We start from the raw sequence: 72089 nt of genomic DNA on the forward strand, positions 1-72089 counted from the left end.
GAAGATACTCTGAACATCTGCAACTATAAAGGATTGCTATTGTAAATATGTAAAGAGCACCTACTAATCTAGAAGGAAAGCATACACAAGTGCACTCGATAGTGAAATAGGTAAGACATGAATAGACTTGTCTTTTATAGAAAAGGATACTTGATTGGCTGCAAAACACATGGAAATGTTTTATTTGTAATCACTAAAGTGAAACATAAAACTAGAATGAAATGCCTTATAACACTTACCAAACTGGCAAAAATTAAAAGTTAGATGATACCAAGTATTGGAAGGGATGTGGATCAATGGACACCTCACCCATTGCTGGTGGGGGGTGCTCTCTGGTGGAACCTTTTTGCAAAAGAGTTTAGCTCTAGCCAGTAAAGGTAGAATTTCTGTTTAGGATTCTTTGATAAAACTGGAAGAATTCCTGCCCAGGAACGTGAATCAGGTATATAAAAGCATGTTCAGAGTAGTGGGATTCTGAGAAGTCAGGAACCAGAAAAAAAGCGTAAATGTTCATCAATTCTAGAATGTGTACATACATTCTGGTGTAGTTATACTATATAGCAGTATCTATAAATGAATGAAAACTCCACTGTCAACATAGATAAATCTTAAAAAATGTGAAGTGAGAGAAGCAAATCATGTAAGGATGCATACTTTGTGATTTTATTTATGTAAAGCTCAAAGCTGACAAAACTAAACAAATTGTTTAGTGATCCACATATACAAGTAAAAGTATAAAAGGAAGGAATATATAATAAATTCAGGATGATGATTGCCCTTGGAGAGGAGGGGGGGGTGTTCAAGGAGAAGGACCCGTGAGTGGTCTGATAACAGTGGTAACATCTTTTCGTGATATACGTTCTATATAAAATGTATGTAAGAGAATATTTTATGTACTATTTGGTAGGTGTGAGATATCATCAACACATTTTTCAGAGAAAGAAAAATATTGCCTGGAAAATAGCTATTAATTTATCAAAAACCTCTTGTTCTTTTAGCTTTGAGACAAATACATAAACTCTCTCCTGGGCTTGTTCCTTAAAATGACTCAAGGGTTTTTTTTTGTTTTTTGTTTTTTTGTTTGTTTGTTTTTTTAAGGAAGACATTTCACTATTTAAGAATGGTGTTGTAGGAGTTCTCGTTGTGGCTCATCGGTAACAAACCCAACTAAAACCCTTGAGGACGTGGGTTTGAGCCCTGGCCTTGCTCAGTGGGTTAAGGATCCGGCATTGCCGAGAGCTGTGGTTAAGGTCGCAGACTCGACTTGGATCCTGTGTTGCACTGGCTGTGGTGTAGGCCAGCAGCTGGAGCTCTGATTTGACCCCAGCTTGGGGATTTCCATATGCCAAGGGTGCGGTCCTAAAAAGACCAAAAAAAAAAAAAAAAAAAAGAATGGTGTGAATTTTGAAGCTGCTTCTCTGATTGAGAGAAAAAAGTGAAGATAGTAGATAATAACTTGGCTTTGGTTTCATCTTGTACTTAAGTTACTAAAGAGCATTAGTTCACCCTCGGCCATCTGCCAGGCAATGTGCAGCCAGGGCAGGGAGAGTCACTGCTGTGAATTCAGGGACTTATCTCTTTGACATTCTGGCCCAGAAAAGAGAAACAGAAATATAGTACCATCCATTGAGCTAACATTTTCCCACAGTCTGTTTCAAATTTCATTGCCTTTGTTAAGTAAGTTGATAAGATCAATCCTTTTCCCAGTACAAATGTTAATGTCATTTAAATAGAATGTGAGGAGGGGATGTGATGAACCAAAAAACTTGCTGAAGGTGTGGAGACATCAAGAGTGGAGAGTGCAAGAAGAAAGCAAAAATTCTTTGCCCCCCGCATTTTGCAAATTATTTAACCATGTGTTTGAGAGAGGGAAGTTTGCAAAGAGGGTCTGCCTTGAATTTTTTTTTTTTTTGCTTTAAGTAGGTACAGCTCTCTAGAACATAGATTTTATTTTCCTCCCCCTTCCAATTTAAAAAAATTCCTCTGTGTATTCCTCAGAAGAATTGGATAGAGACACAGTCAAGGTTAAAGATTAAATAGGGTGGTTATGGATTTGTTTTTTTCCTTTTTGCTTCAAATACTGATCACTGTAGGCTGGGTGTGAGAATAACCTGTTTTCACTGCCACTTGCGTCAAGACTTGGAGTAAGCAAAATATGTGACCTAAATTGTGCCTCTTTGATGGAAAGTCTTTCTATCAATGATCTTTTGTAAGTATTAAGTCCGTGTTAAATGAGTGACAGAACAAGAAAATGGGAATGGAATACGGGCTGTTTTGATGTACGAGGTCTTGGTCTCACAAACACAGACATAGCCATGTTTCTTTTATTCACACCTGTGTGTATTTCTGTGCAGCGCAAAGTGAAGGGGCTATTTGATAAATATTTAGGATTGTTTACGTACTACTCAATTGAATGGTTGGGCTTAGTACTTTCTGTTTGGTCAGGAAAGGGGATAAAAACATCCATATTCTAAATTGTAAAATGCCATCCTTTGTTGGGAAGTAAGATTCTTTTGATGTTTTAGTCTTGCCAGGTTGCTAAGAGGAATAACAAATGGAGGGAATAATTCATCAATATTATTATCATTATTATTAGGGCTGCTCCCGCAGCATATGGAGGTTCCCAGGCTAGGGGTCTGATTGGAGCTGTAGCTGCCGGCCTACACCACAGCCACAGCAACATCAGATCTGAGCCGCATTTGTGACCTACACCACAGCTCATGAGAACGCTGGATCCTTAACCCTCTGAGTGAGGCCAGGTATCGAACCCATGTCCTCACGGTTACGAGTCAGATTCATTTCCGCTGAGCCACAATGGGAACGTGCATCAATTTTTTTTTTTTCAAATGACCCCTCTCCCCACCAACTCTTGCTAAGTGTCATGATAATTCTTTCCTTTTTGCAGGAAAAAACTTGGTATAGATTGAAATTTCCTGGGAATTTTTGACTGAAAAACAAGTTTCCGTGGGAAATCTGATTGATTTTCCAAAACAGTATTGAAATGAGAAGAAATGGAATTTAAGAGATTGAAAAATGATGATCGGGATGGGATGACACGCATGTGAAAACAGTTTCTATTGGCTTGAAAATGTTACCAATCAGAACATATTTCCAGACAACTCCTATTAAAAGGCAAATTACTTAGGACAAAGAAGACATTAATTACACACATAGATTATTAACATTCCAGCATGGGTTTGTTTCTCAACTAAGGAGCAAAAGTGAGAAAAAAACGTGAATAAATGAGCATTCACAATAGGATAAGGGAGAATTAGTATAATTGCAGTGAGAGTGATCCAGCTTGGCACTTTGCTTTTAGATCCTTTTGTTACTTTTCTTGCAGGATTTTCCATTTTAACACAGGATCAAACTTTTAAATTAAAGGGATTAAGCTCTGATTGGGGGAGATTTCAGACTTCACCCAGTGGGGGAGACAGTTATTTGGGGAAGACACTGGGGCATTTTTCATGTTCCCAAACTCACATGAAGGAGGCAGCTACTTTATGAGGAATGATGATAAGCTTCAGACTCATCTTTGGCAGCCCGTACACAGGCTCTGAAGGAAGTTTCCCAGGAAAGGGTTCGAAGTTGAAATTGGTGGTTAGGGGCGATCTAGCCCCCGGAAGAATACTTTGAAGCACAATACCCACTGGTGTATATGTTCTGATGATTCTAACAAGAGTCCATTAAAATATTCCCACCTCTGGAGTTCCCGTCGTGGCGCAGTGGTTAATGAATCTGACTAGGAACCATGAGGTTTCGGGTTCGGTCCCTGCCCTTGCTCAGTGGGTTAACGATCCGGCGTTGCCGTGAGCTGTGGTGTAGGTTGCAGACGCGGCTCGGATCCCGCGTTGCTGTGGCTCTGGCATAGGCTGGTGGCTACAGCTCCGATTCAACCCCTGGCCTGGGAACCTCCATGTGCTGCGGGAGCGGCCCAAGAAATAGCAACAACAACAACAACAAAAAAGACAAAAAGACAAAAAAAAATATTCCCACCTCTAAGGAAGATGGCCAGAGGGAAACGAAGAGTAGGAAGCAACACTATTTGAGGTTGGCTCTCACGCCTATTGGTTGGGTGACTTCGATTTAGTCTCAAAGCCTCTCTAAGCCTCCGTTTCCACTCCAGTAACACGGGAATAATATCTTATTGTATAGGGCGTGGTTCTAACATTTATTGGAAAACATTTCATGAAATAACACAGTGGTGGTAACAGAATTCTCGTATTTAAGAAAGAATCAATAACACTGATAGCGTATTGCTCAGATGAGGCAAACAATGAATTGGTACGTGTGAGGTCCACCCAGACCAATGACTGGGCATCTTCGAAGACTTATCAAAAAATAGGTTAACAAAATTATTTTTCACTGTTGTTGTCTCCTACGAAAACACAGGGTTCAAGAGCAGTAGATCCTTCCTCCAGGAAATCGTTGATCCCATTGGCATTATCTGCATATTTGATGTTTGCTGGTGCTTTTCATTGATGTTGCAACATTGGTGGCATTTTTATTTCCTGAATCTGGATTTTTGTGATTATTTTTCTTACAGTGAAGAATGTATATAATTCCATGTTACCTTTAAGAATTAAGAACTGTGGGTTTGTCCAAAAACACTGCGTGTGAGGTCATGTGCAGATTTAATGGCCCAACATGAAATCTAATCCCAGTCCTATTTTTTTTTTTTTTTTTTTACTGATAAAGGACTCTTGCTTAATTGCATTCATAGGTATGTCACAGGTTCTGAAAGTAAACTTGACGGAAAAGGGTTTTTTTTCCTATCAAAATTGTGGGTTGCTTTGCAGAATTATGTTCTCTACCCGTCCATCCTGTTCCCAATCCAGCTCAGATCCAAATTTAATTGCATTCCATTTCTAGGCTTTCTCAGTACTTTTGAAAGAAATAACTTACTCAGTTCTTACCTGGGTAAATCCCACAGCAAGTGTCTTCTCCTGCCCTGACAGCAGAACCATGCATTGTTCTGTAGGAATTGGACTGCTAGAGACATCTGCTTTTTATGCCAAGTGGTGCTGCTACCAGGCGTGGCCCTCTCCTGCCTCAATCCCCGCTGTCTGGAGGCAAGGCCTTCAGAACCTTATGAGAAACTGAAATACATAGACAAATAATGGCCAGATCATATATAAAATAGAACTCTGACCTGCAAACTAGCAGCCAGCCCAGGAAACCAGGCAGTTAACTCCAGTAAGCAGCTCAGGAGGCAGCCTACTGCTTGTAAGCGAACTTGTAGAAGTGGGATCACTATCTCTAGCCATCAGCCCAAAACCCCCCAAATAACCGCTGTAACAATCAGACCCAAATGGCCAGGACTGGATTAACATCTGCCAGCTGTCCTAATTTTTGCCTTTCCTTCTAACTTAGAACCAACCAGAGAAAGCCAGACATAATAGCCCTAACCAGTCACTCAGGCTGCTCAGTGCTAGTCAGCCCATCCAGCTCCCCATGCCAATGGCCTTCCACTGGGGCACACCCAAAGCCTTCTCTTTTGTCCACAATAAAGCCAGCCCATTCCACTGCCTGCCCTAGATTGTCTGCAAAAATACAAGTGACAGTGACTGACTCCCTCGCTCCAGCAAGCGCTGAGGAAATAAATAGCTTTGGCCCTTCCTCATTTGGTTGGCCTTTGTGTGTTTCCACACCAAGCTCCTGACATGGGTCAGCATCATCTGTCGAGCTTGGTCCGTGCATCGATGCCACGTCTGCCTGAAGATGCCACCTCTCAGTGCCAGGTATTGCCCCTTGGCCCAGAGCTCCTATATACGGCTGGCTGCCCCTTACCAGCTCTGGTTACCCACCTGCCGATCAGGCTGAATTAGCCCTCTGAATCCAAGTAGTTGCTTCTTTCTCTCATGGTCATGCCTGATGGCCTCTTGGGCAGGGGTTAGACATGAGACACCCCATGTCCATTTAGCTTTCTTGGGAGGAGGCATCGCTCGCCCTAACAAGGCAGTCAAGATCCTAAAGCAGAGAACATCAAAGTCCAGGTAAAATGTCAGACATAGCATCTTTCCACAATTAATTAAATTTCATCTCACTAGGGTTCAAGCAGCTTCTTTGGAAGTCAGCTGAATGTTTTAGGTTTTCAGAACTTGAATGGCTCCAATGAACCTATCCTAGCATTGACAATTCTGTGATGAAACCATAGAGCAATTTATACTGTTTTGACTACGTTGCCTGCTGTATGACAGGCAATACATTCATGCGTTTCTCCATGACATCTCTTCCAGCCACTCTCCACCCGCCCTCAGCCCCAGTTTATCTTCTAGCAGCTCTTTTTAGGTTTTAGAGCAGAGAAAGCACTAGCTCATTGTTTGATGTTAAAACAGTCAGCCTTCCAGAGTCAAATATGTGGCTCATTTTTAGTAAATTTGTGTCCTCCTGCTTTATTTATTTCTTATTCTTCTGCATACGCGATACTTTACTGTTTCAAGACTGCTTTCTGGTGTAATCTCTATGCAAACGTGTTAAATAAAACATGTTAAAATGCACCATTTGCTGTGCAATTGGCGCGAATAACATGGGTGACCTGACCGTCTGAGCAGATACCTGGGCTAAGTTTGCATATTTACAGGCGATGACGGTGTTGTCACAGCTTACTGCTCTGGAGCTTTCCTTTGATACCGATGTTAAGACACACCCTGACTTCAGAAGCATTAAAGTATGGAAAAAATGCATCTTAGAATGGAGAAACACGGACACTGTCAAATGAGCTAAGTCCCATCCTTTCCTAGTTCAAAAGTTGAGCTGGATTTTGCCATCAGGGTGAGTGAACACTTGAAACATGTTGCAAAAGCCAAAGGCCTGGAAAAGAGAAACTGAATTCCTCCCTTTCTCGTGCTGCTCAAAGCTAGTCCATCAGCCACCCTCTCATTCTCCAAAATACATCTCAGCTCTGCTCTGAGCTCCATCTGTCTGCCGCAGCCCTACCCAGACACCATCGTCTCATTCTTGGGCCACAGCAGTGCCTCTTCATCTGTCTCCCTTCCTCTCCACAGCTCAGGAAGACGGATCTTTTAATACATGTGATCACATCATTTTCCTGTTTAAAAACCCTTCAGTGGATCCAGGTCAATTTGCAAATTCAATTGCAAATCCAGTAGAATCTGTACTCTTCCATGATTGGACCTGCCACTTCTCCAAACACATCTGTGTGTGTGTGTGTGTGTGTGTGTGTTTAGGGCTGCACCCCTAGCATATGGAAGTTCCCAGGCTAGGGGGTAAATTGGAGCTGCATCGGCTGGCCTGTGCCACAGCCACAGCAACACCAGATCTGAGCCATGTCTTCGACCTATATCACACCTCATGGATGCTAGTTGGCTTCTTAATCTGCGGAGTCACAAGGGGAACTCCACTGCAAACATCTTTGCTCCTCTCCCCCATCCTGCTTCAGTGGGCACCCTTCCCACTCCTTCCTTGTACCTGTCCATCTCGTCTTTGGCCCAGACACTCGCACCCTCAATTCCATCACTTTCTTCTTGCTCCTGCCCCAGCATTTCTCAGGTCTTGCCTTAACCCCTTAGAGAGGCTTTCCTGACAGCCTTGGCCAAGTAGGCTTCCTCTCCCCATCTCTCTGCATCTACCACCTGCATTTCTTGTATTTACCATTTGTTTTCTTTGTAGCACTTATCATTATGTAAAAGTGTACACTTATTTGTTGGTGAATAGACTAACTTTTATAAGGGGAAGCAGCCTGTCTGGTCAGCAAGTGCTTGGCAAATTGTAACGATCCATAATTAATTATCTGTGGGATAAAGGCATCAAAGGAGCAGAGCTTTAGACACGGGGGGGGGGGGGGAGAACGGTGCCAGAAAATGTATCTGAAACTCCACGCCTGGAGAAAGAAGCATATTCAGTAGGATGGTATTTCCTATTGGAAAGAATATTGGATGGGGAATGAGAGGTCTGATTTCAGGTCTTGGCTCTGCCATGTAACAGCTGCCTTAACTTGACTGAGTGCTTAACCTGCCTGTGATTCTGTTATTTTATAAAGTGAATAATAATGCCTATCCTGCTCATTAATTATTGCAAAGATTATATGAGACCGATGTCTATGAAATGGCCATGCAAAGTCAAGTCACTGCTCGGATGTGGAGGCAAGGAACCAGTTTTAGGAGCTGGTTAAGCAGGGACTTTGCCATGGCAGCTGTCAGAAGGCCAACATTAGTCCTGGTGGTAGGGCCAGAGCCTGGCTAGCTGCATGTGTGACGGACCTTGAGTTGCCAGAGCTCCCGAATTCAGGATGCTCAGCTGTCCATCTCCAGGGTCGGAATTTGCCTCCTCCCGGTCCTTCCTCTCCCTTCTGTATTCTCAGGCTCTCATCTTCTTGTGCTCCCTCCACCTACCAATTTCTTCTATAAAGGAGAGACCAGGAAGCTGTTCACAACGTAAATAACTGAACAATTGGAAGCATATTAGCTTTACAACAGGTGGTCACAGTCTTAACGTAAATGAAAGACTATGTAAACTTTAAGGCATTGCCTAAGGAATTGGGGAGGCATTTGAAAATAATTTTCCTTGTGCATCTCATCCCTGTAGGTTTGTGCTTGTGGCAGAGAGAGCTCCCTATCCCTTAGAATTTGTGTTCCTCCTCCGAGGTGTAGACTCCCTGGAAATGGCTGTCCAGAAAGGAGTGCACCTGAGGGTCCCTTTGCCCACGTGTGATGTGTGTCACTTTGAGCCCAAGCCATCTGATCGGGGTGTGCCTGCTTCATGCTTCCTGTGCCTGCCCATGCTGAATGCCAGTGGTACCCTGGTGCTGAGGAATGGGAGAATGGGAGAGACACGACCTGGGCATAGCCTAGGTCCTTGGCCCCTTGTGTGATGGAAATTTCACTGCCCTCCAGCAACACCTGCCCTGGACTGTTAGATGGGTGAGAAGTAAACTTGTGTTTTTGGGTTGAGCCATTGAATTTCCACCTTTGTCTGTGACAGTCACTGGCTTTGTGTCGGACATAGGAAGTACATCCTGAGATTAAAATTGAAAACAGGAGGCATTCCCGTTGTGGCTCAGTGGTTAATGAATTCGATGAGGAATCCCCAGGTTGCGGGTTCGATTCCTGGCCTCACTCAGTGGGTTACGGATCCAGCGTTGCTGTGAGCTGTGGTGTAGGTCGCAGACATGGCTTGGATCTGGTGATGCTGTGGCTGTGGTGTAGGCCGGCGGCTACAGCTCTGATTCAACCCCTAGCCTAGGAACCACCATATGCCTCGGGATCAGCCCTAGAAAAGACAAAAAAAAAACAAACAAAAAAGTGAAAACAGGAAACAATTCTGTTTAATATTCACATTAGAAGATCTCTAGTCATGTCATAATTAAACCTATGATGACAAATTATTTACTGCCCAAACAGAATTCAGCACCAGTTACACGGTTGAAACAACAGCGACGGGGCTTGGCAAGTAACAAAGCTCGAAACACCTAGCAGCCTTAGCAGAATACAATTTCCTAATATACAGTTTGGTTTGGAGACTTATTTTTCCCCCTCTTCTAAGAAGATGACCAAACTGCCAAAGCTGAATTATGAGAACCTGTAAAGCAAGTTAAAGGCTGTAATCTTTGTAGCCATCAGACAATGATGATTTATTTTTATTTTTGACATTGCATCTTCCTGTCCTTTTTTTTTTCTTTGTCTGCCTTATTGTTTCTAGTCTTACTTTGAGAGTAAGCCAGAAGGTGGTCAAAGCCTATGTTTCTCCAAGTCACGGAAACAGCTGACATCCTGCCTCTCTCTCTATTAATGAGTAATAGACAGGTGGATATTTACCAGTGGCTCCAGCTGAATTATGACAAGACCCGTCATGAGCTAGGCTGGGAGGCTTGTCTACTGTGTGAGTAAGGCTGGTTCAACAGAACCGCTCCTGGGTTTCTCAGCAAGTGAGGACAAGTTTGTACGTTGCTGGCTCTCTCTAAATAGTCCTAACAGTTGTTTTCGTAAAGGGCCTTACAATTATTCCCTCTGCTGATGTTTGTTCTGTAGAAAATCTCTGTTAGGTCTTTTGTAGGTGAAGCTAAAGCATGCAGAGTTTCGAAAAAAAAAAAAATTGCAAAGGATTAACAACGGCATTAGAATTCAGGGTTCCCAAGAACCCTGCATGTTGCTGAGGCCCCTGGCAAGAATCTGGCCTTTTCCCCTAGAAGCCTCTCAAACAATGGCAGGGCCAAAGAGTGAGTCTTCTGGGTGGCACATGGAAATAATGCAGCTGGTGAAAGTGTTACCTGGGTAAAATATGAATTTCTGAACCTTAGTTCACAAAGTGCCCCGTTTCCAGGTATTTCTCTCATTCGTTCTTTCGTCCAGCTCCTCACGGAGCAGGTATGCAGTATTATCACCCCTTCAGAAAGGTCTGGGAGACAGAGCGGTGGGCCGAGGGGTTTGTGCACATGCAGCGTTTTTCTTTCACTTTCCGGGGCTGGGTCTCATCCACCCGAGTTAACTGGGTAAGTGGGGTGAGGTGTTGTCCTTGGAAGTTGCTCCTTTAGTCATTCTCAATGTGTTATCAAGCCCGAAGCAGATCTCCTAAGTATTTGTAAATAAATGCACGACAGTGTATGAATCCGAGAGGTGAGGTTTGAAACGACTGAGTGCATTTTAAGAGTGTGCGCTCCTATTTTCAAGACTCTTCTTTGTTAATATTCAAGTATAGCTTGTATGACTCCCACGTAATTCTCCTTGCAGGCTGTTTCTTCAAGTAGGTCAACTTGGCTTTCAAACGTAAATGTGTGGGACACCAGCAGTCTAGATATTTCATAAATAATAGCAAACCCCCCTTGTGTTGTCCGGTGGAAACTCAATAACCTTATAAACCCCCACAATGGCAAAATAGGTCAAAACCATTGTTTGGGGATTGAATAATTTTGGAATAAGAACAACTGGGTTACCCTGATGAATATGAAAATAAGAAAAATGAGTTGCACCAGGGAATTGAGGGAGAAGAAGAACAAAACGTAGGCTAGAGGTGTGTCTTCGAACCTGATGGCACAATTGCAAGAATGCTAGTGTTGACCCATTGGTGTCTCTCCCGGAGAAGAGACAGGCTGCCTGTAGGTTAAGGGAGCAATTTAGATTTTTCAGCTTAAGCCTTTGTATTGAGTATTTTAGAAGAAAGGCATCTGATCTAATTCAAAAACCATGGGCTTTAACTTTGTTCAGACTTGTGTTTATATACCTGACTCTGCCACTTACCAGTTCTGTGAGTTTGGATTTAATCTCCTGTGCAGTTTCCCTATTTATAAAATACTGACATCTACCATTACTGTAAGGTACCCTACCGCTAATTATTTTTTTTATTGTGTTTAATTACGTAGTTTGATGAGTTTTTTGAGAGTAAAATTATCTAGAGAAAATGAAATATGTGGGAGTATATTTTTCCTCATGTCATGATCATTTTGGAAGATTTTTTTTTTGCTTGATATTGTTTTTACTTTTTTAAATTAAATTTTATTGAAGTATAGCTGATTTAATGCTGTGTTAGTTTCAGTACGACAAAGATGAATCAGTGACACGTATACACATAGCCATTCCTTTTCAGATTCTTTTCCCATATAGGTTATTTCACAGCATTGAGTAGATTTTCGTGTGCTATACAGTAGGTCCTTGTTACTTATTGATTTTATATTTAGTGGTGGGTATATGTTAATCCCAACCTCCTGATTTATCCCTCTCCACCATGTTTCCCCTTTGGTAACCGTTAAGTTTGGGTTCAAAGTATTTGAGTCTGTTTCTGTTTTGTGAATAAATTCTTTTGTATCATTTCTATTAGATTCCACATATTAGTGACCTTATATGAAATTTGTCTATGACTTTACTTACTATGATAACCTCTAGGTCCATTCATGTTGTTGCAAATGGAATTATCTCATTCTTTTTTATGGCTGAGTAATATTCCATTGTATGTATGCACCACATCTTCTTTATCTAGTCCTCCGTTAATGGAAATTTGGGTTGCTTCCATGCCTTTGCTATTGTGAATAGTGCTGCAATGAACATCGAGGTGCCTGTATCTTTTCAAATTCTGGTTTTCTCCAGATGTACACCCAGGAGTGGGATTGCTGAACCACACGATTGCTCTGTATTCAGTTTTTAAAGGAATTTCCATTTTGTTTTCCATAGTGGTTGAACCAGTTTACATTCCCACCAACAGTGTAGGTGGGTTCCTTTTTCTCTACACCCTCTCCAGCATTTATTGTTAGTAAACTTTTTGATGCTGGCATATCAAGTACCATTTTTCTGATATTTATTCAACTTTAACAAAAAAGCTACATATTTACCATTGTGTAATAAATCGTGTGGAACATATGAGTTGGGGTTGCCTGTGGTGGCTATTGAATTATAGACACTTGCCAGCTCATTAGCACAGTCTTCAACCTAAGCCTAGTGGATGGAGATAGCAAAGCAAAATGAAGCTGCAATCTTAAAGCTAGAGAGTAAGTCAACTCGGGAGTATTAACATGGGCCAATTTAATTGCAAATAGATGTATAGCATCTGCAAATTTATACGTACACACAAATCTGTTTCAATAGCACAGCTGTCTGCTGTCTGTGGTAGCTAGAAATATCACGTAAGAGAACTATTTTGAGTAAACAAATGGTGCTTTAGATTGAACTGATGTGTCAAAATCAAGCTTTTTTTTTGTTTTTTTGTTTTTGTCTTTTTAGGGCCGCACCCGTGGCACATGGAGGTTCCCAGGCTTGGGGTCTAATCGGAGCTGTATCTGCCAGCCTACACCACAGCTCACGGCAATGCCAGATCCTCAACCCACTGAGCAAGGCCAGGGATCGGACCCGCAACCTCATGGTTCCTAGTCGGATTCGTTTCTGCTATGCCATGACGGAACTCCAAAATCAAGCTTCTTATTTAAATTTTTTTTTTTAGTAGTTGGTAATTTTGCTTATGTTTAAATAGAACTGTGACGGAAACTGTAGTCCAAGATAGTATTTCTGAATCTTGTTTTCTTACTGAAAGTTGCTATTATTTTTTTTGGTCTTTTTGTCTTTCCTAGGGCTGCACCTGTGGCATATGGAGATTCCCAGGCTAAGGGTCGAATCGGAGCTGTAGCTGCCGGCCTACACCAGAGCAGTAGCACACAGGATCTGAGCCGCGTCTGCAACCTACACCACAGCTCACAGCAATGCCGGGTCCTTAACCCACTGAGCAAGGCCAGGGACCGAACCCGCAACCTCATCGTTCCTAGTCGGATTCATTAACCACTGCACCATGACGGGAAGTCCTGAAAGTTATTTTTAAGGAACTTTTTCAATGGAAAATTTCAAACATATTAAGTAGAGAGAAGAGTGTAATGAATCTCCCTATACCCATGATCCAGCTTCAATAATGATTATTTCTGGGTCAAATCCTATTTCATATATTCCCTCATCAGTTTCCTCTCCCTATGTTTCTAAATTTGTTTTTCAGAACAGTTCTAGATTTATAGAAAAGTTGAGAGGATATTACAGAGTTCCCATGTACCCCACACCCAATTTCTCCTGTTATTAACATCTTGTATTGGTAGGTTGCATTTGTTATAAATGATGAACCAATATTCATGTTGTTATCAACTGAAGCCCATAATTTATTTGTTTTCTTAGTTTTTACCTAATGTCCTTTGATCATACCAGAATCCCATTTAGGATCTCATAGCATAGTTAAAACTGCTCTAACACGAGTTCCCACTGTGGCTCAGTGGTAATGAACATGACTAGTATCCATGAGGATGTGGGTTCAATCTCTGGCCTTGCTCAGTGGGTCAGGTATCTGGTGTTGCTTTGAGCTGCGGTGTAGGTCGCAGACATGGCTCGGATCCCCGTGTGCAGCTGCCGCTCTGATGCAACCCCTAGACTGGGAACCTCCATATGCCGCAGGCGTGGCCCTAAAAAGCAACTCCCCCCCCCCCCCGCCACCAAGCAAGCAAGCAAACAAAAAACAATTGTTCTAAGAACTTCACTACCCTGCTTCTTGTCAAATCATCATAATTTTGTTATAATCGGAATGACCTCGGAAACTGCCATCTTCCAGGGCGTCACTCTTTCTTTGTGAAACATTGAATTAATTTCCTCTTTTTTTTTAATTAATTTATTTTTTAGGCTGCACCTGTAGAATACGAAAATTTCTGGGCCAGGGATTAAATCTGAGCCACAGCTGTGATTTATGCTGTAGCTGTAGCAATCCCTGGATAATTTAATCCATTGCACCAGACTGGGGATTGAACCTGCACCTCTGCAGCCACCCAACCTGCTGCCATTGGATTCTTAACCCACTGTGCCACGGTGGGAACTCCTCATTTCCTCTTGTTTTCATCATTCATGAAAGTATGCAGCACAAGGCTTGAGTTTCCAGGTAATTTGTCTACCAGTTATGTCCTTTGAAGGCCCAGATAAAAGAATCTAAAGGCACAAAGTTTTGAGGATATCTGGATCCAGGGGGGTTTTGATGGAGTGATTTTGTGGAGAACAAAATCATGAACGGCCTTCTTAGCAGTGAAAGTGATGTATTAAGCTCCTCTTCCTAAACGAAGAGGACAAATTTGGCCACAGCTCCACTGTAGGATCTTCTTTGTTGTTTAAGTGGGAAAACCATTTGCTCATTGGGGCTCTGTAAGAGCCTGGAGGAGATACTTTCTCATGGAGAAAGATACACAGACAACTCAATATCTTAAGGAAAGACCTTCTTCTTGTGAATTGTGACTAAGAAAGATTAGACCTGGTCAAAGGCCTGCTCCTGGTCCTGCTCCTGGCTCTGTTGCACAAAGGCAGTCAGTCCATGGTTCTTTCTGGTCCATGCATCTGAAAAAAATCATAAGCTGGGATAAAATGTCCTGGGTAAAACTGAGGCTGAATGTACACTTGCTGGAAAGTTTGTATTTCTGGCTACATTTATTGGACACTTGATGTGACATGGGCCACGCTCATCAAGTTACCTGCATTATCTCACTTGATCCTCATAACTGAATGATGTTAGCATCATGTGCCCATTGTACAGATGAGGAAAATGAAGTTTAGATGGGTTAAACAACTTAAAATCGTAGTACTAGTCAGATTGGTACTTAAAACTAGATTTGTACTTGTGAGGTGTCAACAGACAATTCTTGAGGCCCTAGGAGGTTGAGTACACAGTAGGAACCCATCCACTCAAACTTAACAAATACCTTCGAAGTACCAAGTATGTTGAGTACTGGAGATGTTATGAGGAACAAAAGACAATTCCAGCCCTTGGAAGGAGTGTACCATCCTCTTCCTTGCTGGTCACCACCCCCAGCAAGGACCTTTTGTGTATCTTTCCACCTATACCTTCACCTGTATGCCATTCATTGTATATATAGTTCACACCCATATAAAGTGATACACACACACTGGGTTTACATTTTCCACTAACAAGAGAGAGAAAAGTAGTGGATCATGCCAAACATGGATAACCTAACACACATGTCACCCAAAGGGACCTCTGACTCACACTGACTTATTGGAGCCTCAGTTTCTCTAGCTGTAGAAAGGATGAATTTTCTTTGGCAACGACTGTCGAGGGAAACATAGCTTATACTTAGCATCCCTATGGATGAATATTCACTGCATATTTTGAAAAAAAAATACTAAGCTTTCTTACCATTTCCTGTGATCCAGTTCATTTCTCTCTATCTCATCTCCACTGATACTAGAATATACTTCACAAATTTGTAAAAGCAGGCCTATGATTTTACAGAGTCACAAAAATATAGGCAGGCTATAGTGGTTTAAAAATGGGAATTACTCATGTACCAACTTTGATCAGATCCAATCACTTGATCCATTGTGAGTTTTCCTACCTTTGTTGTTGTTGTTGTTTGTTTTTTGCTTTTTAGGGCCTCACCTGTGGCATATGGACGTTCACAAGCCCAGGGGTCGAATTGGAGGGGCAGCTGTCGGCCACAGCCACAGCAAAGCAGGATCTGAGCCGAATCTGCGACCTACACCACAGCTCATGGCAATACTGAATCGTCAACCCACTGAGCGAGGCCAGGGATCGAACCCTCATCCTCATGGATACTAGTCAGATTTGTCTCCCCTAAGCCATGACGAGAGAACTCCGAGCTTTCCTACCTTCTGATCTCAGTACTTGGTCCTGGGGTTTTATGTCACTCAGAAACCCCGACATCAGAAACTCTCAGACAACAGCAGCTAAAAATATGCTTTGCATCATCAGACACCCTACGTTTAAGCTGTAGTTCTGCTACTTTTGAGCAGTTGATTCGGACCATTTGTTTCACCTCAAATCTCAATATTTCCATTCATAAAATGAGGATAATCGTACCTCATAGTGCTGTGAAGAAGAGAATAAAATGTGCTCATTGGCCCTTGTCACAAATAAGTAATAAATATTTCTCATTGTTAATGTTACTTAAGATAATATCAAGTTAATAAAGTGTATAATGCATTCTATAATTTTATTTATAATTGTATAAATTGATTTTGATCCTCTTTGATTTTTTTTTTCCTTTTATGATTATTGATTCATTTAAAAATTATTTATGCTACGATGTTCTTGGTGTGCTTGGTGTCATGGAGAAACAAAAGGAAGAAGCTAGTTCCTGCCCTGAGCAATTGATAGTTTGCTAAAAGATTAGGAGACACATACTATATACATTTATGTCAAAACAAGACAGTGTATGATCCTGAATGCCACTGATCTCTGGTTCTGAAGCTTGACTCTGCATCCTTTGGGGAACTTGTTAAAATTCTGCTCCTGATTTGGCAGGTCTGGGTGGGGGCTGAGGGTCTGCACATCACACACTCTCCCAGGTGATGCTGCTGCTGCTGCTGGTCCTGAGAAAACGCTCTGAGGAGCACAGTCACGGCCACAGGATTTCAGAAAGCCCGGAGATTCATGTTGACCTCGCCTTGTCCGTATATTAACAAAAGCAAGCAAACAACGTGTGCTTTTTTTTTTTTTTGTAACATCATTTCATAGGTAGAGGTTACACAGTTGTTCATGACAATGAGAACAGTTATTCTCTGCCAGGAAGACCAGGGCAGAGTTTGCAACTCATTCACAGCAATCTTGCAAACCATACAGCACAGAGTAGTCAGAGTTTTTGTTTTCTTTCTCTTGGGTTCTATTTTTTCTTTCACTTGTTATTCTGCTAATTTGATGATACATGTTTTGTGCTCTAAGTCACCTCAAATCTTTACATGAACAAGGTAAACGATATAAACCAATGCCTTTAATTCCATTGTTTTAGTCCAACAGCACTGGTTTCAAAACTTGTGAAGGCTTTTAAGTCGAGAGTTAAACCCAAGTGAAAGAGACCACATATTAAATAATCCTAATGATGCAGCATCTTTTATCCATTAAATCAGAGGCTCTTTCTTTTTGTTTGTGGGGGAAAAAAGAGCTATGTGTGAGAACCATGCTTTAAACACACTCTCTGTATATTTTCATTTAAGTATTATAAAGATCAACTAACAAGCTCTGATCCTGCTCTTTAGAAATGACAAGTAATAATGAGGACGAGAATCCAGGATGGCTGATTCCGCTGAGATATTTCTTCAGACTCAATCAAGTGTTGGAATGTCAGTGAGGGTTGTCAAGACATTGCTGGGTTCAAAGGAGGGTGACTTGGGTGGATCCCCCTTATTTATTTCACAAACATCTCTGACCTATTCACTTTTATCTAAAGAGTTGCTATTATTTCTGCTTTTGTCCTGCTTTACTTTCATCTTACATATCGGGGATTGAGACCCTGGTTCCTCTAATTGTGTCTGACACGAAGCTGTCAATCTTATCTCCGAGGCCTCTATTGAAATGTTCCAGATGTGTGGCAGACTCTAGGCTTGTAGGCGCGACCGGCCCCTGATTCTTAAATGGTCATTGCATCCTCTTTTGCCCCAGCCTCCAGGGCTGTCCACCCAAGTCATGCATGTAATGGTACTTCAAAGCACCTTTTTTTATCCAGCCTTTTATTTTCTTCCTTCAGAAAGTGACCAGCATAGTGTGTCATTTTCTCTTATTGGCAGTCTACATGGCTCCAGTTCCCAAGGGAGCACAGATCAACCTCTCCCAAAGAGTTTACCTCTTCAACTCACCCCAGTCGAAGCTCCTAGGAACGGGACCGAGGAGTAAAATTGTAAATATCATTTCCACATTCAAATAGGCCCCCGATGAAATCCAAGTAGGTTGAAGGGGCTTGTCATAAACCCTAGATCATCTGCACTTCCATTTATTCTTTATAAATCTTTATAAGTGACCTTTTAAAATCATAAGTCACCAGAGAGCTCTCCTTAGAGCCATTTGCATTTCTTTACAAGTGTTTCTCCTCCAGTTTTCACTATTGGACAGATGTAGAGACCCAGTGATTAGGTTCGGGACATGCCCCTCTACGTGAACTGCGTTCATCTTTTTTTAGGGCCGTACGTACCCGTGGCATAAGGAGGTTCCCAGGCTAAGGGTCTAATTGGAGCTGTAGCCGCCAGCCAATGCTCTGGCCACGCCAGATCCGAGCCGTGTCTGTGCCCTACACCACAGCTCACAGCAACGCTGGATCCTTAGCCCACCGAGCGAGGCCGGGGATGGAACCCTCAACCTCATGGTTCCAAGTCGGATTCGTTTCCACTGCACCACAACGGGAACTCCGAACCGTGTTCATCTTAGATGCTCAGATCATGGGCTTGTCTAAAATCTGGCTGTACTCATTTGTTCTTTTGTTGTAAATATGATAAGTTCAAGATGACATTGTTCCTTTTCCACCCTCAATTCCTTTTTATTTTTATATCACCAACTTATCCTTCCTGATGGCCACAATCAAGTCCAGAGTTTGTTACTCCAATCAATATCCTTCCTCTACTTCTGACTGGCAAAAAAACAAGATCAACAAAGACATCATTGGATATTTTAATTTATTTATTTTTGCCTTTTTTTTTTTTTTTTAAAGACCGTACCTGTGGCATATGAAAGTTCCCAGGCCAGGGGATGAGTCAGAGCTGCAGCTGCAGGCCTGCACCACAGCCACATAATGTTGGATCTGTGCTGCCTCGTGACCTACCCACAGCTTGCTGCAACGCCAGATCCTTAACTCACTGAGCGAGGCAGGGAATCGAAACTCATGGATCCTAGTCGGGTTCGTTACTGCTGAGCCACAATGGGAACTGCCTGGATATTTTTTATTTAGCCAAATAGCAGAACAGAGTTTGGATTAGCTGTGGTTCTTTATCACTTTTTACCTTGTATTTTCCATTTTCCCATTTGACTTTTTATTCCTCTCTCCTTTACTTGACTGTGTCTCCTGGAGGACATAGGTTCAGTCTTAACTTTCTACCTCAGTAAAGAGATCACTGCCTCTTTCCTCTCGGGGGCGCCTGGCCCATCGCCACTGAGTGATTGAAAATCTGTTCTTACGAAATATGTTTATCTTGTAGTTTATATTATAAAATAAAATGGCTGTTGCTATTTTTCTAAGTTCTAAATATAAAAAGGAATCACATGCATCAGGTGAGGGAGGTAATGGTTCATATGAGCAGGTAGTACTTTCTCCCACTTAAATGTGACTGTGGGAGTTCCTGTCGTGGCTCAGTGGAAACAAATCTGACTAGCGTCCATAAGGACGCAGGTTCGATCCCTGGCTTTGCTCAGTGGGTTAAGGATCTGGCGTTGCCGTGAGCTGTAGTGTAGGTCGCAGATGCAGCTCGGAGCTGACTTGCTGTGGCTGTGGTGTAAGCTGGCAGCTACAGCTCAGATTCGACCCCTAGCCTCGAAACCGCCATGTGCCTCGGGTGTGGCTCTAAAAATACAACAAAACAAAACAGCAGCAACCAAAAAACAGACGGTAAATGTGACTGTGACTACAGCTGTAAAAAGGGACCTAATATTCTGGATTTCTAAGAAGCACCAAGGGGATCTGCTGTTGGCACTTTGGGGGCCAGTTTCTGAGTGGGGAGACCCTATGATCATTTCCAAATCACAACTAATGATTGGCTTTACTTGGCAGTTTCAATTTATCTTAATTGTTGTTCCAACTACCATGACCTGTTATAAATGTTTCAGATGTTACAGGAATGAAAAATGTAGGAAGTAAAAGTTCTCGATAATCTTTCCTCCTAGAAACAGCTGCTGTCAACAACTTAATGCATGTGCTTCCAAATTATTTTCTTTCTATGTAGGACTTTCAGGAAATGAGCTCATGTAAAACCTGCTGTTTTCACTTTTTTTTTTTTTTTTGGCCTTCCAATATATGTTGGGTTTCTTTCCCCATGTAAAAACCTGTAGGTTCTTTGTATTTTCAGGGTGGTCCGTATATGCCTTAGGTGTTATTTAGAAATATTTATGTTATTAAGAAGATATCTATGTGAACATAACTTTTTAAATAAAAAACAACAGCATGTTTGGCAGGAGCCAATGTTACATAAATGAATAGTTTAAAATAGAAAGATGTGAGCTTGCCTGTAGATCAGGCAGTGATGAGGCTTTTAAAGGAAGGAGCAGACAGAGTGTCGAATAAGATATTTGGAGGTTTGAAAGTACATGTGAGTGTTACTGCACAGTCTCTGGAGAGTTCTCTGGAGACCCAAAGCTGGGGTTTTTAAGGACAATGACTCTATATAAGGATATAAAGATACCCTGGGGTGTATCCCAGACCCACCCCTCAGGGTCCCGGGATGAGAGAGACTCTGGGAGATACCTGTGCCTGTCACTGCCATGCAGGGATGGAGTCACCCCATACCTTTCTCCTCCTGCATACGGGGTAGGTGAGCTCCACACAGCTCCCTGGCAGCTGCTGGCTCTGCAGCGTGTGGCCTGAGCAGTTCCCCTGCATGACTTTAAGAGGTAGTGGCTGGCTTAGGGGGCTGAGAGCAGCCCTTCCAGCCCAGCTCAGAGGCCCACTTTCCCCTGAGGGTGAGGCTGGTTGGACCAGGCCCCTTGACAGAGACTGAGATTCTCCACTCAGGAAACAAGGGTGTTGGTGCGGAAACAACAACCAATAGGCAGAATCCAGACAGATTGCTCTTCAGGTGGCAGTTGAGGCTACAGGGCCACCTGTGGTGGCTGGAAACGTCCACCTTTGATTCTACACCAGGAATTCATCAAGGCCAAGAGGGGCGACCTTCCTCTGTCTCTCACTTACCAATAAGGATTTCTGGCAAGGGAGTTCCCATCATGGCTCAGTGGTTAAGGAATCCGACTAGGAACCATGAGGTTGTGAGTTTGATCCCTGGCCTCACTCAGTGGGTTGAGGATCTGGCATTGCCATGAGCTGTGGTGTAGGTTGCAGATGTGGCTCGGATCCTGCATTGCTGTGACTGTGGTGTTGGCCAGTGGCTACAGCTCCGATTAGACCCCTAGCCTGGGAACCTCCATACGCCGGCAGTGCGGCCTTAGAAAATGCAAAAAAAAAAAAAAAAAAAGGATTTCTGGCTAGAAGAGGCTCTCCATTTCAGTCGGTATTGGAATGACCAGCCTGCGTCTTGTCAATCACTTTGACTGAGACGCTTTCCCCAATCGAAAGACACTCCTCCCCCACCCCCCGCTCCCCCGCCAGCCCCTCAGTCTGGCGGGAAAAAAAGGATCGATTCAGTGAATCTTCAACAGGCAGTTTCAGCCATTTCAGATCCACTTCCCCAGGGTGATTAATTGCCGCCGTGCTTGGCAAGCCCGACGCGGGAGCGTTTCGGGGAGGAAGGAGCGCGGGCTGCAGCTGGCCTGCCCGCCGCAAAGCACAGCTGCTCCGTGTCTGTCACAGCCAACGGCATGACATTTCCCAACGGGTAATTACCCCGAGGATTCCTGCGGATGCCTTTCGGAGCTGCCCGGCTCAGAGGTAGCTGCTGGCTCCCTCGGAGTCCAGTGAGTCTGCAGGTTTGGCTTTTTCTCTCCGTTTTCCTCCTTGACCTGAAAGACACGTTTGTGTGGAGATGTGCCCCCCCCCCTCGCCCCCCAATACCCCTCGTCCCTCCCCTCGCCTGTCTGCACGGTCGGACTATCACAGAGCCTGGACTCTTCTGCAGACGTGACTGAAGAAGACTGATCTTGGCGTGAACTGGGAAAACAGGTGCCCAAGAACGAAGGCGAGTTATGAGTGAAGGTGCTTGTGTTTGCGGGTTCTGTGCGGAACCGTGTAAAATCCCTTCTTTTCGGGGGTTGAAAGCCTTCCTCGTGGTGTGGTCTTCACCCAAGAGAAGAATTCTGAGAATCCACTGAATTCAGCCATCAAGGAAACATACTCCAAGTTGAATATCTCTTTACATTACATATGGTCTTTCAAGCACCAGGATGCTACTTAGTAGGTTATTTTTGAGGCAAAAGAAGGGATACTCTAGCTGGGTAGCTCAATGGGAGGGGCAGGCCTATAAACATGTCATAAAGAAATACGTGTATTCCTTCCTTTGCTCAGCGGTGATTTATGGTGGAGAAGCTCCATGCCAGCCATTGTTTCACATGCTAGGAACTGGAATGGTACCAGATGCAGCTGGGGGTGGAGGGTGGGAAAAACACCAATCAGATGGCTTATTAAAACAAAGTCGAGACACTCCCATTCTGTCTGTCCTCTCCCTATCAATCCCAGACACTTAAGCATGAACCAGTTTCCTTACTTGGCCTATTTTGGTGAAAAAGGACTATTGCCTCTGAGCCATGGAGCTAAAAGAATTTTTTAAAAATTGAGTATAAATGGATTAAAGAGTCCTGGTATGGACAGGCAAGGAGGAATTCAGGGAAATTAATTTGTTTTGTCTTTTTTTTTTTTTTTTTTTTTTAAGGGCCGCACCCATGACATATGGAGGTTCTCAGGCCAGGGGTTGAACTGGAGCTATAGCTGATGGCCTGCACCACAGCCACAGCAATGCCAGATCCGAGCCATGTCTGTGACCTATACCACAGCTCATGTCAATGCCGGATCCTTAACCAACTGAGCAAGGCCAGGGATCGAACCCAAGTCCTCATGGATGCTAGGTTCATTTTGTTCACCACTGAGCCGTGACAGGAACCAGGGAAAAATATTAAATGGTAAAGAAAATTAAAAATACATGAAAAAGAGGAGAGTAGACAAATGAAGTTTACTTGGTACAGGAGTTCCCATTGTGGCTCAGCAGGTTAAGAACACAATTAGTATCTGTGAGGATATGGGTTCAATCTCTGGCCTCGCTCAGTGGGTTAAGGGTCTGGGGTTGCCAAAAGCTGTGGGATAGATCACAGGTGTGGCTCGGATCTGGCGTTGCTGTGGTTGTGGTGTAGACCGGCAGCTGCAGCTCTGATTTCAACACTTCGCCTGGGAACTTCCATATCCCGCAGATGTGGCCCTTAAAACAGACAAACAAAAAGATTCCTTGGTACAGTTTTGTTATTCAAAGAGTGTGGTGTTTTGACAAGAGTGCCGAGACCAAAAGCAGATTTAACAGCTATTTGGAGCTGGAGGTAGTGGGGGGTGGGGAGCGCTTGCCAGTGGATTTAGGGATTCTTTTGGGGTGTGATGAAAATGTTCGAAAATTAGATGGTGTTGGTGGTTGCACAACTCTGAATATACTCAAAACCATTGGCCCGTGCACTCTAGTGGGGCAAACATTCTGGTATGTGAATTCTATCCAAAAAAACTGTTGTAAAAGAAGAGACCCTGGTTGAGGCTTGCCTAAGGTGAAGTATCATTTTCCTGCGAGGTCAGAACCTAAGCATATGTTCCTTCCACTGATAATCTTACTCCAGAATCTCTAATAAAGTTAATTTCTGTATGGGATGATTTTTGGAGATGCTTGTCCAAGTATATGTTTTGAGGGCTAGACTTTTGTGGCTTAGGAATGGGAAAGAGCCAGGTGATCAATTATTAGAAACTATTAAAATGGTAGAATTGATATCACAAATATTTATTTCCATAAAATGAATAAGAGAAACAGGCTGAAAACTGATGATATGTGGGAAAGCTACAGATCTGCGCTGCCTTCTTCGACTGTAGCCCCAGTCACACGTGGCTATTTTAGTTTGAGTTCGTTACAATGGGAAACATTGAAAAGTTCAGTTTCTCAGTTACACTAGCCATTTTTCACGTGCTCCATAGCCTCTTGTAACTCGTAGATCCTGTACTGGACAGGGCAGATACAGAATGTTCCTTGGGACAGCTCTGCTCTAGGTGTTAGGTGGTATGGTGCTATACCTTACGATAGCCTGAAGTTTGCCTCCATAGAAGAAGCTGATCAAAGTCTCTCTAAGAATCTGCGTTTGCCATTTTCCAGCTACATGGATGGAACGAGAGACTCTCATACTAAGTGAAGTAAGACAGACAGAGAAAGACAAATGCCATATGACATCACTTATATCTAGAATTGAATATATGGCACAAATGAACCTTTCCACAGAAAAGAAAATCATGGACGTGGAGAACAGACTTGTGGTTGCCAAGGGGGAGGGGGAGGGACTGGGAATCTGGGGTTAATAGATGTAAACTATTGCCTTTGGAGTGGATAAGCAATGAGGTCCTGCTGTATAGCACTGCGAACTATATCTAGTCACTAGTGAGGGAGCATGGTGGAGGATAATGTGAGAAAAAGAACGTATGTGTATGTGTGACTGGGTCACCATGCTGTACAGTAGAAAATTGATAGAACATTGTAAATCAGCTATAATAGAAAAAAAAATCATTAGAAAAAAAGAACCTGCATCCACTGAAAGCCAGGACCATCCCGGTCAAAGCATGAATCATTGCATCACTTAGGGTTTCAATCCACAGTAAAGTGGGAATTTCTCAAAATCATTAGCTTAGCACTTAGGAAACATAGGTCTTATTTTGATTTCTCCATGAAGTTTCTTCATGGTGTTTCAGATATTTACTTCACTTGTTCACCTTCTTCTTTGCAGGTACTTAGTTTAAAAATCTGATAAGTATTTGGCAAATGCTAGTGGCCATATTCCAGATGTTTATCCATCAGGACATTATGGTTGAATTAATAATGTCTGTCATTTTCTTTGTCCCATTTACCTGACCTATGGAATGGAATTTGTACTTTCCTCCATTATGACATTTATAAAATTAAGATTTTGAGGATTATATTAATAAAGTGCCACAGAGAAAAGAACTGTGTAAGGTAAAGTTGGTGTAGTTATTATCAAGTTTCTGTCTTTCTTTTTTGGCTGCCCTGTGGCATGTGGAGTTCCCTAGCTGGGGATCAGGTCTGAGCCACAGTCGAGACCTAAGCCACAGTGGGTTAAGCGGGCTCCTTAACCCACTGTACCTCCAGGGATCAAACTGGCATCCCTGTGTTCCCAAGATGCTGCCAATCCCCTTGTGCCACAGTGGGAACTCAACATTTCTTTTAGAAGTGACTTTTGTTTCTTTTTATGGCCGCACATGTGGCATATGGAGGTACCTAGGTTAGGGAGCTAATTGGAGATGCAGCTGCAGGTCTACACTATAGCCACAGCAACGGCAGATCGAAGCCTCATCTGTGACCTACCCCAGAGCTGGCAGCAATGCCAGATCCTTAACCTCCTGAGCGAAGCCAGGAATTGAACCTGCATCTTCACAGACAGCATTGGGTTCTTAACCCACTGAGTCACCACAAGAACTCCTAAAATGACCTCTGATGTCACTTATTCTTCTCAAAAAGAATGTTGAATCATATCCCCCAAAAATACATTAAAAAAAATCTAAAAGCCACCTTGGGGATAAAGCCACCATCAGAAGTAAATGTTGTAAACATTTGGTTGTGTTTTTCATCTTTGCTTTATAAACTGTATAGAGTTTCACAAAATTGGAGGTGTATTTGTCGAGATCCCTAACTTTCAATCCCAGGCGTAACTAATTTTACTGTGGTTAAGAATCTTGACCCTGGGGTCCTTACTGCCTGTCTACAAGGGCCAGCTCTACAGCTTACCAGCTACTTCCCCTTGGTCAAACCACGCACGGCTCAGAGTTTCAGTTCCTTGTTGTGTATGTTGGAGATAGTAATGGTGCCTGCCAGCTCAGGTTGGTGGTGGGGTTCACATGAGTTAATGTGAGTAAATCATAGCAAATGATGCTCGACAGCACTTGGTATGGTTACTACAAATGTGACCTGTTTCAGCCTCTGCTTGCAGAACTGAAGGGCTTCCTGAAAACCCCTCGGCACTCAAGCATTCCTGAGGTCTCCAAAGGGGAGCCAACCAGTCTCTTGGCTCCAGTCTATGAATGGCATCTATCATACTCTTTCTCCCTCCCTCTGCCTTCCTCTGTGGATGTTCTCTGCGATTGGGTGGCTCTAGGTAGCATTTTTGTCAGCAGTGAGTGGGATCCATCATGAGAATCCCAGTTTTTGGGGTAAAAGTGTTGTGTTCCTATCCCTTCAAAGCCGGTACTCTTGGAAGGTGCTAGACTCTTGCTGGTTTTCATGCGAAAATAGAAAGCCTCCTTCTAATTTCAAGTTTTAGATGCTAACTGGCCTAGGCAAGGGCTGGCTGGCTTTGGGTTTGTTTCCTATTCCATAGAGCAGATGACATAAATCCAAAGTTTCTCTCTCTTGCTAATATTAACATTCAAATTGTCAGTTCTATGATTTACTATCGTGAAACTTCCTTTTCCTACCGAAGATGTGGAGAGTCTGGAACACAGTGGGGTGGTGGGAGAGGAAAACCCTGCCTTATTTCTTACCTACATGAAGCGTAAGCTCCTTGAAGATTGGTACTTTCTTTTTTTTTTTGTCTTTTGTTGTTATTGTTGCTATTTCTTGGGCCGCTCCCGCGGCATATGGAGGTTCCCAGGCTCAGGGTCAAATCGGAGCTGTAGCCACCGGCCTACGCCAGAGCCACAGCAACGCAGGATCCGAGCCGCGTCTGCAACCTACACCACAGCTCACGACAACGCCGGATCGTTAACCCACTGAGCAAGGGCAGGGATCGAACCCACAACCTCATGGTTCCTAGTCGATTTCGTTAACCACTGCACCACGACGGGAACTCCGAAGATTGGTACTTTCTAAGTCCACTGCCTCCTATAGTATCAGTATAATCTTGGACCCATAAAAAACCATTAGATACATTAAAATATATTATTTTCAATATTATAAGAAGAAGAAAGCAAAATGGTATTTGTTAAGCATCTAATATGTGCCTAACACACTAAATATGTTATCTCATTTAATTTTTATAGTGACCTTCTAGGGGTCAGATGAGATGGCCAATTCTATGAAAAGTTAAGCCGTGTTCCCTGGTCAGGCCATGAACAGGTGACAAAAATCTGGGTTCTTCTCCAGGTCTGCTCAGTAGACCCTGAGCTTGTCCCTCACACAAGAATGCTGATTTTTAAGGTAGACAAGAGATAAGGTTATTCTAAAGTAGCTGCACATTGAACCAACGGAAGCCTAGCAGTTTACAGCATCATAGCTGAGTTGATCAATGTCAACTCAAGGGATGAGGAAATTATTTGGCCATGAACGAAGCCTAATTTTAATTAATTGAATCTCTTCTGAATTTCAAATAAATTTAGGTTCATCTTTACCAGTCAAAGCACTACTTACTAAGTCTTAGGGAAAAAGATTTGGTAAAAAGTGGCTCCTATCACTTTCACATGAAAAATATAAATTACAAATTCCTTGAAATATGGATTTAAAAATGAAGACATTTAATTAAATATTTCAGATTATAGTCGACCTATGATTACCATCTTATTTTAGAAGGTTTAAAGAGACTCCCAAATGTAGATGTCCCCACTTTTTGCTTCTGCAACACCTAACAGATGAGTAGAATCGATTGAGTTTCTGTAAGTGAGCTTATCAAGCCTTCTTTTGAGTTCTTCTCCCTTAGGCCCCTTTTTAAAGCTAGTTTAACTTTAGCCAACTCATTGGTTTCCAAGAGACATCGTTTTCTTTCCTGCTGTCACTGGGGATCACTTAGGAAAAATGTGTTTAAACAAGGAGCCAGGCTATCTTCCTACCTAGGCCTTTGAGCGCTCCTGCTGCTTAAGGACCGTTCACATCTTTCTAGGTGTCAGACTCAACGGAGTCTTCATGGAAAACTGAAGTGTGGTGAAATAAATAATCAAAAGCTCTGTTTGCTTTAGGTCAGATATGGAGGCACGTCTGATATGTAGTCATTAAGGTGAGTGGAAGTAAACAGGCTCGCAACTATCCAGGATAAAGCAAGGTCACAATCATTTCTCTTGTTCCTTATCTGTTTTTCAATGAAGTGTCACCAAATGGCACTTGCTGGAATTTGGCCATTTCCCCTGCTGTGTGTTCACGGGCAGATCTCTATCAGTTGTTTTAAGTCTGCCTTTCCTGTCGTTTCACTGTGTGATGAAATAACGACTGGTAACTTATTGAATCAATACCGTCTCTTTTCTTAATATGCTTTAAGTGTCATAGAAACCAGCTTCCTGAAAGTATTGGGAACTAATTGTGTCTCTTGCCCTTCCGTCTCTTCCTGGTGACCCTGCAGTCATTGGAGTTCAACGTTCCTGTGAAGATCTCGACACTGAGTTAAGAGTTGCACAGAGTGAGAGATGGTCTCACAGGCTTGGTTTATCACATTATTACTGAGTACATGTTATTAGAATTTCCCCAAAGCACACTGCATCCAATTATAAAGTGTCCTGTCACATCTAAATTGTTTGTAGTATTAGGTGCCTTTCATCTTTAAAGAGAAACTATTATGTAGCTGCATTTTTTTTTTTTTAAGGGCTGCACCCGCAACATACAGAGGTTCCCCGGCTAGGGATCCAATCGGAGCTGTAGCTGCCAGCCTACATCACAGCTACAGCAATGCCAGATCCGAGTCGTGTCCGTGACCTGCAGCACAGTGTCCCACAATGGTGGGTCAGATTGTTAAACCACTCACTGAGCAAGGCCAGGGGTCGAACCTGTGTCCTCATGGATACTAGTCAGATTTGATTCTGCTCACCCACAAAAGGAGCTCCTGTAACTGCAGATATTGATAGCTCCCTAGCAGGCTGATTGGTTTGGGAAATAAGTGGCAATAGCTATAGATAAAAAGCACAATACAAAGAATTAAGAACACTGCAGGAGTTCCCGTCGTGGTGCAGTGGTTAACGAATCTGACTAGGAACCATGAGGTTGCGGGTTTGATCCCTGCCCTTGCTCAGTGGGTTAACCATCCGGCGTTGTCGTGAGCTATGGAGTAGGTTGCAGACGCGGCTCGGATCCTGCGTTGCTGTGGCTCTGGCATAGGCTGGCAGCTACAGCTCTGATTAGACCCCTAGCCTGGGAACCTCCATATGCCGAGGGAGCGGCCCAAGAAATGGCAAAAAGACAAAAAAAACAAAAAACAAAAAACAAAAAAACTGCACACTGCAAATCCCATATTTAGACTTGACATAATATAGTGACCAGGAAGAAATTTTACACAAATTTTACAAAGGCATGCTTGAACATTTCTTTGACATGACCCAAACTAGAGATACTTCTAGAGATATGAGTCTTTTTTGGTGCTAAATAAATACACTATGCTACACAGTCATATAAACAACTGGCTTACAAAAATAAATATTTGGATATCAACTACAAAACCTGATAATTTTTTTTTTTTTTTGGTCTTTTGTCCTTTTTAGGGCTGCACCAGTGGCACATGGAGGTTCCCAGGCTAGGGGTTTAATCAGAGCTGTTGCTGCCAACGCACACCACAGCCACAGCAATGTCAGATCTGAGCCGCATCTGCGACCTACACCACAGCTCATGGCAAAGCTGGATCCTTAACCCACTGAGCGAGGCCAGGGATCGAACCCGAAACCTCATGGTTCCTAGTTGGATTCGTTTCCACTGCACCACGACGGGAACTCCTAAAACCTGATGATAAATCTTAATGATTGCATTCTTTCTCTAGGGAAAATGTGTTGTTAATCAATGCAATGGTTCCAATCAATTCATTTCAGTCCATAATTTTATTTATAGAAACGTCTCTAACAGCCTTTCTGCAATTTCATTGGAGACATTAGAATTCACACTTTGAAAGGCAGTGTGCCAGGAGCTGTGGAGGGGCCGGTGTGTTAGATTACAGCTGTATCTAGAGAGGGAGAAAAACCACAGTACATGATGATAAACACGAAAATTTGTATATTTTCCCGTTATATTCAGATACGGTGGGAATATGAAGGAAATATGGACCTCCTGTGGGCAAATGAATCTAGGAAGAGTTTTCAAAGAAAGGATGTGACCCTTCCGCCTCACCTGGAGGGTTGTGTCACAATCTCCCAAAGACAGCCTTCCCCATTGCCAATATTTTCCAATATCCCTCTCGACTGTACTCCTTGGGACCTTAGAGGCAGTGGTAGAGTAGATTTCAGGCATCCTTAAAAGAGGTTTCCAGATAATTTCCCTTTCTTCTAGACAACAGGATGTAATTTTGTTTTCCTTTTGAAAAAAAATAATCCAGTCTTGGCATTGTGCCAAGTGTGTCTGGTGGGGCTGTTGTGTCAGGGAGCAGGGCGTGTTGGGGAGGGGGGAGATGATGAGATTTCAGAGGATTCCTGTATAGAAATAGTTCCAGACATTTTTTTCTTTTTAATGAGTTTTCAATAGAGATATGTGTCCATGTATTTGGAGAATTTGAGGTGAAAGTCTGTTGCTAAGGACTCCCTCAACTGTTTTTTGCCCAGACTTTCTGGAAGATTCTCCAGGGTCGGTATTGTTTTCACTAATGGCTTGTGGTTAATTCCTAAGAAAGCCAAATATAAATGCACCCAAAGCCAGCAAAACAAGCCTAAGTCCTAAAATTCAACCTAATGGCATAATGATGATGGTTCCACTTAAGCAAATTCTTACCAAGGACAAAAAAATTATTTATGTTAAGCCAAACCACTTCAGCTCTCAGAGGGAGGGTAGCACGGTGGAGTCATCCTTAAGGCATATCAACCCCACACAGGCACTCCCTCCCTCCCGACCACAGGAAGTTGCTCTGCCCATTTCTAGAGGAGTTAATGGAACGTAATTGTTAGACTAATCTCCTTTACAATCACAAATGTAGTCCAGTGGCTTGAAGTAATAGGATTTCTAGAAAAGCACCAAGGGACTGTCCATAACTGGCTACAGAAGGATTTTATGATGTAAATATCATGGGAAAAATGCCTACCAAATAGCGATGCTCCACTGAAAAATCCTGAGGTGCTGGTTTGCTTCTGGAAATGTCTTTTTAAAAACAACTTTACCAAAAAAAAAAAAGGTGTTCCCGTCGTGGCGCAGTGGTTAACGAATCCGACTAGGAACCATGAGGTTGCGGGTTCGGTCCCTGGCCTTGCTCAGTGGGTTAAGGATCCGGCGTTGCCGTGAGCTGTGGTGTAGGTTGCAGACGCGGCTCAGATCCCGCGTTGCTGTGGCTCTGGCGTAGGCCGGCGGCTACAGCTCCAGTTGGACCCCTAACCTGGGAACCTCCATATGCCACACGGGAGTGGCCCTAGAAATAGCAAAAAGACAAAAAAAAAAAAAGAAAAAACTTTACCAAGGCATATTTGACAATTTTCACCCATAAGTGTTCAGTGCAATGACTTTTAGTAATTTTGTAGAATCGTGCAACCATTGCCATAATCTTTGTTCATTTGTTTATTATTATAGTTGATTTACAGTGTTTCATCAAGTTCTGTTGCACAACAAAATGACCCAGTCATACACATTTCCCTGTGTTGTACCACGATCTAGCTTTAGAATGTTTCTATAGCCTCGAAAAGTCCCCTCACATCTGTTTGTAGGAAGGACCTACTCCTTCTCCCAGCCCTGGGCAACTACTGATGTACTTTCTTCCCTCTAATTTGCCTTTTGGGGGCGACATATAAATGGAACCATACAATGTGTGATCTTTTGTGTCTGCCTTCTTTGACATAGTATAATGTTTACAATTTATCCATGGTATAGCATGTATCAATAGATTAGTTTTATTGCTGTATAGTTTTCCATGCTATGGGGTTGTGTATGCATGGAATCTTGTGTAAGGAGTGTGTACATACTTTGTTTTATTGAGGTGTAATTGCCATATAAGGTTTTGTACATACATTTTTTTCAATTCTCAGTGTCTCTCTCCTCATGTGCAGAAACACTATGGTAACTTTTTTTTTTTTTTTCTTTTTAGGGCTGCACCTGCAGCATATGGAAGTTCCTAGGCTAGGGGTTGAATCAGAGCTACAGCTGTCAGTGCACACCACAGCCACAGCAACACCAGATCCGAGCCACGTCTGCAACCTACACCACAGTTCATGGCAACGCCGAATTGTTAACCCACTGAGCGAGGCCAGGGATCAAACCCGAGTCCTCATGGATACTAGTCAGGTTTGTTACCACTGAGCCACAACAGGATCTTCCATAGTAGCTTCTCAGTGGCAGGAAAAACAAAACAAAAACCTCCAAGGGTCTCACTTATTATTAGTGTTCTTAGAAAGACTATGATTTAAAATAGCAAAATGGATAAATGGAAATTGGTTATTTGTGTCCTTTTCCTCCCACTCCTTGACTTGGGATACTTGAATCCTGGAGTTAGTGAATCCCCTTAAATTTCATGCTAAAATTTGTTAACATTTTTTTTTCCCCTGGGAGGTGGTCCATAGCTATAAACATTCTCAAATGGCTCATTACCTAAAACAGTTTAAGAGCCAGTCTTAGTGTTCTATTTGGTTCCATCCTTTACCCTTTTTCCTTCTCTATTTTCTTTGGAAAACACTTTCATGGCTGCATGACTCTAACTTCATGAGCCCAGATAGAGATTTTAGTATTGGAATAATGGGCCAAATGAAAGTTTTCAGTGTATTTGGAGTGATAAGGGAGCCATTCTTTTCTAAGCATGAATGGGGGATATAGAAGTTTGAGCCCTTTCTTAACTTTACCCCTTTACCTTAAACCTTAAAACATTCCCACCTCAAAGGCACAGACAGGCTGGAACTCTGTCTTGTCATTTTCTCTCCATCTGTCACCTTTTACTGTGTATGTTTGTCCCACTGAGGCTGAAAACCACTGCATCTTCCTTGGCACTTGCCCATGTACACATAGAGTAAATGACACAAATTTTAGGTGCATAGTTTGGTGTTTGGAGAGAGGAATCCCTGCTGTGAGATCACAATTCACTGGGAAACTCGCTTTGTCTACCTACAGTTTATCATTTTTCTCAATCCACTAAATAGCTTAACTATGGCTATTTTTCTCCAAGGATTCTGGAAATGGTCTTGTGGTATGGCATTACACAAGGATGCTTTGTTTAGAATTTATTTCCATTCCAGGGAGTCCCAGTCATGGCTCAGTGGTAATAAACCCCACTGGTATCCATGAGGACACGGGTTCGATCCCTGGCCTCCCTCAGTGGGTTAAGAATCCAGCGTTGCCGTTAAGCTGTGGCGTAGGTTGCAGACACAGCTGGGATCCTGAGTTGCTGTGGCTGTGGTATAGACTAGTGGCTATAGGCTACCCTAGCCTGGGAACTTCCATATGCCATATGTGCAGTCCTAAAAAGACCAAAAAAAGAAAGAAAAAAAAAAGAAAAGAAAAAGAACTTAAGGATATACTCATTCTAAAAGATGGAATGACTTCCATTCCAAAAGAATTTCTTCCATTCATGAGTCCAGGTCCCCCGGATTGCAAGAGAAAGCATTCTTCTGTCCTATGAATTTTCTGAGATGTAGGAAGACCACCACTGCTCCACTCGGTCAACAATTTCCGGAGCCCCTGATTCTCATAGCACTGTGCAGGGGTAAGAAAACATTAAGAGGAGAAGAAGCAAAGTTGACACACCTCTACCATCTAGATCCTATTACTGAGGTCCATACTAACCTCTAAGTCTTGACCCATTTTCTGAACTCCAGACCTGACCTGATGGGTAGCTCCATCTGCGTGTTCTCCAGACACTTGATGCACCCACTGCCACTCACTGCCTGGGTGACTCCTAAACCTTGATGGTCACAGGACTCCTACACAACATGGTCCCAGCTTCTCCCTCCGGCTCATCTACTGCCATTCCTCACCAGGCACCCGGCATCTCTACTATCCCCGAAGGGTGGTTCCTTTTCACACGCCTGCCCCGCTTTCAGAAAGCCTGAACACTGACAATACAGAATCTTGTTTGTTCTCTTCTCTATGTTTCAAATTCTCCCCATCCTCAGCCGCTGGTCCTGTCCTTTTTGTTTGCTGGACTACCTCTAACCCCAGAAATCCCTGTTCAGTTCTTCTCTCTTTTGCACGCCCCTCTCTATGTAGCAGCCGAGTTCCCCTTCCGCTGTGGATATTGATTATACTTGAGTTATTCAATGAGATTCACCATGGGGCTCCTGGAGGCTTTTTTATTTTTTTTTAGGACTGCACAGGCTAGGGGTTGAATCAGAGTTACAGCTGCTGGACACAGCCACAGCCACACCAGATCCGAGCCGCGTCTGTGATCTACACCACAGTTCACGGCGCCACTGGATCCTTAACCCAATGAGGCCAGGGATCGACCTCATGACCTCATGGTTACTAGTCGGATTTGTTAACGCTGCGCCACAACGGGCGCAGCGTTATATCCAGTGTCTAACACCGTGCTCGGCAGACAGTAGGTTTTCAAAAGATACTGGATGGATGAATAATGAAGTTTGCAGAGAGTGGGGTAACCGTATAGCCTGCCTTGCTCATTTTACTAATGAGGAAATTGAGACCCGGTGGAATTAGAACCGCATGATTAGAAGCAGATTCTGGAATAGAACCAAGGTGTTTTGACTGAGTTGAATGCCCCCTCCACCACGCAGCATGGCGTAATTAACTTGATGAATGACGATGGGAAGAATCTTTAGTTTTAGTGACAAAATGTAATTCAGGAAGACAAGGCGATTTATTGGTGGAGAAAGAAAGAGAGCAGTTTGTTTTATTTCACAGTTTATCATAGTATTCGATTACTCTTTGCATCAAGTCAAAAAATATGAAGGTGATTGGAAGAGAGTAATAACTCAGTTCCAGAGAATGAGTCTAATGAAGAAATGACAGCTCTTTACCTAAACTGATCACTTAACACTGGGTAATTTAGAACGATCCCTTCCCTTAAGCTCTAAAGTAAGTGAGATGTGGAAACTTCACAGATCCCCAGGGATCAATGCTTGGCTCAGGGACTGGCAGTGAGAGGAACAGGAAAGCAATATTTCTTTTGACAGGGAGCCAAACACATGTTTCATTATTCTGGGTTCCCTGTTTGGGGCAAGTCACTTGCTTGAAAATACATAGTTCTGGAAAGAAGCTGTAGCTTTTGTTTATACTTTCATGAAGATTTTAAACACATCCAGCTAAAAAAGAAGTCTGGAGAGAACCAAGATGGGTATTTTATTTTCCAAAAAAGATGCTCAGAGCTGTGGTACACGCTGTGGAATGGAAAAGAGAGGATTCAGGGTATTTATTTTATTCAGAGTGAAAACAGCTACAAATGAGTGTAATGTGGTAGGGAAATAGTCCTTCTGCCTCTCTTTGAGCAGAATGTGTCTGGCTTACTTTACTAAATGGAGAAAGAGACACCTTATATGAGAGAGGTAGAGATTACATCTGAGGTAGATTTTAGGAATTAAAAATTACTTTTAGGAGTTCTCGTTGGGGCTCAGTGGGTTAAGAACCCGACAGTGTGTCAGTGAGAACGCAGGTTCGATCCCTGGCTTTGCTCAGTGGATTAAGTGTCCCACGTGGCCGCGAGCTGATGTGGCTGGAATCTGGCATTGCTCTGGCTGTGGTGTAGACCAGCAGCTACAGCACCAATTGGACCCCTAGCCTGGGAACTTTCATCTGTTCCCAAGGAGCAGATGCCGCCTTGAAAAAAGAAATAATTTTAAAGCACGTACATTTGGAAGAATGATGAATTTCAGGGCCACCCACTCAGTTGCTGATGAAACGGAGCAGGGGAATGGTGACTTGTGCCTCTGGATGGAGAACTAGCCCCCGGTCTTCAGGAGGAAAGGGGCACCGTGGGCACCCACAATGGGGCTGAAAACGGCGGGATGGACCATGCTGAGACTGCAGAGGAGGGCAGAAGCGGGTCTGAGCTGCTGAGAGTGGAAAGCAGAGAGGCCACTCAGCTTCCAGCAGGAATTCCAGGGGGGCTGGAAGCTGGAGAGCGCATACTTATGTGAATTATCCTTGGAAATGACGTCCAAGATTATGGAGGGAAGATTAGAACTTTGCTGTATTCTCTACTGACTATGTAGCCGAGCTTTGTTGAGATGCTGGAAGAATCAGGGTTAATTTTTCTCTCAGTCTTGTTTATGGCTAAAATCCTTATTATGTATTTTCTAAAGTTATCGCCAAGGACCTGAGTTCTAGGGCAACTTCTGGCTTCATTACTTCGTGGACGGCTGCTGAGCACTCAAGGTGGCTCCACCTACGCTGCGTCTGAAAAGCTCAGCTTGGGCTTGGGGGCCAACTTTTTCTTTTTGGCCATTTATCCCCTTGCTTCCCCTGACTCCGCTCCGCCACCTTGCTGCCCACCCATCTTGCCCTCTCCCCTTTTTATGGTCGGAAACTTTTATCCCCTCTTGTCCCACTTCCCACCCACAATCTTGATTTAGTCACTTCCTTTAGGAACTTCTCTACTTTTCAAGAGACCAACCTGGGTTTGACAAAATACTCTTGTCAGTTTGTGAGGTTACTTAGCTCAGACAATGCCTAGGTATTTAAAACATGGTCCCTTGGAAAGAAAAGAGTGATTCTAATGGTTGTAGGGGCAAGTATTATGAGGTCACATGGGGGGTACTTTGGGGACTAGAACCTGAGGAAATGTTAGAAGGGCCAGGAAGCCTTCCTAAAATATTTTTAAATTAATTAATTAATTTTGCTTTTTTAGGCCTGCACCTGTGGCATATGGAAATTCCTGGGCTAGGGGGTCAAACTGGAACAGCAGCTGCCAGCCTTCTCTCATCACAGCCACAGCAGCACCAGATCTGAGCGAGCTGTGTCAGCCAGCTACACCACAGCTCAAGGCAAGGCTGGATCCTTAACCCACTGAGCGAGGCCAGGGATCGAACCTGCATCCTTGTGGATACTAGTCAGGATACTGTTACTGCTGAGCCACAATGGGAAATCCCCTACGGCATTTTTAAAATGCAAAATTCTAAGGAAGAATTATAGTAAGATAATATGTGTGAAGAATTTCTGAGTACCTTGCAGGGGGGCTCCTAGTCAAATGCCCAATATTCGTATTCCTGACAGGCTAGAGCCCCAGAGAGGGAGGCACTAAGGAATTTGCAATTGAATATCCTCCTCCAGGCCCTTTAGCACCTTCTAAAGATTTCATAAATCAGGGAATATGCCACGGTTTGCTGAAGGGATAAGTGTTTGAGAGGTGATGAATTTACTCAGAGAATTTCGAGTTCAGTTTTATTTGAACTAAAGCTGTGAATGGACCTACAGTGCTGAGGATCCTTCTGGGCCTGTTTAAAGAGTCGCTCCAACTCCCTTCTCCCACAGTGTGGCTTGTCAGCCCGTAAGTGCCACAAATGTTGATCTGTGCTGCATGGGGCCCTGTCCCGGGACAGGCCACCGGTAGGAACTCCTGGAAACCTAATCCTTCAAACAGCAGCTCAAGTCACACTCCTGCCATGAAGCTTTTCTTGACAACTCCAGGGCCTGCTGATCCTTCCCTGCTTTGAAGTCAGATGTGCTGCTCGGCATTAGGCTCTTAATTTAGCTTTTTCAAGTATGTGTGGCAAAGAGAATTCGTCCATCAGAAATCCCAGGGGCTGTAGCTTCTTGGGAGAAGAGTGACATTTCCAGTGGCTGCCTGGTAAGGATGGTCACTCATGGACAGCAGGGTGGGCATGGGCTACTGGAAGATAAAGGAAGGGAACATAGGATGGGGTGAAGGGAAGTCCCTGGATGAGAGAGAGTAGGAGAGAATCGAAGTAGTTTCTCTCACTGTGGGCTTTTGGGGAGAGAAATGTGCATTGCAGTGCTATTCACAATAGTCAAGACATGGACGCAACCTAAATGTCCATCAACAGATGAATGGATTAAGAGGATGTGGTATATATACACAATGGAATACTACTCAGCCATAAAAAAGAACAAACTAATGCCATTTGCAGCAACATGGATGGAACTAGAGATTCTCATACTAAGTGAAGTCAGTCAGAAAGAGAAAGACAAACACCATATGATAGCACTTATATCTAGACTCTGATATATGGCGCAAATGAACTTATCTACAGAAAAGAAGCAAACTGATGGACGTGGAGAATAGATTTGTGGTTGCCAAGGAGGAGGGAGGGGGATGGACTGGGAGTTTGGGGTGAGTAGATGCAAACTGTTGCATTTGGAATGGATAAGCAATGAAATTCTGCTGTATAGCACTGGGAACTATATCTAGTCACTTGTGATGGAACATGAGGATGATGTGAGAAAAAAATGTGTATATATGTGTGACTGGGTTACTTTGCTATACAGCAGGAATTGACAGAACATTGTAAATCAGCTATAATAAAAAAAGAAATAAGGAGTTCCCATCGTGATGCAGTGGAAACAAATCCGACTAGGAACCATGAGGTTGTGGGTTCGATCCCTGGCCTCTCTCAGTGGGCTAAAGATCCGGCATTGCCTTGAGCTGCGGTGTAGGTCATAGATGTGGCTTGGATCCTGCGTTGCTGAGGCTGTGTCTTGGTCCAGTTGGTACAGCTCTGATTAGACCCCTAGCCTGAGAACATTCATATGCTGTGGGTACGGCCTTAGAAAAGACCCCCCCCAAAAAAAGAAATGGATACTTAGAAATGAGGAGTCAGAAGGTTTTTTTTGTTTCTTGTTTTTTTGCATGATATTGCCTGGCTTAGACTTAGAGGTGCTCTAGTCTCTCTGATCCTTTATCTGCTTATCCATGCATATAAACATCATATCTTTATTGAGTTTCCTTTATGAGCTGGACATGGTTCTAGGTCTAGAGGTTTAGTGAATAAGACCTTCTGGTGGGAGAGATAGACAATAAATAAGAGACAAGTAAAGTGGAAACAGATGAGATAATGTCGACTACTATCGGATCTAGGAAGAAAATATAACAGAGGAATATGGTGGAAAGTGATTTTGTCCAGCTTTTATGTGGACTTCATGTATATGGCTTATTATCCCAAAGCAGACATGGACTGCCCAGGACTATGCCTTATCCATCTTGTTACTCTCCCTTCCTCCCACAAACGACCTGACACTTAACTAGGTGGTCAGTGTTTCAATCACATTAATGAGTCCAAGAATAGAGCTTTGCAGAGACAATTGGCTTTGTTGGGTTTCTTCACTTTTCTTTTCTTTTGAGTGGCACCTGCAGCCTATGGAGGTTCCCAGGCTAGAGGGTGAATTGGAGCTACAGCTGCTGGCCTGTGCCACAGCTCATGGCAATGTGGGATCTGGGCCACGTCTGTGACCTACACCACAGCTCACAGCAACACCAGATCCTTAACCCACTGAGTGAGGCTAGGGCTTGAACCCTCATCCTTATGGATACTAATTGGATTCGTTACCGCTGAGCCATGGTGGGAACTCCCTCATCACCTTTCTTGTGCCAGAGATGCTTTTGGAAGCTTGATGAAACCTCTAGCTACCTTCTCAGAATAATATTTTTAAACATGCACAAAATAGAATACATAGGATTGCTGTGGAGACGAATAGATATAGTCTCTGGTTGTATGATTCCAGGCTGATCGTCACTGAGAGACAATGTATTTTCCACAGAAAGGATTGTGAAGGAGAAATGAAGCTTTGGATGTCATAGCACTTTTTATTTCTACAATATGGACTGAACAGTGACTAAAGCAAATGACATCTGACATTTAGGGCTGGTGATTCTCCCGGACAGCCATCAGGTGAAGGTGGACACATGTTGTTTGATAAAACAGAGATTCAGAGACAATGCCAGTTCCCTAGTTTGGAATATCCTAGCCGGGGCCGTGGGGCCCTGGGTGAGAGCGTGAAGTATACACCCTGGGAGGGTACTCGCTTTACTGGAAATAATTTCACTGTGCACAGGTTGAGAAGGAAGGGAGCCATGAGGCCCCGGTGGGATGGAACTTGCTTGGAAGCTGGTTTGCCAAGGGGGCTGAAGCTGCCTGAGGGCACGGGTGAGCAGGAGATGCAGACCAGGGCCCAGAGAGGAAGAGCCACCGTCACTGCACGAGTCCACAGGCTGTGGCCAAGGATGCAAGCCATGCATTTGTAGGCTTTCCCGGAAACCTGATTTTAGGGGAAATTCCCTGCAAAGTTTCAGGTTATGCAGAACCCAGTCTAATTTTCCCATAGCTCGGTGCTGTGGCAAGGGGTTTCCTCTTTGGATTTAACTTGGATGACTCAGCAACATATAGGATAGCATCAAAGCCACATGCCTTGGGGCTTCTGACTCCAGAAAGCAGGAAGAGCCTGGGGCAGAGTTGCTGGCACCATTGACTTTGCTCTTTCCATCTTTTTCCAGTCTCCTATGGCCAGTCTTCAACTCCATGTGACCCAGGATGACCTCACACTCAGCACATCCAAGGCTGATCTTATTATCATCTTTGGCTTTCCTTTGTTGGCCTATGATAACATTCTTCTCTGTTATGTTAATGTAAAAACAATGGAGCCTTTAAACACCTTTTTCTTCCTGGTTTGCCATATGCAAGCCCCGAGGTTCATACATTTAAGACAGATCTAGCATCTTCCTTATTTGAGAACAGCAGCTTCTGAGAAGGACCTTACCTAATTTCTAGATTTCTGCCTAAGTTTTTCAACAGAGATTCTTTTTTTTTTTTAATGTCTTTTATTAAAATCCTTTATTGCTCACCCTTGGGCCCCCACACTCTCCCCTTCCGGAAACAAGTACCAATTATCCGAAATGATTAAGATATTTTCTATTAATTTTTTTTCTTGGTCACAGGTCATGTTTTCTTGCCTCTCTGCATGCCTGATCATTTTTGATTATATGCCAGATATTGTGATTTTTACAATGTCAAGTGCTGGATTTTTCTTTTTTCTTTTTTCTTTTTAAATATTTCTGGGCCGTGCTCTGGGGTGCAATTAAGTTGGGTTGGCATCAGCTTGATCCTTTTGAGGCTTGCTTTTAAGCGTTCTTAGGCAGGTCCGGAGTAGCCTGGAGTCTGGGCCTCATTTGGCAGCACTGCTACGGTAATACCTTCTGAAGGCTCTGCTCCTCGCTTCTGGTAAGATGAGGTCTTTTCCCTCTGGTTGGCGGGAAGAGGAACTTTTCAAGTGGTTCTTCTTCCAGCCTCAGTCGTGTCCTCACAGGCCGTCCTCCAGCAAGCGCGCCTCTGTTGATTCGTGAGCTGGCTTTCTGTCTGCGTTCCACTCTCCTTGGCAGTCTCCGCTCTGCTCATTCTAGCCACCCTGGTCTCCTGGTGTTCCTCTCTGTCCTCCCCTCAGGGGATCACTCAATCTCCATCTGGCCTTCCTCTCCCTTGGCTGTGCTGGAAAAACCCTCTCTAGGCTTTGAGATCCTAAGGGTCCCTTGTGGAGTCACCCTGCTTCCTTTCTCTCAATGAGCACTGTCCTACACCACCTGCTGCCCGAAGTATGAAAAAGCATTGCGTTTTCACACATTTGGTCTGCTTGGTGTCTTTCTAAAATGAAGGCAGATGGCTAACTCCAGTCCTCCTTACTCTATCACGGTGAGATAGCCGGACGTGTCTGTCCAAACCTTTACAGTTCAGGCCACATTTGACCTACCCGTCTTGATCACCTACTGCCTTTTGGTTTGAATTACATTTTAGTTGGATTATTGATTTGCTCCTATACTCAGCCTAACAGGATCAACATTCCCCATGTCTTTGGATGGTGAAAAAAAAATGTCAATCACGTTTCCTTATAGATATTATAATCTAGTAGATAAACCAGGGCTACGCAAATTCCAGACAGGGTAGTAGTTGTATTTGAAAGCGCACACTCCTCCTTTCAAATACATGTAGAAGGAAAGGAAACCAGTTTCATCGCCTCACTTGGTCTGGTGAATGACAGACGCTGGGTGAAAATTAAACTTCCTAGCACAGTTCTCTCTCTTTTAAAATTTCTACGCAAAAATTTCCTTCCTAAAGAATCAAAGTGTCGTCGATTTGCAAGATTGTGTCAATTTCCACGGTACAGCCAAGTGACCCAACACATATCAATACGTTCGTTTTCTCCTACTATCTTCCATCATGTTCTACCCCCAGGAAGCTGGACATAGTTGCCTGTGCTGTGCAGCAGCAAAGTTCTCTTTACTGTCCAGCACCTCTGTCCAACTGTACCCCATATATCCTGGCATTCAGCAGATGCTTGCTACGTATTATACCAACGGCAGGGGCAAAGGCAGTGGTCGTAGACCCCCTGGTGGTTTTCTGCGTATCATTAGTACATGGGTACCTGTGAGCCCTAATGATAACTGAGGTTTCTTAGAGCTGAGAGGTTGAATCCGCCGTAACTCATGGTAAGTCATATAACAACAGGGTTAAGGCAAGATTCATAATCAGTCCTGCCATTAACTGTGAGCTCAAGGTGGCCACGATCCAAGAGCTGCGGTTTACATTTCGAGACTCGAGGAGAATGTTCTTAGAGTACAGATAAATCAAGCAGATTTTGTTCTTACATGTTCAGACACATGTGGGGAAAAAAAAAATCTGCTATTCAAAAACAAGGAGAAAACAACTTTTTGTCAAGTTCCAAGTCTTACATTCACTGCATGAGTCATAATTGAGATATATTAAAATCATTTTCTTAGAGGTGACCAGCATTTTTTTCTGGATGATACATAAATCCTTGTGTTAGAAAATATCTGGAATTATAACTTCACAAGCAACCACAGGGAGTTCCCTGGTGGCTCAGTGGGGGAATCTAGTGTTGTCACTGCTGTGGTTCTGGTTACTGCTTTGGTGCTGGTTCAGTCCCCAGCCTGGGAACTTCCTCATGCTGTGGGTGTGGCCAAAAAACCACCTTCTCAAAACAACAACGACAAAACCAAGCAACCATAAAACATTTATACTTGAAATAGGTAGGACTTACTCCAACAGAGGAACAGGGAATTCTTGAAGTGGATAAATCTGAATTGACTTTCATGGGAACTGTCCCGCACACCACCAGTGTCCACCATTCATAAACACTGACAGTGAAATTTCAAGACAATCTGCTCAAATTTTTAGGGCAATTAAATGTTATATTTCTGCTTCCAAATGAAATGAGTAAGCTCATGACTTTTTGGTCACTTTCTTTTCTTTTTTTTTTTTTAACATGTATACATTCTTTTTTCTCACATTATCATGCTCCATCAAAAGTGACTAGACATAGTTCCCAGTGCTACACAGCAGGAACTCATTGCTTATCCATTCCAAAGGCAATAGTTTGCATCTATTAACCCCAAATTCCCAATCCATCCCCCTCCCCTCCCCCTTGGCAACCACAAGTCTGTTCTCCATGTTTTTTTTTGTCACTTTCAATAATACAAACCCCTCTAGTCATTTTTGATCACTAAGAGTCTAAGTTGAGAAATTTGTCTAGTTAACTGCAGTGGGACTAGGGGGCGTGATTACTTCATTCTCTCTTTCCATGCCTAGTGCCTCCTGTCCCCTGGCCACTGTGCTGACTTTTCTAGCTAACCAAGGCAGTGGGGAGAAGAAGAGGTGGAGGCAGTAGAGGAGATGTCCCTCTTCTTAGGGAGGCACCCGTGGCATAATGGAGGTTCCCTGGCTAGGGGTTGAATTGAAGCTGTAGCTGCCTGCTTATGCCACAGCCACAGCAATGACAAATCCGAGCTGTGTCTGTGACCTACACCACAGCTCATGGCAATGCCAGATCCTTAACCCACTGAGTGAGGCCAGGGATTTAACCCTCGTCCTCATGGATACCAGTCGGGTTAACCACTGAGCCACGATGGAACTCCCCCCTCCCCTTTTTTAATTGAGTGAAAGTTTCTTTAACTTCTACAGTGCTTTGTAATTTTCATAAGTTTCGTACACATGATTTCATATAATCCCATTATAACTTTTTCCCCACTACCCCTGTGTCTCTCTCCCCTGCCTTTTCCCCCTGGTAACCACTATTTTGTTCTCTGCTTCTTTTTTGTTATTTTCAAACTATTTTCCCTAGTTTGCTATTTTTTTAGATTCCACATAGAAGCGATAACATAGCCTATTTGTCTTTCTCTGTCTGACTTATTTCACTTAGCATAATGCCCTCTAAGCCCAACCATGTTGCTGCAAGTGGCACAATTTCATTCTTTTTATGGCTGAGTAGTATTCCATTGTGTATGTATGTGTGTATGTATGTGTGTACACACATACACACACACACACATCTTCTTTACCCATTCATGTGTTGATGGACACTTGGGTTGCTTTCATATTTTGGCAATTGTAAATAATGCTGCTATGAACATTGGGGTGCATATATCTTTTCAAATTAGTCTTTTTTTTTCTTTCTGGTACATACACAGGAGTGGAATTGCTGGGTCCTACAGTACTTCTATTTTTAGGTTTTTGAGAAAGGGATTGTTCTCGAATGTCTCTGACACGATGAGGATTTACACGGACCATGGCAACATCTCAGGGGCGTTTGGGTCCTTTGAAGAGATCCCTCCATCCCCCAGCATTGCATTGGGTCTTATCCATGAGCGTCCTTGGATGTGGATGACTGTGTCTTCTGTCAGGACGGTTCAGGATTTGGTTGTCATTTCCCACTAATTCCAGCAGCTCCTCTAGGAGCTTTCTGCTGATTTTCTTTGTCCTTCTGGGAGGTTTTCTGGCACAGGACTCAATCCAAGGTGACTTCTCTGCCGCTCACTTGCTTGTCACCCACTTTGGGCGTATGAGAAAGTCACACTTGAGACCCTCTATCCACAGGAATGATGCTCTATTTCAAAATGCTTGTATTCTGCTGCGCCTGCCAGCCTCTTGTCCTTTGGCTCACTCAGGTGACTGGGACACGTCAGTCTGCTCTGTCCCTTAAACCTCAGAGGACCCATTTCAGGCTCTCTGAATGGTCTCCTCAAAGTCTTTATGTGAAGCGTGAGGTGAGATGACAAGATCACACTCCCATCCCACTCTCACAGCAGGAGAACACGGAAGCTTGGCCAGGCTACCATTTTCTCTAAAGAGGGCCTCTCTCCAAGTGCCAGTGCCTCTTGGCTTTCCAATGTTAGCCTTTGTGTACTTTAAACAAATGTATAGGTTTTTGGAAGGATTAATGTCACAACCGCTTTTACTTTCAGCCACTTACTCCGCTAATGCAGCAGAAAGGTTATATTTGTGAATGTTGGAGTGGTTGGCACTTACTCGTATTAAGACCTTAGCTGAAACTGAGACCCAAATACTTCCACATTAAAACTTATATTTTAAGACACATTAGCCTGTCCAGACCACAAAAAGAAAAATACCCCCCAAAGGAACACTTAAGCAATGACATTAAGTGTTTGGTTTTACATTTGTAATGTGTGTAACAGCAAATTCTGTGTTTTTAAGTTATTTTCTGATTAATTTAGGGATTTTCTCTTATGTTCCGTTCCAAGAATGGAATTTTAGTTTATAACTTACTTTTAGGAAATAAGGTTGAGAGGGCAATTAAACTGTAACTTGGGGAATTCTCATTTCTGCTTTGTCCAGAAAATTCCCTGGTTAGTATGGTACTCAAGGGTGGAAATAATGAAGGCTTCATCTCCACGTGGTGAGCTTTGCTAGAAAAGCCGTATGGGAAGACCAGCGTCTCCTTGGGAACATAACGTTATTCCTCATGGGTGCTCTTTTCCAGAGATGTGAAAGTGAAGGCTTCTTTCTACCTTCTTAATTTACTACCTTTGGTCTCCTCTAGAAGGTCCAAAGGTGTTCCACCTTCCATGAGAAACCATGATTCCCTGAAGCCTAGGTTGAGTCTAGAATCAAGCACAGTGAGTCAGCAGGTGGCCACCAGGGGGCAGCTCTGTCCAGCTTTTGAGCTTCATTCTGTGGGCACTGGGGAATTATGGAAGGTGTCAGAGCAGGGGTGCGACCTAATGAAAGCGCCTTAGGAAGATTCATTTGGATGCCAGGGTGAAGGGGAAAGAATTGACATGGAAAGTCAGATCTGGGACCCCTGCTGCCATCCGAGAGTAAAGGGTGCCGGGGCATCGAGGTAGAGACTAGGAATGGAAAAGCAATTCCAGAGACACTCATAAAGAAAGGTTAATACAGGACTGTGTGACTGAGGGACTATGGGGGAAGGAGGAAAATGGAGAGCACATTTTCTGCCTGGAGAATGTTAATTCTGATACTGGAAATAAATCCACTCCGCCACACCTCCCCCCACTTTATGTGTCATCTATCTCATTTTAATGAAAGTTATCCTAAATTTGAGGATCTTCTTAGCATTTTCATAAACCAAAAGAGGCTTTCTGGAATATTTGAAATGTTAGTGTCTGACCGTGTCTGGAGATTTCAGAGAACAGGGTCGATTGGCTTCTTTTCTTGGGGAAAGGAAAAAAAAGAGGAGAGGCAAAGGTGGCGTCTGGCCCTTCCGCTCTAGCGCCTCATTTCTTCTTCCTTCATTCAGCGGCAGCTGTTTGGAGCCGCAGAGCCCTGATTCTGCCTCTCTGGAGGGCGGGGGGCAAGCCAGTGGAAAACCGTGCGAAGGACATTTGTGTTCACACCCACGTCCATGTTATGTCATGGAGCTCACAACCTCGCCGTATTAACTAGACGGGTATGAAGTAAAAAGATTTCCCCAAACATAAATACCTGCTAGATGTACGAGGGGAGATCCCAGCGTATCACGAGCTTGAGCCAATAATGCTTCTGAATCTTTGAGAAGGTCAAGAAGCCCCAAAGTGGAAGCGAGAATCTCAACTGGGACGAAGAGCGCTCTCAGTGGGGCTGAGTTATGTGGTGAAGTTTTCCATTTCTGCTTTGGAATTGGTTCTGGCCCTTCATGGTTTCTTTTCCTTCCCACTTGCACGGTTCTGGTGTGAAAGTGGAACAGACCAACCACCACAATAAACGCAAGGAAGCTGTGAGCTTTTGCCAGCCGGGAAGCTAGCTCACTAGTTTTGATGCAGAATTCAGGGCAAAAAGCATCACGCCAGATCTTCCCAATTCTGCGATTCATTTCCGCAGACGGACACGTAGGATAAAGATTCTCATAAGCTGCATGGGTCTGGTTTCTCCGCTACTGCTCCCCAGAGTTCTGAACCACCTGTTCCAGGTCTCTGCTGCCCCTGGGGTGCCACACGCTCTGTGTCCATGGAGGTCACTCATGTGGTGGCCCTGACCCTCCTTGGTTTGTCTGGATTGCCTTTTCCTTGCTACTGCCTTAAAGATCCCTCTCCATCACTCATGTCTCATCTCTCTCCTGGACCCCTACATAGGTGCCTTTTCCTTCTTACATCTTCGAAGTATTCAGGGTCGGCCTCTCTTTCCCCTTCCCCTTGGTGTTGCCATTGACAAGCCCCCATCATCTCTTACCTGAATAACTCTAATTGCCTTTACCTGGTCCCCTTGCATCTACCGTTGCTCCCCAACAACCCCTTTCTCGGCATGGCAGCCGGTCCTTCTGACCAGACCCTCCTGTCATTTCTCAGCTGAAAATTCTGCAGTGAATCCTGATTTCACCCTTTTATTTATGTTTATTGGAATATAGTTTATTTACAATGTTGTGTTAGTTTCAGAGGTACAGCAGAGTGATTCAGTTATCTTTTCTCATTTTCTTTTCCATTATGATTTATTATAGGATACTGAGTACTATTTAATTGTTGTCTTTTTAGGGCCACGTCCGTGGCACATGGAAGTTCCCAGGCTAAGGGCTGAACTGGAGCTACAGCTGCCAGCCTACACCACAGCCACAGCAACACGGGATCTGAGCCACGTCTGTGACCTACACCACAGCTCAAGGCAACGCCGGATCCTTAACCCACTGAGTGAGGCCAGGGATCAAACCCACATCCTCATGGATCCTAGTCAGGTTCTTTACTGCTGAGCCATGACGGGAACTCTGGGACACTGACTACTGTTTTATCTAGAGTAGTGTATATCTATTAATCCCAAACTCCTAATTTATCCCTCGCCGACCTTCTTCCCTTTTTGGTAACCATATGTTTGTTTTCTATGTCTGTGAGTCTGTTTCTATTTCATAAATAAGTTCATTGGTACCATATTTTAGATTCCACATATAAGTGATGTCATATGTTATTTGTCTTTCTCTGTCTGACTTACTTCACTGGGTATGATAATCTAAGTCTATCTATGTTGCTGTCAGTAGAATTATTTCATTCTTTTTTTGTAGCTGAATAGTATATTACATGCATATGTATATATAAACATACACACACCATTTCATTTTTTTTTTTTTTTTTGCTTTTTAGGGCCATGCCTGTGGCATATGGAAGTTCCCAGGCTAGGGGTCCAATCAGAGATACAGCTGCCAGCCTACAGCAGAGCCATAGCAATGTGGGACCCAGGCCACATCTGCGACCTACACCACAGCTCACGGTGATGCTGGATCCTTAATCCACTGAGCGAGGCCAGGGATTGAACCCACCACCTCATGGTTACTAGTTGGATTCATTTCTGCTGTACTACAATGGGAACTCCTGATTTCATTCAATTTTTTTTTTGGTTTTTTTTGTCTTTTGTCTTTTTAGGCCTGCACCTGTGTCATATGGAGGTTCCCAGGCTAGGGGTCTAATTGGAGCTACAGCTGCCAGCCTGCGCCAGAGCCACAGCAATGCCAGGTCTGAGCCGTGTCTGCAGCCTACACCACAGCTCATGGCAATGCTGGATCCTTAACCCCCTGATCGAGGCCAGGGATTGAACCCACCACCTCATGGTTACTAGTTGGATTCGTTTCTGCTGTACCACAATGGGAACTCCTGATTTCATTCTTAATCAAAGACAAAGTCTCTATAAAAACCTAAATGTCTTTGCTATTCTGGCATTATTGACTGCATCTCACCAATCATTCATTGTGCTTTACTCACGCTTACCTGTGACACTCCCGCTGTTGGCAAATGCCTGGCTTCCTTCACGACTTCTGACTGCCTTGGTTTAAATTACACCCTTCTGTCCCTACCATCAGATCCCTTTATCCTCTTCCACTTTTTTCCCCCATAATAGTTACTTGTATCAATCTAATATACTCTGTAATTTAGTTAATTGCCATTTTTGAATCGGTTCCTCTTTGCATTCTACAAGAATATAAGCTCCACAAGGGCAGGGATCTTTATCCATTTTGCTCCCTGAAGGATTGCATCTGGCTAGAATGCTGGCCAGAACAGTGTCTGGGAAAGAAGTGTAGGTACTCAGTAAATGAAAGCACATACCATTCCTACAGAAATTGTATTCGTTAATTGGAGAAATTTGAATCTGGTTTGAGAATTAAGTGTAGATACGTGCCAGTGTTATTTTCATCATTTGAATGATGATATTAAAGTTAGGTAGGAGAATGTCCTTGTTTGTGGGAAATCTACGTGGGCTCACGAGGCATCCATGAGGATGTGGGTTCGATTCCTGGCTTTGCTCGGTGGGTTCCCGATTCAGTGTTGCCATGAACTGTGGTGTAGGTCACAGATGCGGCTCAGATCCTCTGTTGCTGTGGCTGCAGTATAGGCCGGCAGCTGTAGCTCTGATGTGACCCCTAGCCTGGGAACTTCCATATGCTGCAAACGGGCCCTTAAAATTTAGCAATAAATAAATAAAATCACTCACTCCTTGGGACTCCTATCCTTTTTTTCTTTTTTTCACTTTCTCTATAGCAGGATAATCCCTAACATATTTTTTTCATTTACCTGTTTATTTTGTTTCCCTCTTTTTACAATTTTTTAAAAAGTATAGTTGATTTACAATGTTGAGTCAATTTCCGCTGTACAACAAAGTGACTCAGTCATACATACATGTACATTCTTTTTCTCATATTTTCTTTCTTATATTATCTATCATCGTGTTCTACCACAAAAGAGGGTATGTAGGTACCAGACTCTGTTCCATTTTATCTATTGCTGTATAACAAACCACCCCCACAAGCTGATATCTTAAACTAGCCCTTTTATTTTGCTCAAGAGTTTCTGATCTGGGCTCAGTGAACAGTTTCTGTGTTTTTGGCATCAGCTGAGGCATTTTGAGCTAGAGAATACACTTATCAGTGGCTTCTTCACCCACATATTTGATTGCTCCTTGGCCTCTGTTTCCCCTTCTGCAATATCTCACCCCTTAGCACCCCTTCACCTGGCTTGAGCTTCTCACGGCACGGTGGCCTCCAGGTAGTCAGACTTCTTACACGGTGGCTCTGGGCTCCCCCATCCAGGGTTCCAAAGGTCTACCAGGCTTTTTAATCTCCTAGTCTCAAAGGTGCCAGAACAACCCAATTGCCTCCTTCCACTCATCAACTGGCATGTCAAGGCTAGTCCCAGTTCAAGGATAGGGGAATTAGGCTGTAACTCTCAATGGGAGTGAGAGCAAAGAATTTGCAACAACCATTAATGACCTCAAGAATTTAGGGGGTGAGAGGTTGTGACTGGCAACTCTATTTTAGAATTTTATTCATGCTAGAGATATCTGAGTGTTATTTACCTTTTATCCTCCCCCCACCTCCTTGAATATATCACCACGCTGTATTGAAAAAAGAAATTAGTTTCAGGGATTTGAAAGTCAATCAGGACACGACTACAATTCAAAAAGATATATGCACCTGTATGTTCATAGCAGCACTATTCACAGCAGCCAAGACCTGGAAACAACTTACATGTCCGTTGACAGATGAGTAGATTAAGAAGATGTGGTACATATATACAATGGAATACTACTCAGCCATAAAAAGAGCCAAATAAAGCCATTTACAGCAACATGGATGCAACTAGAGAGTCTCATACTAAGTGAAGTCAGTCAGAAAGATAAAGACAAATACTACATGATATCACATATGTGGAATCTAAAATCTGGCACAAATGAACCTATCTGCAGAATAGAAACAGATCACAGACATGGAGGACAGACTTGGGTTGCTGAGGGTCAGGGGAGTGGGATGGACTGGGAGCTGGGAGTTAGGAGCTGCAAACTATTACATTTAGAATGGACAGGCAGTGAGGTCCTACTGTATAGAATAGGGAATTATATCCAATCTCTTGTGATAGACCATGGTGGAAGATAACATGAGAAAAATAAGGGGTGTGTGTGTGTGTATGTATGACTGAGTCACTTTGCTGTATAGCAGAAATAACAGTGTAAATCAACTATACTTTAATAAAAAAAAGAAAAACTGAAAAAAAACCCAGTCAATCAGAGAGCAAAATCTCTATCTGCTGTAGAGTCTTTGAAGATATCAAGTTTACATGTGTGTTCATTAGTTTTGCTCTGATACTAAATGTAAAGGAATGGAAATAGAGTGACTAAAAATATCCAAATCAATTATCACATTTGTTGCTGAATATTCCTTGGCACTGAGACACCAGATATTTGCTTAGCTGACCAATGAATTTTATGGGGTGTTTGGCTTTTCTTGAATTTCAGAGAAATATAGGACTTGTATCTTAAACCACAGATAGAGTATATTTGGGAAAATGGAGCCAAAAAGAGCAGAACTTTCCACCGTCTTATATGGCTCTGGCTTAATTGAGAAAAATGCATGGAAAACTCACACTTTGGTCTTTGTTCCCACAGTCTGGCTAGTGTCATTTCTGCAACTCCCTGCTGATATAGGAGGAAATAGGATCTAGGATCCCCAATAATTAGGAGCTGGTGGGAAAGAAGAAAAACTGTTCCAAATCCCCTTTCGCCATATGTCTGACATTGTTTTGATTTAAAAAATCTTCCTAAAATAAAAAGGGAACCAAGATGAAGTTTCATTCCCAGACCTTGAAGACACATTTCAAATTATATATTAATTTAAAGGACCTTCAAGACCCATTTCAAACGATAGTGGGAACTTCGAGATATATGTCTAACTCTTGTCCGTCGTTAGGACTATAAATTATCTTTTTTATTAGGTGTATGAGCTGTCAGGCCTTTCTGAAAAACGGACGTATTTGTTTATGTGTGTGAATTAAGAGTTTAAAGCATGTTAGGGGAGCATAAAATCAACGTGTACACGAGGCCAATTCCCACTGCCCCCCACCCCCCAGCTTTCTCAACTTCCTTGTGTAGATAGTTGAATCTTAATCTTACCACAGTCTAGCTTTTACCCTTTTCCCAGCAGCCTGATAACTATTGGCATTAAGGTCTCATTCTCAGGCTGAGAGCAGACAGACGTGCCGCTGCCCAGCACACAGAGAGAACTGATGGCAGTAATGAGATAATGACTTGATAACATGCATATGTTTCTTGCTCTTTGAGTATGAGCTTGAGCAAGTATCAGTTATGACAGATTTGGACCCTTATCCAAGTTGGGCTAAACCAAGCCAAATATCTTGGGCCATTTTCTCCTACAAGTAAGATATTTCTCACGAAGCAGCTAACTTCTGACTTAGACTCACTTATTTTTCAAACCAATGTATGTCTGTTTACATATCCAGAGGTAACTATCAGTGAAAGGGCCCAAGCTTTGAAGAAGCTCTTGCTAATTTGGAAGCTGGGCAGTGATCAGACAGACGAAATTAAAAAGGCATGTTCATGAAAATACAGAGTTTTAGAGAAGGCAACCGAGAAGTTTCTGTTTTACTAGAGGGTGAAGATGATAGTGCATAAAATTCTGGTTAATAAAATATTACTACAACTACGAGTCTGTGACAAGTGAATTGGTTACAGTTAGACCACACCAAACTCCAAGGAAATGCTGTACAGAGTCTGGTGTTGTCCATGATAAACTGCTGTGTGTGCTCCCGTCCCCCTGCTGCTTTCGCAGCAGGAAGAACATGTCTGGGTGATATCTCGAATGTGGCGCTGGAAAATCCTTTGAGTGGATCTAGGGAGTTTAAGATGCTTTGCTCATTGCTCCTGGAGAGAGTGATGAAGTCAGGTCTTTTGACCCAGTTTAGTATGTTTTTGATGCTCCGTGCTGGACAAGCTGAATCCCCCTGTTTTTATTCTTCCTTAACTACATTTTGGGGATTAGTGACTTTTTGAGTTTCGTTACTCAAGAAACCACCTGCCTTAGGCGAGGCACCATGCAAACAAGAATGAAGAAGAAAACATTCTATCCTCAGTGGACTCCCTAGAGGGAGATGGACACGAAACATAACGTTAAAATACAATGAAATTACTGATAAAATAGGAGTATTAAGTGCCACGGGAGTCTGAAGAAGCAAATGTCAAAGTCTGCTTTTGAGGATCAAGGGCAGTTTTGCAGAAGAGGTAACATTTGGATTGGGATTTAAAGGTGACTGGGACTTTCCAGGCAAAATAGTGCAAGGACATATTCTGAATGGAGTAAAGAGGATGGATGCTGGAATGGAAATTTGAAGAAGCCCATGTTCCAGTCTTGTTCTCAACCCCCTGAAAGAGGGGGAACACAGACAAAGCTTCCATTGTGGGAAAACAGAGACAGAGGCTGGAGGCTTGACGGTCTTGGGAGGGAGCAGAGAGAGGAGATGCTGGCACGGTGGAGGGCATTACCCTGAAAGCCACTGGCAGCTCCACAGCCTTGAAGGATGAAGCAGCTGGGGTCCTACCAGTGTTAGGAGAAATAGGATTAGTTACTCTTCTAAATACGTGTGAAATTAAGACATGCACAGAAAATGGACCAAGGATTTAGCAATAAACAAGGGAAGGAAATGGGGGTAACAGATGAACCATGAAGAGTAAGCGGTGAGGAATAAGGGTCCCAGTGGATAAAGCATGAGGGTTCCAGAGTAACTTAGAACAGGAATCTGTTTTTTATTTACACCTTAAGCAGGCAATCAGGCTCTAGGCTAGTCACTTAAGGGAGCTGCATCATTAGAAGACCCAGAGAATACTCTTCCCTATGTCAGAAGTTCTGGGAGCAGTATGCAGGAGTAGGGAGGGTTAAGGCCAGAGAGGTAGACAGTGATAACATTGAGAAAGCCTTCACAGCCCCTGCCAAGACATTTGGAATTTCTCGGAAGGTATTTAGAAGCCACTGCAGGATCTTTTTTTTTTTTTTTTTTTCCTTTTTATGGCCTTACCTGCGGCATATGGATATTCCCAGGCTAGGAATTGAACCAGAGCTGCAGCTGCTGGGCTACACCACAGCCTGCAACAACATGGGATCCGAGCCGCATCTGCAACCTACCCTGGATCCTCAAGCTGCTGAGTGAGACCAGGGGTTGAACCTGCATGCTCATGGACACTATGTTGGGTTCTTAACCCACTGAGCCACAGCAGGCACTCCCACTAAAGAATACCCAGTAGAGAGATTTGCTTTTTGGTAAATGTGCTGGAAACAGTGTCCACGATGATAAGGAGTATAGGCAGTGCACTGGAACATAGTGTTATTAAGCAAAAGACTATCAATAATTCCGATGCAATATTGTGAGGACCTGAATTAAGGCAGTGGCAGTAGGGACAGTGAGAGAGAGAATGATTGAAGAATACTTAGGCACCAAAATCTACAGTATAAAAATGATATGTAAGAGGTGAGAGTGGAAAATGGAGACTAATTTTCAGAATTCAGCTTGAAAGAGAGGTTGGTCAAAGTAGGCTACCTGCTCTAACAATGTCAAAATCTCAATGCACGTAGCCCAATAAAACTTTTTTCCCCCTTCTTTGGCTGTCTCACAGCCTAGGGATTTCCCAGGCCACGGATCAGATCCAAACTGATCTGTTTGTGACCTATACCGCAGCTTGCGGCAACAGTCAGATCCTTTATCCCACTGTGATGGGCTGGGGATGGGGAGGAGATGCTTAGATTTATTTTAGGATTTATTTTTTTCTCACGGGCACCATCCAATGCACGTTGGTAGTGGTGGGTGGGGGTGTCACCGTTCTAAACCACCCCTTCAGGGAACCACACTCTTTCCATTTGTTGGCTCCACAATCCCAGGAAGGCCTCAGAGTCTCCTCTGATTCTCCATCCAGCTGGTTGACACAGTAAGAGAAAGGATGTGGAAGACTGTGGGGAGATTTTGAGTCTATTCTTGGAGACTATTTATCACTTCCTGTACATTCCATTGGCCTGAACCCATTCATATGGCCACATCTAATTGAAAAGGAGCCTGGGAAATGTAGCATCTCTGGATGTTCGAAAGGAGGCGAAAAAATAAACTTTGCTGAAGACACAAGCCCAGTCTACCCTTCTGACCACCAAGCATTGTTTTTCCCACTATTCCTCTCTCATATTGAAGACATTCTTTTTTGTCAAGGGAAACAACCTAGATCCCATCTAGTCATTCATCCTGTTCAGAGCATGGAATCTCCAGACAATGTACAGTGAGAGACGTGGCTCCGTATGATTCAGTGAGTTAAGGTCTAAAATAACCAATTTTCTACCTCCCCTCCCCACACATAACGGTAGATACGTAACAGAGATGAAATAAGCACAAATAAATACCCCCAATCAGAAAGAAGCAGAATGGGCAGTAGTACTCATTCACTGGTGTGTAGCATTTCTGAAATTCACTTGAGAGGCTTATGAAAGGTCCCTTATCTGAGAGGTAGGGGAACTTCCTTGATTAGTCCCAATTCTGCTCTCTTGGAGGAAACTCTCTGGTTCATCACCCCAGTTCTATCTTCTAGAGGTTTTGTCTATCCTTATCCTCCTAGATGGTGGGGAGTTTGCCTTTCTTGAAAGTGGTACAACTTTCATAGCCCATTCTTGCATGAGAGATGTATTAAGGATCACGGAACACTTAAATGCATTTTTAGATCAGGTTTATATTGTTTTTGTCTATATAACAGCCTCAAAGATGAAGGTGTACCTCAGAGATATTGTGGGTTTGGTTCCAGACCACTGAAATAAAGTCAATGTCGAAATAAAATGAGTCACATGAATTTTTTGGTGTTCCAGGACAGGTAAAAGTTATGTTTACACTATACTACAATCTGTTGTGCAATAACATGTCTAAAAATATACATATTCCTAATTAACAAATACTTGATTCCTAAAGAATTTTAACTATCATCTGAGTCTTCAGTGAGTCATAACATGTTTCCTGGTAGAGGGTCTTACCTTGATGTTGATGGCTACTGACTGATCAGGGTTAGAATCAATTCCTTCCAAATTCCTACGGATGTTGCTATTTTGACCTCTTCCCATGAATCACATAGGTCTTACATCTAGAATGGTATACTTTCCAGAGGTTTTCATTTGACTTTTCCTAGATCCATCAGAGCAGTCACTATCTATGGCAGCTACAACCTTATAAAATGTATCTCTGCAATAATAAGACTTAAATATTGAAGTTATTCCTTGATCCATGGGCTGCAGAATGGATGTTGTGTTAGCAGCATGAAAACAACACGAATCTCCTTGTATATCTCCACTGGAGCTCTTGGGTGACCAGATGTATTGTCAAGGAACAGTAATATTTCAGGGGAATTTTTTTTCCTGAGCAGCAGGTCTCAACAATGGGGTTCAGATGTTCAGAAAACCATGTTGTAAACAGATGTGCTGTCACCCAGGCTTTGTTGTTCCACTTTCAGAGCACAGGCAGAGTATCTTTAGCATATTTCTTAGGGTTCTGGGATTTTCAGAAAGGTAAAGCACTGGCTTCATCTTAAAGTCACCATCTGTATTAACCCCTAACTAGAGAGTCAGCCTGGCCTTTGAAACTTCAACGCCAGGCATTGACTTCTCCTCTATGAAAGTCTAGAGGGCATCTTCTTCCAATATAAGGCTGTTTCATCTACATCGAACATCCGTTGTAGGTAGGGTAGCTACCTTCATTAATTATCTTTGCTAGATCTTCTGGATAACTTGTCGCAGCTTCTATATCACACTTGCTGCTTCAACTTGCATTTTTATGTTATGGCTTTTTCCCTTTCAAGCTCATGAAGCAATCTCTGCTAGCTCCAAACTTTCCTCCTGCAGCTTCCTTACCTCTCTCAGCCTTCACAGAATTGAAGAGAGTGAGGGCCTCGCTTTGGATTAGGCTTTGGCTTAAGGGGATGATGTGGCGGGTTTGATCTTCTTTCCAGATCACTGAAACTTTCTCCATATCAGCAAGAAGCCTGTTTAGCTTTCTTGGCATTCACGTATTCACTGGAGTAGCACTTTTGAATCCCTTTGAGAACTTTTCCTTTGCATTCCCAACCTGGCTAACTGCTTGGAGAGAGAGGCCTAATTTTTGGCCTATCTTGGCTTTGGGCAGGTCTTCCTCACTAAGCTTAATCATTTCTAGCTTTTGACTTAAAGTGAGGGATAATGTTCGAGCTTCAAGTTTCTTTTGAACACTTAGAAGACATTGTAGGGTTATTAATTGACTTAATTTCAGTATTGTTGTATCTCGGGGAGGAGGGAGGTCCAAAAAGAGGGAGAGATAGAACGACCAGTCTGTAGAGCAGCCAGAACACATGAACTTTACTGATTGACTATGCTGTCTGAACAATTCGTGCCCATGTACGAAAGCATAATTATAACAAAGCAATTATAATATTAAATCAAAGCAATTATAATATTAACATCAAAGGTCACAAATCCCTATGATAAATACAATAATGAAAAAGTATATTAATGTTACAGACCATATTATGTTATTACATGATAAATGTAAAAATAATGAAAAATTTGAAATATTGTGAGAATTACCAAAATGTGATACAGAGACACAAAGTGAGCAAATACTGTTAAAAAAAATAGTACTCATAGACTGGCTTAAAGCTGGGTTGTCGTAAACCTTCCAGTGTAAAAGAAATGCAGTATCTGTGAAGTGCCACAACATAAGTTATGCCAGTAGCAGGCTCCTGATCCTACTGCTTCCAGTCAGTACCATGCGCCCATAACCACACTCTTTCCTGGTTCTTTTCTACCCAAGTTCTCATGTTTGCTTTTATTTTCCTTTTAAAGTTATTTTCTCCCTCCCATAGTTCTCTCTCAACACTGTGGGGGCAACCTAAAGCTAGTTGCAACAATGAGCATGAGAGGGGGTTAGGATCTTTATTCAGCTTTTGCCCCAAGGTTGAGATAATTTGTTTCACTGAGATTTACTGAACAGTTTCTGCTTGGAGCTTTCCTCAATCTTTTTTTTATTAGAGGTCCAGTAGCAGTAGATTTTTCTAAACTTCTACACTTTCTCCTTCTTCTTCTACTACTACGACCACCACCTCCACCTCCTCCTCCTCCTCCTCCTCCACCACCACCACCACCACCTTCTCCTCCTCCTCTTCTATGATGGTGAAGACAACGACTTTGACTTCTTCTTCCTCCCCCACCCCTTCTTCTTTTGGTCTTTAGGGCCGCACCTGCGGCACATGGACGTTGCCAGGCTAGGGGTCAAATCAGAGATGCAGCTGCTGGCCTACATCACAGCCACAGCAACGTGGGATCCTTAACCCACAGAGTGAGGCCAGGGATTGAACCCGAGTCCACATGGATACTCGTCTGGTTCATTACCTCTGAGCCACAATAGGAATTCCTATGCTTTCTTCTTTTTAATTTCTGCTTGAAGCAAGGCAATTCTTTTCAAAGTTCATCTCCTTCTTGGAATACTTTTCCTAAGGAAGCCTGTAGCAGGTAACACAAAACACTGATTCTTCTCCTAGGTGTTGAGATTGTGTTGTCATGTGGATAATAGGCAACAGTTTTGTTAAATATTTTGTCCTCCTCCAAACATAGATTGACTTTTTTTTTAATGGAACCTATGACAGCTGCTTCTTTACTGTTTGGTTTCCAACTGGTAAGCTAATGCTATGTATTTTGGGTGTTTGTTATCAGAATTCCTCGCTTCAAGATACCAACTTAATTGGAAAAGTAAGTCTTTATAATTGTCCCATATCTCAAACCCTCAATGCATTAAAGATGCATTTCTTGCTCATATATCAGTCTGGAAAGTGTCTGCCATAGAGGTGAACTTTATTCTAAGGTATCTTTCAGGGACCTATGCTTCTTCCCTTCAGTGTCTCTTCCATCCTAGAGCTTCTAAAGCTTCCACTGGATTCTGTGTATCTAACTGTCAGACAAGTCAGACAAAAGAAGAGAGAGAGTAAGAAAAATTAAGACCTAAAAGTGGAATATATCATTTTAATCCATATTCTTTTGGGGGGGCAGGGTCCACACCTGTAGCATACGGAGATTCCCAGGCTAGGGATCCAATTGGAGCTATAGCTGCCAGCCTACACCACAGCCACAGCAACACAGGATCCTTAACCTACTGAGCGAGGCCAGGGATCAAATCCATGTCCTCATGGATGCTAGTCAGATTCATTTCTGCTGAGCCAAGACAGGAACTCCTTCATCCACATTCTATTGGTAGAATCAGTCACATGGCTGTGCCTAGCTGCAAAAGAGGCTGGGCAATATTTTCCATCAATGTGAAAGGAGAAAAAGGGATGACTTGCCACAACTGACTTGGTAGATGAGTAGAGGGTACTATTTACTTTGGGAAGAAACTGGGCGTGGCAGGTTTTAGATATATGTGTTTTGGGGAAGAGAGTGAGTTAGGAATGGATGGCCGTTGATTTTTGAGATGTCGCTTATTCATCCAATGGGAGAATGCAGGATTATAAACATCAATCTGAAGCACAAATTTAAGGTACAATTTTTAGAAACAGATTTGGTAGTGATTTACATACAGGTTACTAACTTAAACCCTCAGTGTAATTTTACTATGTCTGTTGCTTCTCAACCTTCAACTTTCTCTTACTCTCAGATGACTTCTCTGACCCCCAGTTCCTGTTTTTCCTACTGTATGCTTTTTATTTGTTATTCTTTCATATTTATACTCTTTTTTTTTAGGGCCTCACCCATGGCACATGGAAGTTCCCAAGCCAGGGGTTGAATCAAAGCTGCAGCTGCTGGCTTACACCACAGCTACAGCAATGCAGGATCTGAGCTGCATCTGCGAATTACACCACAGCTCATGGCAAGGCCAGATCCTCAACCCACTGAGCAAGGCCAGGGATCAAACCCGCCTCCTCATGGATCCTAGTCAGACTCACCACCTGCTGAACCATGAAGGGAACTCCGACTCTTCTTTTTTCTCAGCTTCTCCTTTATTCTTTCATGCTGCTAGTATTCTTTATTAGATGTGTCCAAAACTGTGTTTTAACAATTAGAATTTTAAACAGTAGAAGTTTTAAATGAAGTAATGCCATTAAAAATAAATGCACTAATTTTAATAGTAGCCTAGAAAAATTCATAGACATTGATTATTACCACATGCATTTATATTCAAATTGGCAAAATATTTTCTCAAGGAAGCTGGGTAGCAACTCTGGATTTCATTTTTCAAAACGCATCATACTGATGTATTTCCAATTTAGTGTCTAATGCAGTTGATCTCCAGAGTTTTTCCGGTTTGCTCTAACCGTAGCAAATGTCTGCCTCTTCTCCTTATGTCTCATTGCAACAGACACACAAGAAAGATAAACTTGGCATTGGGTTTTGTCTACTTCATAAGCAGTTACAGAAGTTATCATGGCCAGATTTATTATTATGGTCTTTAGAAGTAACATAAAGAAATACCTTTTAGTAAGTTATTTGTAGCTCAGTGAACTTCTGGCTCTGTGAAATGAACACAAAGGAAAGACACTGAGGAGTTCCCATCATGGCTCAGCAGAAATGACTCTGACTAGTATCCGTGAGGATGCAGGTTTGATCCCTGGCCTCGCTCAGTGTGTTGGGGATCGGACATTGCCGTGAGCTGTGGGGTAGGTTGCAGTCATGGCTTGGATCTGGCGTTGCTGTGGCTCTGGTGTAGGCCAGTGGCTATAGCTCCAATTTGACCCCTGGCCTGGGAACCTCCATATACTGTGGGTGTGGCCCTAAAAAGATTAAAAAAAAAAAAAAAAAGGAAAAGAAAAGAAAAAAAAGACATTGCTATTGAAAGGGGTCACTAATAATGCCAAGGATTTATAGCTAAGGAGTATGGCATGGCTATCTGCTCAACATCATGTGGCGTCCATGCTAGGAAAGAGGAAAGTATGATTTGGCTCCCAAGTGCAAAGACACATTCTCTCAGTCAGAACATCACACATGAAGTGGAAGTGAGTTGTCTGCGTATGTTGCCTTACCATCTGTGAAGAGCCTGAGCTGAAGCCTAAAAATAGTCTGGTTTGGAGGTGTTGTAGGAGGACTATGAGTCTCTTCACATACAAATCTTTTTGGGGCTCTTTTTCTCCCCCTCACTTCCTGTCAAGATCTTTGTGGTGTCACTTAGAAGAAGTCTAACCTACAGACAGTAGAAGGACCTTCTTCACTCCATTGCTTTTCGGAAGCATCACGGCTAACAGAGATGAACCAAGTTAAAATGTGTGCTATTTAAAGGAGTCTTCAAGTTGCCTGAAATGGTTTATGTGACTACTGCTTTCAGCAGTGGGGATGGATTACATATTCTTTTCATTTTTTCATCTTTTTGTCTTTTTAGGGCTGCACTGGTGGCATATGGAGGTTGCCAGGCTAGGGGTCAAATTGGAGCTGTAGCTGCCAGCCTACACCACAGCCACAGCAACACTAGATCTGAGCCACATCTGCGACCTACACCACAGCTCACGGCAACGCTGGATCCTTAATCCAGTGAGCAAGGCCAGGGATCAAACCTGCATGGTTCCTAATCGGATTCGTTTCTGCTGCACCACGACGGGAACTCCAGATTACACATTCTAAAAAATCCTCACGCTGAAAACGATGTAGGTGTTGGGTAAGCAGCAACATAGCAAAACCCCTGTTAATGCATTGCTTACATCCCAAAGAAGGAAGAGAGCCTTCTAAGGAACATAAAAAAAGAGCAAAGAAAATATAGTAAGCATCAACCAACTAGCTGAAGCAAGTGTGGTAGGTAAAAGAAACTCAGGCCAACTTGGGAGTAAATGTCAAAGTCAAGGGTGTTGATAGCAGTGGAAAATAATGGGAAAAAACCAAATGTCCCTCTAAGGAGAGTGGCTGAACTTAAGAACTTCATATAATCCTGGGCCCCTTGAAGGGACTATGCCTTCAGTGCAAATAGTACCTGTTACAAAATCTACTTGCTCAAAGCAAAAATTAAGCTTGTTTGTCTCTAGCTAGGCTCTCAGGAAAATTAGAGCTTGTTATCATATATCAACTCTCAAATGGGCCTGGAGTCCAAATTTCTATTACCAGTGCAATTCACAACCCCCAAGCTGGTACACTAAATCAATGTCATTTTAGATAGGGAAGGTAACCTGACATCCAGTGGAAGCAAACACAAGTCTCTTTCTAGGAAAGCATCCTAGACCCAGAATTCCACAGTTTAAAATTAAAAAATCAATTCAATTACTACCAAAAAGAAAAAAAAAAGGAAACAAGTGAGTTAGGAAAAACAATACCTTTATGCCCTCAAGGACTTCAGATACCTTGGTATTACCTGAAATATAGCTATGTGTAATGTATTACATAAATAAAATAGAAAATTGAAAAAACAGTAAATAAAATACATTCAGGTGTTAAAAAGAACAGGATAAAGAAGTAAAATGTGATCACTGAAATTATGACAAATTTCCACGCATAGTAATGTCTCGCTAGATAATTTTACCAACTTGTATTGTGAGCAAAGGAGCAAAATTAAGACTTTCTGTGTTCCTAAGACTTCTTAATGGAAGCAATGGAAACTAGAGCACAAGAGATGATAGTTAAGATCCATTTTTTCCCCACATGGCTAGCCAGTTGAAAAGATTATCCTTTTCCCATTGAATTACCTCCACTTCTTGTCCAAAATTAATTGACTCTATAACTGATTTTTTATAAACCCTCTCTTCTCTTTCAGGGATCTATTTTATTTATCCCATGTCATGACTACCAGTCTTTATTATTGTGCCTTTATGGTTGTCCTTGAAGTTAGTATAAATCCTTCAGCTTTGTTCTTCTTTTTGAAAATTACCCTTGCTTCTTTAGAGCCTTTGCCTTTCCATTCAAAATGTGAATCGGTTAGAAATTTCTCTTTAAAAAGTCTGCCAGAATTTTTATTTGAACGACCTTAAGTGTACAGATCAATTTGGGGAACTTGACCTCTAAAGAACAGAATTTTCCAATTCATGAGCATGGTTTTATCTCTTTTTGTGTGTGTGCATGTGTGTGTGTTTTTAGGCCCACACCTGTGGCATATGGAGGTTCCCAGGCTAGGGGTCCAATGAGAGCTGCAGCTGCCAGCCTATACCACAGTCACAGCAATGCCAGATCCAAACCACATCTGAGCCCTACAACCACAGCTCGTGGCAACGCTGAGCTGGGCCCACTGAGCAGGGCCAGGGATAGAACCCACGTCCTCATGGATGCTAGTCAGTTTTGTTACCCCTAAGCCACCACTGGAACTCCAGTTTTATCACTTTTTATTGACTTCTGTAATTTCTCCTTACAGTGTATTTTTTAGGTATTTGGTGTAGAAGTCCCATACGGTTTTAGTAAATTTATTTCTGAATATTTGATTTTTTAAAAAATGTGTTTGTAAATAGAATAGCTTTTAAAATTTATATTTTCCAGTCGTTTGCTTTTAGAATAGAGAAATGCAATTGCTCTTAAAAAATTGTTCTTGTATCCTGAGATCTTGCTTAAACTTATGAGTTGTAGCACATGCTTTGTAGATTTCTTAAGATTTCTGCATGGATAATTATTGTCAATGAAGAGAGCAGATTTTCTTTTTAATTTTTTTTTTTTTGCCTTATTACATTGAATAGAAACTTGAATACAATCTTGAAAAGAAGTGCTAAGAGCAGACATTCTTCCCTTCCTTTTCCCCAAAATATTAGATGGGATAGAATTCAATAATTCTTTACTAATTGTGATGTTAACTATAGGCTTTCTGTAAAGGTCCATTATCATGTCATATTCAGAAAGTTCCCATATATTTTTAGCTTGCTGAGAATTTTTGTTAAGAATGGATTTTTAATTTCATCAATTTTTTTTCTGCATATATTTCAGATTCTATGGTTTTTCTTATCTAGTCTATTGATATAATAAAATACAGTGATTGCATATTGAATGTTGAACCAACCTTGCAATACTAAGATGAACCCTACTTGGTCATGACATAATATCCATTTTACATATTTAAGGATTTCATTTGCTGATATTTTGTTAAGGATATTTGTATCTATGTTCCTGAAGGATATTGGTCTGTAGTTCTTCTTGTATAATGTCTTTGTCAAATTTTCATTTCAGGCTTCAGGCTGGCTGAAACAGGTTATAAAGTATTTTCTTCTCTCTTTTCTGAAGGAGTTTGTATGAGATTATTTTTATTTCTTCCTTATATGTTTGATAGAGTTCACCAGTAAATCCATGAAGATTTTTCTTTTTTTTTTTCACTAATGAAAATTTTATTTTTTGAATACATTTGTGTAAGTTTCGATCAAAAACCATCAGGCATGTTTGTAGCTAGACCATGCATTTTTAATCTTTTAAGGTCTCACACTAAAAGGTCAAAGCAAATAATAACTTAGGTCCCACAAAAAACTTTTTAAAAAATTGTGCTTATTTATCTCCAAAGTGGAAGTCTTTGCATCTTCACTAATATAGACCAATGGATTTCAAACTGAGCACCAAGGGTTTTAGGGACATCAGTACTTTATGGGCCACTCTGGAAGAGCACTGGGGTGAGGCAAGATGTTAATACAAGTTGGTCTTGGGATCTAGCTTGTCCAAGTCAAACGGGAAGAAGACAAGTAAAAACCCATATAAATGTAAATTTTTTTTTTTGTCTTTTTGCCATTTTCTTGGGCCGCTCCCGCGGCATATGGAGGTTCCCAGGCTAGGGGTCTAATCGGAGCTGTAGCCACCAGCCTATGCCAGAGCCACAGCATTGCTGGATCCGAGCTGCGTCTGCAACCTACACCACAGCTCACGGCAATGCTGGATCCTTAACCCACTGAGCAAGGGCAGGGATCGAACCCGCAACCTCATGGTTCCTAGTCGGATTCGTTAACCACTGCGCCACGATGGGAACTCCATAAATGTAAATTTTATTTTTGCAGTTCCCTTTAAGTTTACAATCCTTTCCCATCACTTTGGTCTGCATGTGGTTTTTCTCCAGTGCCTTCAAGTTGTTTTCTTTTATATTTGTATTTTTTTCCAGAGTTTATGATTATTATCAGGGGAAAGTTTAGCCCATTATAAGCTACTTCCCTATTGAAAGCTGTATCAATTTGTTTCATAAAAATCTTATATATATATATATATATCTTTTTTTGGCCGCCCCTCAGAGATCAGATCTGAGCCACAGTTGAGACCTAAGACGCAGCTGTGGCAATGCCAGATCCTTAACACACTGTGCCAGGCAGGGGTCAAACCTGTGTCCCAGTGCTCCCAAGATGCTGCTGATCCTGTTGCGCCACAGCAAGAACTCCTCACAAAAATGCTTTTAACTTCTGAAGCTAATCTATCATTAGGAATGGTTTACTTCATGAAATAGTTAACTGAACCAGGAATATTCAAACAAGGACTATGTGAAAAATTCATCAGTAAATAGTTATTTGCCTCATAGAATATATAATACATAGTGCCAGTAGAAAGGACTTTTGGGTTAAAAGAAAATGAGGTTGGATGTATTTTACCACTTTGAATTGTATCTGAAGTTGTGAGTATTTCATTCTTGTAAGCAACAACCTATAATATTTTTGGTACTTGTCAGAGAATTTAACTTTGTCATTATAGCCACTAAAACTTATTAAAAATCTTACCGAGAGAAAGTGTATTTACTATTTTTTAAAGAGTGGGCAGTTCACACATACCTTCACAGTTCTTCTGAAAATAGACAGGATAGAGTTGTGTTTATAAGTACGGGTTCTGGGGTTACATTGCTGAGGTTTGAATGTGAACGCCACTGCTTTCTTACCTATGTGATCTTGGGCAAAATACTCAAAGCTTCTGTACCTCAGTTCCCTAATCTCTAAAATGGGGATGAGAATAATACTTCTCATAGGGTTGTTATATTGGATGTGTAATGCTTGATAAGTGCTGAGAAAGTTCCTGACACATAGAAAGTATTTTAAATGTCAGCTATTGTAACCAGAGACCTTAATTCCTGAGCTCAATTATGTTCTTATTTCATAGACCTGATTTCCATTACAACATCACTTTGTAGGAAGGCTCACTAAAAGAAAGTCTTATAAACTTCTTATTATGAGCAGGTAATGACATTATCTCCATTTTATAGATGAGGAAACAGATGCTTAGAGAGTTTTGTAGTTTGTCCAAAGGTATTTCATCAGTCATAAGCACTCATACCCAGACCTGCATGACTCCAAGCCCTGCTGTTAACTGCTTGGCCATGTTTTATTTGGCCTGATCAACCTCAAGCACGACCAAACATAGACTGGCTTGTTACGCAACAACAAGTAATCATTATACTCCTTTCTGTGGTTCACGTTTATTTCCTTATGACTGGGGGATGTGCTTTGCTCTTCTGCTCAAGGTTAACACACAAATTTCATGGGGTTTTGATGAGCTAATGTCAGCACACACTCACTTTGACAGGCAGAAATGAAATCATTATTATTGTGATAACTGTCGTTATTTTTCCAATAATTCATAGTTGTGATAGAATGGTCATGGTAGGATCTGATGCATGGAAAACCCCATGAGAGGTCAATTAGTTTTTTCCCCTTGCGTGCAGGTTGGATTCATCCGACGTCTCCCAGTCAGATAGGAATCTCTCCTATTTTAAACCTCTGCCATGTGGGGTGACCCACTGCCTGTTTGCCCAGGAGTTAAGGGGTTTCCCCGATAGGACTTTTACCGTTAAAACTGGGGAAGTCCTGGGCAAACTCAAACAAGTTGGTCACCCTGTTGATAAACCCTAATCTATCCCAACTAGTTTTTGCCTTCCGTCTTTGCCCTATTTCCTGGCTAGAGGCAGAGACAGCTGGTTGCCATATTTGAAAAATAACAACCCTTCACGTATCTGAAGATGGTTATCATGTCATTCTTCTCACTTCTTCCCCTCGGTGAATCAACAGGTTTTTACTGAGGACCCACTTCACCTGGTGTATTGTATTCACTGCTCTGAGGGATGGAAGAAAAATCCCTGCCCTGAGGGAACTGAGAAAGGCAGTTCTTTTAGCCTTTGACCATAAGGCCTTATTTTCTGACTCTGTAATTATCTGTATTGATTTACTTTGAACATCCTGCAAATTCACCATGCCTTGTGTAACTGGTGAAGACCAGAAATGTGTGAAATACTCAACCTGTAGGTGACTGTTCCCTGCTGTATAGCATAAGACCCTGTAGAAGCTCCGAGGACCCTATTCGGCTTTTATATTCAACCGTCTTTTTTGTCTTGAAACTATTTTTTAAATTTATTTTTTACTTATTTTTATTTTTTTGTCTTTTTGCCTTTTCTAGGGCCGCACTGGTGGCATGTGGAGGTTCCCAGGCTAGGAGTCTAATTGGAGCTGTAGCCACCGGCTTACACCAGAGCCACGGCAACACGGGATCTGAGCCGCATCTGCGACCCACACCACATCTCATGGCAACGCCGGATCCTTAACCCACTGAGCAAGGCCAGGGATCGAACCTGCAACCCCATGGTTCTTAGTCGGATTCATTAACCATTGCCCCACGACAGGAACTCCTGTCTTGAAACTATTTTTAAGCCATCACCATACCCTAGCAGATGCTGGCTTGCCCTGAAGCTCTTATGCCATTGGCAGTGGAGCTAACGAGACTTAAAATGGAATTCTTCATCACAAGGAACAGGATTGTCCCTAAACTACTCGACTTCGTATTAATCTCAGTGGTTTGAAATATAAAAATTATACTTGACCTGGTGTTTACAAATAGCTTTCACAACAAAAAAATGAACTGCATATCTTCCCTAATTCTAACCATCAACTTTATCCAATTTGCCATCTGCCTTTTATTAAATTGCATTTGGACTACTTTCCCTAGGGGAAAAAAAAAATTTATCCTTGCCACTTACCCTCCTATACATAGTAGTTTAGGAATTCAAACCCATGTCAAAGTGACCTAATTCCTTGATTTGAATCTTTTTACTGTTTAAACACAGAAAATATTCCCTTGAAACAGGTGTTTAGATATATCTGGGGAACTCCAACAGCTTACAAAGAAATGAGTTCACTTTGTGCTTCTATCTTAGGCCCTAGAATACTTAACCACTTAGCATCTTGTTTTTGAAATACAGTATCATTTATGGTCTAGACGCTACAGACAGCTGTTCAAATTCAATTCAAATGGGCCCTGTTTCTGCTGTATTTATTTAGCATGTCTAGCGAGATCTCTGAGTAATCTTGGCCTGCGTCCTTAAACTGGGATTAGAAAATACCAATTGTTGATTTTTTTTCTTTTCTTTTAAGGTATATACTGATGAGAAATTTTCTATCAAAGTTTCTATCGAAGAAATTTTCTATTAGCTTTAAGCAAGTAATTCTCAATTTTTTTAAAAAAATTGTTCTTCTTTATGTCCCAGGGATTAAGTCAGTCAGCGTGGCCAAAAATTTAGGGGAAATTAATCATGAATGAATGAAGTGGAAGTTTACCTTGACATATGATCTCTGTTAAAAACAAAGGCTGGGATTTCTCTTCTCCCTGTTGACAACATTGTATGTTGCCACCTTGGAAATCATAGCTGTTTTCATGTTTGAGAACAAGGGGACATTTGAACTATAAACATACTTTTTGAAAAGGTGTCTTTTCTGTTCTGCTCATTGATACATGCTTGTGTAAATTTCTTTAGGCTTGGCAATATCACTAACGTCTAGAAGTTTTCTCTTAACTATGGGTCACTGGTTAATTCATCAGAAGAATAGTAAAAATTTGGATATGTTGCTTTAGCATACAACCATGAAAGTGTCTTAATGGTGTTATGTTTAAGAACTGATTTTAGATTAAGTTACATGTGCTTCTAAAGCACTGGGAACTGTAAAATTATACATGTATTATAATAAGGCTATTTCATGTATTTGGGTCAAGGCTTTTAACTGCCACCCTTCTGTTAGTGTAAGAGAGAGACACAAGAGAGTCAGTTCATTGCTTTGCAATGCTAGTACATGTTTTGTTTTTGTTTTGAAATAACTGTTTTTTAATGGTTTCCAAATGAGACAGATTGGGGGGTGGGGGATGCCCTAGGGGTTTGGGATGGAAATGCTATAAAATTGGGTTGTGGTGATCGTTGTACAACTATAAATGTAATAAATTCATTGAGTAATTTAAAAAAATAACTGTTTTTACTTGGAATTAGGCAAGCATAGCCATTTCATGTCTCCTGTGCATTAAGGGGCAAATTCCCTACCTCTAATGTCATTAGATTCTCCCTTGTGGTTTTTGCTCCGAACTGGAGAAAAGTAAGTAATTAATTCTGACTACTATGATTTGTTCCACACACTTGCACTACTGCTCCCGTTTGTTGTTTTGAAATGTTATAATTTACATAGAGTAAAACTCACCCTTTTCATTGTAAAGTCCTGTGAGTTTTGGCAAATGTATATAAGTTGTGTAACCATCACCACAACTAAGATACAGAACAGCTCCATTATCTGCCTAGTTATTTTTAAAGTGCAAATTGAAAGAAGTTCAGTGCTTCATATATTCAGGTCAGATATATTTGGGCTGACTGCGTCGGGTACATAAACAAGGATAAAGAGTCCCAAGGAGGAGTTCCCGTCGTGGCGCAGTGGTTGACGAATCCGAGTAGGAACCATGAGGTTGCGGGTTCGGTCCCTGCCCTTGCTCAGTGGGTTGACGATCCGGCGTTGCCGTGAGCTGTGGTGTAGGTTGCAGATGCGGCTCGGATCCCGCGTTGCTGTGGCTCTGGCATAGGCCGGTGGCTACAGCTCCGATCGGACCCCTAGCCTGGGAACCTCCATATGCCGCGGGAGCAGCCCAAGAAATAGCAACAACAATAGACAAAAGACAAAAAAAAAAAAAAAGAGTCCCAAGGATTAACCCACCCATTTTCTTATTATACCAGTCATGTGGTTATACTGATGGTGGTGATGGTTATAAATCACTAGTTATGTGTCATACGCTGTGTTAAGCATGTTATATGCATATTGCCTTCAACCTTATCAATAATCTAAGAGTAATCACATACATTTTATAGACGAAAAATCTCAGATACAGGGATATTAAATAACATTCCCTCCATAATATGGCCAGAAGGGGAAGGGGAATTGTACCCATATTGGATTGTTAAGTGTGTGCCCTAAGCCAGGATGTTTTCTATCTGGCTTTCCAGATAGTGTCAATTATATTTAAAGGACCTGATATTGCCTTGCTGTTTCTGACCCAGTCCTCATGAACACTTGATAAAACACTGAATTATATTGAAATTAATACTCACTAGATTAACTCATTGATTCAACATCCATGAATGAACATTATTGACTGCTTACCATATGCTTGGCGCTGAGTGTATAGCAGTGATTTAAAGACACAAAAATCTCTGCCCACTTGGAAATTTATTCTAGACAATCAACAAGATAAATGAGTACAATCTAAGGCATGTCTGTGGGATATGTCATGCCAAGGAGAAAGGAAAGCAGAGAAAGGGGAGGAGGAAGAGTGCAGGGATGTGTCCGTTTTTATCATGTTGTTACTGAAAAGCTGGCGCTGGATTAAATACTTGCAGGAGGAGGGGGAGTCATCCCTTTGGACATCTGCGCAAAGAATGTTCCTACAGGTAGAGGAAATGATAAGTGTCAAGGCCCTGAGTCATGTGCGTTCCTGACTTGCCCAAAGAATAAGCCCTATACCCTAGAATGCAGAGTAGTAAGAGAGAAACTAGGGATTTTATCCAGTCACTCTAGCTATTCTTTTGAAAATTAATTAAAAAGGGGCAGCACGGAGTTCCCATCATGGCTCAGTGGTAATGAACCTGACTAGTATCCCTGAGGATGTGGGTTCGATCCCTGGTCTGGCTCAGTGGATTAAGGGTCTGGTGTTGCTGAGAACTTCGGTGTAGGTTGTGGATGTTGGTCATTAAGGTTCTTGTAGTTGAAGTACAACGATGATTTTTCATGTCATTGGTCATGGTTAGATTCCATGTGAGAATAATGACAATATATATTGCATTTATTTTAAGTACTATTTTTGTTATTGGGTTTGTTGGTTTTTCTTCTAAGCCTTCTCCTACGACTCAGATCTGGTGTTGCTGTGGTTGTGGCACAGGCTGGCAGTTGCAGCTCCAATTGGACCCCAAGCCTGGGAACGTCCATATGCCACAGGTGTGCCCCCCCCCAAAACCCCCCCAAAACCAACCGACCAACCAAACCAAAAAAATGGGGGTTGAGGGCAGCATGAAAGCAGGAAGACCAGTTGGAAGACTTTTGCGATAACTGGGTTGAGAGATGATGGTAGCTCAGCCCAGGTGTTGGCAGAAGAAGTGGTCAGAAGCATGAGGCTTCTGGATATATTTTGAATGTTGAATGCTCCTCATCTTTGGAGGGAATGGGTGTGTGTTGTGAGACAAGTTGAGAAATTAGTGCTGAATGCAAGGTTTTCGGTCTGTGCCACAAATTCAACAGATTGTGTGAGTTTGAAATCTAGGAGAAACATGCACACTTATAGGCTTTATGAGCACCTAAATGGAATGGAAACTTTGAAGTTACATTTTGTTGGCAGGGTTTGAAAAATGTTTAAAATTTGAAACAATCTTCAAAAGTTGCACATACATTATTAATCTATAATAAATAGCATCACTTAACATCACATCTCTGGGTGTTAATTTTTAGACAAACACATAAAAAAAAGAACTTTTCCTTTTTCCATTTAGGCAATTTAGATTGTGAGCTCAACACGCATGTGTGAAGAAGTAAAAACACTTTGGTGCTTTTGACAAATTTTCCCTCTAGATTCTCTAACATACAAACATTTTTCTGGGTCAAGGCTGACTACTTATTCAGTGGTTTAATTTCTCAAATATGTGGAGTTTTTCAGGGGCTCGGGTATAAAAAAAATGTTTATCCTTTGACCATAGTCAAAATAATAGGCAAATAATTCAGAGCATTCCATCCCAACAGATCAGAGCAAATCCTATTCAAACGATAAGCACTTGGGTTGTTCCCATTGTGGCTCAGGGAAATGAGTCTGATTAGTATCCATGAGGACACAGGTTCGATCCCTGGCCTTGCTCAGAGGGTTAAGGATCTGGCATTGTCATGATCTGTGGTGTAGGTCACAGACGTGGCTCGGATCCTGAGTTGCTGTGGCTCTGGTGTAGGCTGGCAGCTGTAGCTCTGATTCAACCCCTAGCCTGGGAACCTCCATATGCTATAAGTGGGGCCCTAAAAAAGATTAAAAAGTTATAAACACTTGGAACTGATAATATATGCA

Source organism: Phacochoerus africanus, chromosome 13 (assembly GCF_016906955.1).
Source record: "Phacochoerus africanus isolate WHEZ1 chromosome 13, ROS_Pafr_v1, whole genome shotgun sequence".
NCBI classification, from domain to species: domain Eukaryota; kingdom Metazoa; phylum Chordata; class Mammalia; order Artiodactyla; family Suidae; genus Phacochoerus; species Phacochoerus africanus.